This window comes from Lathyrus oleraceus, chromosome 4, assembly GCF_024323335.1.
Source record: "Lathyrus oleraceus cultivar Zhongwan6 chromosome 4, CAAS_Psat_ZW6_1.0, whole genome shotgun sequence".
Classification (NCBI taxonomy): domain Eukaryota; kingdom Viridiplantae; phylum Streptophyta; class Magnoliopsida; order Fabales; family Fabaceae; genus Lathyrus; species Lathyrus oleraceus.
Genome location: NC_066582.1, coordinates 373,436,062 through 373,497,009, shown reverse-complemented (window position 1 = coordinate 373,497,009; position 60,948 = coordinate 373,436,062). Strand labels below are relative to the sequence as shown.

The following is a 60,948-nucleotide window of genomic DNA, read 5'->3' as shown; positions in this document are numbered from 1 at the left end:
ATATTCTACATATCAAATATCATAACATAACCACCACAACTGTAATTAAAAACCTTACTTATATGATAACAAGATGTGCATAAAGTAAACCAGGGTGTTACAATTTGATTACATTACATGTTTTAACTGAACCAAAATAAAAAACATAACGAACAGGCTTTTCCTTTCTGTTTTACAGGTAAACCGAATGCTAAATTAAGCCGATAAATAAGAGACTCGTCTGTCATCATTCATTAACTATGAAAATATGGAATACACAAAAATGCTCATCACCAATTCACCACCACTATCACTAATTACTACCACAATAACTAATAACTAACATGTGCTTGTGATCAAAACCATAAACACATCCAACCAAGCCAACAACATATAAACAATTTCATCAATTACACCATATCTTGATAAAAACAAAAAATTGCCATTTAGATCTATGAAACACTGGCACATATATAGACACGACACACAGGACTAGTTGAATAATGCGGTAATGCGGAATACCAAACACACACCTTCAATCTGAAGTGTCAATGCTACATAGTCATGATCAATCATCATCATCATGATCACTCTCATCACTGAAATACCCAGCTTTCTTCCCTTTCTTCTTCGTCTTGTTGTTGTCCAAACCCTCATCATCATTTCTGTTTCTCCCCAGCAACCTTTCACCCGCTTCATCATCCACAACAGAAGCCCAATTATCGTCAAACTGCTCCGCAGCAATCTGACCACCCTCCTCCTCCTCATCATCACCTTCCTCCTCCCCATCCCTATCCCTCAGCCCACTAAATCCCCGTCGCGGCTTCTTAGGCTGAGGCCGCGGCCTCGGCCCCAACTGATTCTTAGGACACTCATACGACAAATGACCATGCCCCCCACACTCATAACACAAAGCAGTCTCAGTATTGTACACGCGCTTCCGAATAAACTCCGGAGCACGTCCATTATCAGCAGCAATAGAAGCAGTTAGAGTCCTTCCATTGAGAATCTTCTTATTCATCTCCGCCACGGCGCGTTGGGCGTCATTACGAGAAACGAATTGGACAAACGCGACACCGCGGCTTAGGCGCGTGTGACGGTCTTTGAGAACGGTTACACGCGCGATGCGGCCGAAAGTAGAGAAGAGCGTATGGAGATCGGAGTTTGTTAGGGAGTAATCTAGATTAGAAACGTATAGCGTCGATTTTGATGGTGCTAAGGGTTCACCTGTTCCTCCTATTGATGATCCTTTGTTGTTCGGTTTTGATTGGGGTTGATTACTGGATGTGGTGCCGGTGGTGGTGTTGGGGTTGAGGACGAAGCGCAGTAGCGGTAGTAGAAAACGTCGTCGTCTTCATCGCTGTCGCTGTGTTTTCGTTTGTGTTTCTTCTTGCTTGACATTTTTTTCGGTTCAGGTTTTTTGTTTCCGGCAACGGCGTTCGGTTTCCGGCGACGGAATTAGTTCTCCGATGCTTCTTTAATCTATAGAGGAAATCTGAGAGTGGAGAGATTCTATAATGCGTTTGAGAAACCCTAGAGAAGTGAAGCGAAACTCCAAGCGGATCTGGACATGGATCCGGATATTTTGGATTGGTTTTATATATGGTTTTATCCATTCTTATTTTTTTATAAGCAGTACTATCCATATGTAAATGGACAACTTGCTCACCGCCAGAGTACTTGTAAAGATAGCATAAAACTAAAAATTATTATGTTTTAATATTTTTTTATTTAATTGGTCAGCCACCCATCTGCATATATAAATTTTAATAATTTTTTGTTAGTATGATGCTAGATTTTTTAAGACAAAAATTTCTAGTTCGTTAGATATACAATTTTATTATATTATTTTAGATTATATTTTAATATCTTAAGATAAATAGAGTTATTGAAATTTAGCAAAAATAGAATAGAGTGAAATAGAAATTTTATTACTTTATTATTTGAATAATTAGCGATAAAAACAAAGTAAGTTTTTGATTCTGCTCATATAAAAGAGAAACAATACTGATGGAAAGTGATGAAAATTTTCATTCTGCTCATATTAAAGGGAACAATACTCGTAGAAAGTGATCAATACTAGTAGAAAGTGATGTAATTTTTTATTCCTCATATCTAAGGGAAACAATGCTAATGAAAAGTGATGAAATGAAATAAAATAGAATAATAAAATTTTATTATACTGGATCTGATTTTAATTAACTCAAACAATGTAATCTTATTCTATTTCATCTCATATCACTTCATATCATCTCATTGCATCAATTTAAGCAAAACCTTAGTCTAATAACTTCAGTTTCACAACATTTAAAAACTCTTATGTAGAATTTGTCCAGAATTGAAGAGGACTCATCTCTTACTAGAAACTCAACAATTAATTTGTTTTCAAAAGTAATGCTTTATTTATACGCTTAGATTATGTTTGGACATCTTAAAATGAAGATATAAGAATAAAAATGAACATAGTGAATCAACAAAATTAGAAGTACATACGATTAAAATGCATCAAAATCGATGACATCTTTTTAAATTTATTGAACTTTTCGCATTAGACTTTTTTCTATTGTATTATTTTTCAACATCATTTAATTTCTAGAACTCATGCATCCTATCCAAAAAAGCAAAGTTCTCACTCAGATGTTTCTTCCTTAAGACGTTCTCTCCATTCTACGAATGTTGGTGGTAGAGGACACCCTCGTTTCAAATAAGCTTGTATAAAATGCATCTTAGTAGCAATCTGTCTAATCAAGACAACCCGGCCATTTAAATTATTTGGAGGGCAACTTAGCAGAGGGAAAACGATTTACGAAAAACTATGTCTTGTAAACTAAACTAAAACTCAGTCATATACATTTGATATAAGATGACTCATTTCAGAAAAATTCATCCACTTTATTGTCGTTGTGGGGACACCAATTTTACTAAGAATCAAAGGATTTTGAATAGCTTGTATTTGTGCATTAGTCATATAGAGTCGCATGTAATTGTCGCACCTCAAAAAAAGATGATAATGCGATCCCTCGCGATAGGACGCGGAAAAAAAAATGTTGTTCGAAACAGAGTCGCCACCGAACTTTATTTATTCCAATGAAGGAATAGGAAAATATCGAGAAAACCTTTAGAAATAAGAATAATGGTCGTCGCAACCATATTCGGGTTCGGGAGTCGATTACGCAAGGGGAAGGTATTAGCACCCCTCACGTCCGTTGTACTCAACGGGAACCTTTTAGTCTGATTTTGCTATTTGACTGTTAATTGACTGTTTATCTGCTTGCTTCGAGTAATTAGAATTGATGATAGATGTGGATGAAGACCTCAGGATGGGGGAAATGGGAGGTTTTTTATTAGTGTGCTCGCGAAGATACAGCAATCTCCTGCCTACGTATCCTTATGGTGCAATAAGGAAATCAGAGCATTCGTAGTTCGGGCTACTACGAATATTGGTTGTGTTTTGTTTTGATGAACGACTGTGTAGGTCGGCGTTCTAACGGCTAAACACTGGCTTGTCTACTCTCGGTGGAGGCTCTAGCACTGGTTTGTTGTGCGCATTAGAAAGGATTGACAGTGTTCTTTTTGAAAGGGTTTTGGTCACGCGGGGGTGACGAGTTGAATTGACGTGTTTGGATTTGATTGGTTTCGATCGCTCGAGGGCGAGAAGTTAGGTTTGATTTGTTGATGATTTGAGGAACGACGAAAGATTGAGCAATATGGTGTACACCAATCGTTCAATTCTTTCGAGGAATAATAAGGCGTGCGCCTTCTATTCCCTTTTCGTTCGAATTGTTTTGAAAGTTTGTTTGTGGATGTTGAATACGCACGGTAGTGAGGCGTACGCCTCCTACTTGCTTATTCAAAGAATAACGAGGCGTACGCCACCTATTCCCTTATCCAAGTTTATTTAACGTGTTTTAGTCGGAAGTCGATAATTTGTGCAATATGGCGTACGCCAATTATCCAAATAATCGAGAGACGGTGAGGCGTACGCCTCCCATCTTTTATCACCCGAGGTTTAAATTGTAAAAAGATATGTTTAGATATTGTATTCGATTTATGAAGATAGCTTGAATTTTGGGTTGGTAGGTTTGGATTTGTCGATGATTTGAGCAAGGTGGCGTACGCCAATTATTCAAATAATCAAGGAGTGGTGAGGCGTACGCCTCCCATTCTCTATTGAAGTTGTATAGTTTATTTTGTAAAATTGGGTTTGATATAAGAGGTGATTTGAGTTTATTCGATTGTGTTTTAAGTTTGATGACAAAAACTCGAGCAATGTGGCGTACGCCAATTATTCGAATAATCGAAAGATAGTGAGGCGTACGCCTCCTATCCTCTTTATTATCATAAATTTAGAATTAAATGTTTTAGAATTTGTAGTTGATTTGGAAAATGATTTGAATATGATGGTTGAAGTTTAGAAATAATTTGAATTTAGAACCTATGTTTGATTTGAAAAATTGATTTGAAATTGTATGATTATTAGGGTTTTAATTGAATGACGAAAATCCGAGCAATATGGCGTACGCCAATTATTCGAATAATCGAGAGATAATGAAGCGGATGCTCACTATTCTCCTTTTCATTCAAAGATTAATTATTAAAAATAAAAGTTTTAGAATTTATTATTAATTGGTGGAGTGATTTTAATTTTATGGAGTTTTAGGGTTTTAAATGAATGACGAAAATCCGAGCAATATGGCGTACGCCAATTGTTCGAATAGTCGAGAGATAGTGAAGCGGAGGCTTACTATTCTCCTTTTCATTCAAAATTAAATTAAATAATTTTTTAAGAGAATACTATTTAAATACGGTGAATTTGAATTTATTTAGAATTAATATACTTTTGGGAAAGACTATTTGGTATTGGACCAACGTCAAACTTATTTGTTGACGTTAACCATTAATCCACCATTTAACTAATTATAATATTATAACAAGATAAAAAGAAGAGTTGAAAATAGTAATCGAAACCGAACTAATAAATATTTCTAATATTAGTGTTATCTTAATTTTAATTAAAACAATCAAGAATAGCTCATAAACCAAGTAGACCAAATTGGAATGTTTGGGAAATAAATAAAAAGTTAGGCCCTAAACATTGGATCAAAGAAGGCCCAAGGGACTTAAAGTAGTGTTATTTTCGTGATGGGCCACAAGGCCCAAAATCCTCTCCTACTCAGCCAAGTGGTACCGCCGAGAAGAGAAAAGGTTGGCCTCGGTTTACCTACCGCCACGCGCATCATTGTTCATTGATAACATCATAAAGATTTTGTGAACATAATCTGACAGCACCCAAGTATCTATCATCAATAACATTAATTTACTCTTAATAATATTTTAAAAGAAGAAACAATCACCCCTTAAAGCAAAGAAATAAATCAAAATAATTTTGTCTCTCTCTCTTAAAACGACTCTTCATTCTTTCTGGAAAATATCCTCTCCCTATTAAATCGTGTGACGTTGTCCCTCTTCTTTTGCTTGTTGTTTCAAGTTTCTTCCTTTTCTTTCTATCCTTCTGTATCCACTCCTTGTTTTCTGTCTGATTCTGACTTTCTCCTCTAATTGATTGTCATTTCCTTTTGCACACGATTGAAGGGGTCAAGCTCTTCAAACCCTGATTTTCAGTGTGAAAATCAGAGTTGAAATACAGAGTTTTAGCGGAGCTTTTCGGTGTAAGGTTCGTTTGGGATTTCAGCAGAGTGACAGTATTTTTCTTCTCTCCTTTTTCAATCGATTAGCTTTCCTTTTTATAGAGTGAAATGAGCTCCCCAAAATCGTGTGTGGATCCTTGGCAGATGGTGCAAAAAGGAATCATTCCGTTAGCATCAAATCTTTCTTTAGATTTTGGTGGGGACCAATGTAAATGTGGTAGGAAACGGATTTGATTGTGGTCCCAAAAAATCTCCAAATGCGTGGCCGTCTTCACTGAATCTCCCATCTAGTTTTTACTGCGGTGAAACCTTCAACAATTGAGGTAAGGAAATTGGTATTTACTGGCATATATTTTAACCTTAATTGATGACTTCTCAACTTCGATTCACAACACTTCTTCCGTTTTTGCTGATGTGAGGACTTAATACATTTAGGTATGAATTGCTGCTCAAGTATTTTCGAATCCTGTGAATCTTTGCCTTTGGTTTATCATAACAATTGTGTGCTTACAAGTCTTATGACCATTAAATTGATGCCATGTTTGATACTTGGTTTGGTATTTGGTAGGTGATCTGAATGATATTCAGGATGCTTGATGATACTTGTATGGATGTTAACCTTGTTGATGGCTGAGCTTGGATTGCTAGTCTGCTGTGTTTTACATGGTGGTAGTCATGATTGCTCCTGTGATTCTATTACCATGAGGTTAGTCATATGCTGAAAACCTGTTAACTTGGAATGTGATGTTGTTAGCTATTGTGTTAGAAGTTTGAATGAAATTTTGCTATGGTAATGATTATTTTTGTTTTGGATACTTTGCTTGTGCGTGAGCTGATTTGTGGGTTGCTATGCTTGGTGATGCAGTAGTGGTTTGTGCAGTTTTTAGATCGTATATTTGATCAAGGTTAGATGGTTTGGTAACAGGTTTCTTCTTGTCATGGTTCAGCATCTGTCATGGTTCTCTGATAATAGGTTCTATTGTAACAGGTTTTTTTTGAAGCATACCCTGGCACTGTTTTGGTTTGGAGCATTATGGCGTTTAAACCAATCCCGTCTTTAATTGATGATTCATAATGCAATGGTCCTGCCGCTATAGCTAAACCTTATGTCCCAAAAAGGTGAATCTTTAAATGTATCCTCATTTCCAAGTGTAGGCTAAGAGATACTCTCAACTGTGTTTAGCATGTTAGTTTTCTCGATTGTTTAACATCTCTGCTACCGACCAAATCCCTATCCAGTTATTAACATCAACATTCTGGAACTGAATCATCTGTCTTGGAGTTGTTAACCATCCTGCCATTGAAGGACAATCATGTTGCCAAGGTCTGCAACATGGCCTGCTGTGGGAGGAATACTCTGAACTTGCGTCTGTAGCCGTTTTTTGTTTTTTGGGTGTGACGGCTTGTTTTTGCTGTTTTGCCGTTCGGCAGCTTGTGACAGTTTTTCTTCTTTTGATCATAATCTCTTTGGGAAAATCCTTACTCATTGTTTCTTTGAATCCTGCAGGTTTCACTCATGATACCAAGTTTACTGCTTCTGGAAGTGTTTTGGTGAAGAGAGTGCATGGAGTTGTCGTGGTCAACTGTCATGATGTTTTAAGCTTATATACTTTTTTATTGTAATGTCCTCAAGTCTTTAGATCATAGGCCATGGCTGTGTGTAAATCATGAGGTCTACCAATATAACTGTAAACTATGCCCCTTACAAAATTTATTCTCAGAAGGATCGTGCCCATATGGAAAAAGAATGGTTTTGTACATCTAAATTTGTATTTTTTGATCAAAAGTAACATTATTATGAAGTCCATAGAAAACTGTTTCATTTTCTTTCTTATAGGAATTAAAAGACATTGAATCTAAATCCTCAGGAAATTTTCTCAAGTCAGGACCAGGAAATGCAAATCCTAGGCCATCCGTTAAATAGCTCTTTAGACGTGGCCCGAGATGAGTAGAAAAAAATGCTCATTTAATAAGAATGCTCGCCATGAGACGTGATGGACCATAATAATGCACCAATCTTGTAGGTCGGCCAAAAGGACTTGTTGATATGAATCAATTTGTACTTATGAACCAAATGATGCTTTTTATAATCTTGAATTAATGAGACGTGAGCCTTCGAGGCAACCTATGCATGGAGTAGATGATGTCATTGACTACAATGACATGTACCATGCTCAATGAATGAATAACAATAATATGCATCTTAATCCAGTGATCCACTTAATAAACAAAAGCTTCTTTGTGATTATTCTAATCAGTTGATTATAGTGGATTAAATCTGTGTGTATAAGGTGAAATCACTTTGGAGGGTGGACTATAGTAGCTTTGAGTTTCAAGCGAACGATAATAAAATACTTGTGTTTTTATCTCTTTGTTATTAACTTTTAAGTGGTGTTCTTGAGTTGGTAAAAAACTTTTGTTTTATAAAACTCAATTCAAACCCCCTTTCTTATGTTTTTCACACCTTCGGGGTTTGTTTTAATTCTGACGGGGCTACCACTAGCAGATTGCTTACTAAGTGTGGGGGTGTTTTTCGTGACAGTCAAGAAAGATAACTTTGTGGCTTTCATAAGACTATTGGTGATTGCAATAGTCTTGCTACAGAATTCTGGGGTGTCCTTATGGGTTTGGAGCTTGCTTGGAAGAGAGATTTCAAGAACCTTATTGTTCAAGATGGCAAAAAGACAGTAGCAGATGCTCTCCAAGGGTCGCCTTTGAAGTCTAAACAAGGTTCGACTTTGGCTAGGCATATTCTTCTTCTCCTTCAGCATTTTAAAGAAGTGCATTCATTCACATTTTTAGAAAAACTATTAAGTGTGCTGATTTTTTAACCAAACTAGATTTGTCCAGTTTTGATGGTTGTATCTGATTCGATGATAATTTTTTTAGTAACGGTTCAAATGTCTATGAGACATGCTGCCTAATGTCTCCTCATTTTAGACCTTTGATCCTCCCATTTTACTAATAAATAAATATATATTTGATTAAACAAACTTAAAAAATTATTATTTTTATTATATGAGTTAAATAGTTTAAGTTTCAAATTCTGAAACGTCCCAAAAAAAAACTATTTACTTACATTCTGAATTTAAAAGAATATACATTTCAAATTCTGAGTTGTCACCAAAAAAAATTCTATCAATGAAAGCCCTAATCGTCACCAAAAATATATATTATATTTTATATTTCAAAGAATTTAAATTTCAAATTCTGAATTTATTACCATCAATTACATCTAAAATTATTAGATTACTTTTCACAATATAAATTCATAATTTAAAAAACAAATACTTTTAAAATTACTGACTTAAATTTATTTATTTATCTTCTATTTTGCTAAAATTATATTTTTTTACTCTCCAATTTTTAAAACTAATATTTTGGTTCGCTATTGAACAACGCTGCATTATTTTTAGTTTTCAAAACTTTACTTTCATTAGAGAGGTACTTCATTTCAAAATTATTTTACCAAACAAAATTTATCTCAAAATAAACATCATTTTACTTTTTCAATATCAATTTCTTTCAGAATGCCATTAAATAATTAAAACTTCTTTCAAGTCATTATTCTCCTATACATTTATGACAATTTATAAAAACCTTAAACTATTCTTATTTTAGGATGGAATGAGTAAGCAATCAATAGACATTTATGAACTAATAAAATATATCATTGTTTTTATAATTAATTTTATTTTTTATTTTATTTGTATTAAAATATTACAAATATATTAAAACAAACTTTTAGAATTTTTTTTCAAAATAACCATTATTTTCAAAAATAATTCCAAAATAACCAATTATTCAAAAATATTACCAAAATAATCAGGTTTGATAGAGGATGCGGCAGATGAATTGACGTACCCCCAATGCATGAAGAGGAGGCGCCAATAGCATTGACGCATGCATTAGACTCCTCGTGAGGAGGCGCCAATGCTAGTGGCGCCTGCATTGGGCCTCATGAGGAGGCGCCAATGTTAGTGGCGCCTATGTATGTTTGATTGGTGTATGCGCCAATTAATTCTGGCGCATACACCCCCTGCTATTTTTTTTTATTATTAATATTTAATTTTTATTATTTAATAAAAAAGAAATAGTAATGAAAAAAAATTCATTGATGATGTAATAATTGGTTACATTGGACTGACAATAAACTAATGACCCGTCCGATTATAACGTCCCCCTGTTCCACATCCCGGTGCGTTAGTTTATCTCCTAGGTCTTCCACGATTTTCTTGAGGTGTTTGGGGTCTTTGTGTGCTGACCTGATCGAGCGATGGTTGGTTGGAAGGTCCAACGGAAGTTCCAGCGGTATTTGATAGATGTGTCATCATTTGCTCCCAATATCCGGAGGGGCTCTGGCCAACGGCGCTTCCGTAATGGAGTTCGGTGCCCATGTCATCGTAGTTAGGGCGTTGTGGTTGAGTGAATTGGGGACGATATAGTTGCCCAAATTGGGTCATTGAGTCGTTTTGGAAACAAAGCAATGGTTTCTGGGGCGACTATAGTTAAACAATGGTTGGGTGTTATTGATGGGGGGCTACGATGAAGTGACCCATATGAATCATCTGGGCTATAGACAGTTGTGGTTGCGGGGTTTGATTCTTGGTTTTGTGTTTGAGTGAGAGGTATGAATGGATTGCGACGTTGGATGGTTGGTTGTTGGGTGGTTGGCATGAACGGGTTGCGATGTTGGGTGTTTGGTTGTTGTGTGTATGTGGTTGGTTGATGTTGTATGGTTGGTTGTTGGGTTTGGGTGGGTTCACATTGGTGTTGGGTGGTGAATTGTTGTGGGGCATACGATGACGAAGCATGTTGGCGTGGATCCATCAAATACCGCGGCTCAGATACAAATTGTTGAGTTGTTACCGATCTAAACCATGCCATATATTTTGTTGAGTCGGTCTTGCACCATGGATATCTGGTTCGTTCAAGATGTGTTGTCTTTGATTCCTCTATGGACGACACATGTCTTTTGCAAAGTCTCTCCAATCAGAATAATCCCATTGTGCATCAACCCTTTTTTGATGTCAATTCCCCAAACACGTGGGAGATTCTGGAATCTGTTGTAGCATTCAGAACTGCAGTTTGACCCGGTCACTCTGGTGCATTTCCACCATAGTGAATCGGATAACCGGTGTCTTCGTTGTCCAAACTGCAGCATCGTCATGGTTCACATCATGATCCAGACCCAGATATGGCCTCCAGACAAACTGTAAAACAATACGAAACGATTAGATGGAAAATAATTTGAGAAGTATTTTTAAATTAAAATATAGTTGGGTAGGATTATTACATCGTCATGTCCAATGTGGTCCAATAGATTTCGATAGACTACAATAGCGTGTTTCAGACACCTGTTGTAGTTCATTCCCCTTACTGACCACCTAAGATAAAAAAGAAGTGAAAAATATTATTTACTATTAATTATAATATAAAATATAATTAACTAAATGGTGAATGGTAAAGTGTTAGACTTACTTGGTTGCAAACGGGAACACGAATGGGCGCTCATTTATCGGGGCGAGCGACGACATTCTTGACCAACCCCAAGCTTGAAGCAAATACGCACATGAAAAAAAATATAGGTATTCTTTTTTGTAGTTCTATACATTGCACTATATAGATGGGCCAATACAGCTGAACCCTAACTATAAGTGTTTACCTTATTAATGTTGCGTAATAAAGGTAAATACATTATATTTACAAAATTACCTGTACTTTCTGGAAACAAAAAATTATCAAATAAAATCATAATATAACACCAAGCTTTTATTATTTTCTCATACTCGGTTGAATCGTCGGGAATTACTATACTGGCATAATATTGTTTAAGGTATTTTAAACTTATACCTTGCCCCCTTGCTTGACCGGACGTGTCTCCCTCAGTTTCGTCGTCTAGCAAATGGGCACCCAATAATTCATTGCAGATATTGTTGTCTTGGTTAACTCGATCATTCACTGCCTTTCCATCTATACGGAGACCCAACAACATGTACACGTCCTCAAGTGTGACGGTACACTCACCAATCGGAAGGTGAAATGTGTGGGTCTCGGGTCTCCACCTCTCCAACAAAGTTAGAATGAACTTGTAGTCCACCGAGTACGAAACAATGTTGAGTAGATTTCCAAATCCACATCCTCTAATATATGGTTCTATTAAAGGATCGTGGGGTACATATTCATGTACACGACATCTAAACCGCTTCGGATCCTAATAATAAAAAAGTAAGAAAATGCAATTAGAAGAAGAAATACATAATCAACAAGCACAACTCTATAAGTAAGAAAAACATAGATAACAAAGGTATAAGACTAAAAATAGAAAAAGTAAAAAGAGAGAGATGACATACAAATGCCGATATATTCTCGAGCGTGCCTCTATGTTCATCGCCCATAGTCAACAAAGACATGATTTGATTTTGCAAAGCTTGAGTGTGGTAGAGGAAACAAGTGTGGTAGAAGAATATAATTGAGTATTGATGAAGATGATTTGATATTGTTGATATGAGAGGCTATTTATAGATGAATGAGTGAGTAGGTTTGCAACCTAAGATGAATGTGATTGGTTGCATGGAATGGCAAGAGAAGACAAGGGAATGACAAACTTCAGAAAGCATGTGAGAGATAGCATGTGAGGAATCTCTTCTAGGCGCATGTGAAGAATCAACATGTAAGGGAAGATGCGCCATTCCTCTTGGCGCCTACATGTGATTCTTCACATGCAAGGAAGAGGCTCCCTTCCTCTTGGCGCCTTAGTGTAGGGCAATGGGAAGGGGCGCCCTTCCTAGTGGCGCATAAGACCAATTTTTGTGAAGAGGCACCCATCCTTTTGGCGCCCCAGTTACTTTATGGCGCCTAGGGAATGGGCGCCTAGGTGGGAATCTCAGGGCTCAGGCGCATGTGTGTTCTTGTCACTCTTTTCTCTGCATGGTTGATTCTTTCTACTACATGCATGGTCAAGTTTGTACAAACAATGACCAAGTTATCAATGCAACGACCAAGTTAGCAATGAAACATTATTTATGTTGTGTGGATGAACAACTTAGCAATGCATTCAATTCCCTTAAAGATATCTACATATTTAATATTTCAACAAAATGTCTTCCACACAACATTACATGATCAGTGCCCATGTCGAAGGTGAAATATTTGATCATCAGTTGTTCGGTTTTTGTTTTCGAAACACAGAGGTAACTCGGTTTACAATAAATCGACGATCAAATTTTTCACATCTGAAACAAAGAATAGAAAAGAAATTGCAATGCAGTAATGTGGGCCAAATCATCTATAAAAATCCGGTTTGGTTTGTAGAAAACCAGGTTAAATTTTATCAGAAGAAGATTCGAGATGATGATGATATTCAGCATATGTTTGTCAGTCACGAACAATCTGGTTACAACGATATAGAGTTGTATATATTACCACATCAACAACAGGTGTCTCTGTACATTGATCAGTCACAAGTGTTTTGTGAGACTGATGACGGACAAGCTGAGGTGAATGTTCTAGATGACAAAGAAGAAGAATCTGAGATCATGGTTGATTCGATGGTGAACGCTGAAGAGGAAGAGGAGCCAATACCAACAAGTTATGTATACTGCCCACCCCAACAGATGACAAGGTTAAATTTGGGTTCAGATGAACCTTTAGCAGATGTATGGTACAATCCTTACGTGCAGATGCAAGGATCTTTGAAACAAGGAGACACATTTCGCACAAAAGAGGAATGTGTAAGAGCCATTAAGAAATTCCACATGCAACTATCAGCTGATTTCAGAGTTGACAGAACTGACGCATCGAGGTATAAAGTTTATTGTCCGAATGAGCACTGCCTTTTTATGTTGTCAGCTTCGTACCGGAAGAGGAGCGAGTCTTGGGAGATTGGATCAATGGGTCCAGATCACACATGCATGCTGACAAACCCAATCCAGGATCATCGTAAATTAAGCTCTCAGCTAATATGTGATGAAATATTATCTGTTATTAGCGACAATCCATCATTAAAGGTGAGTACAATAATCTCGCATATTAGGGCAGAGTACGAGTACACTCCATCATATAGGAAGGCATGGATAGCTAGGACAAAATCTATTGAAAAAGTGTTTGGCAATTGGGAGGAGTCTTACAAACAACTTCCAAAATACTTGTTGGCTCTAAAACAATATGCTCCCGGAACAATTGTCAAGCTGGAAACAAATTGTCCGCCTATACACCAGATGGTACGTGTGCTGTTGGAAATAAAATATTTCACCGTCTATTCTGGGTGTATCAACCAGGTATCATAGGTTTTTCTTTCTGTAAACCAATTATACAAACTGATGGTACATGGTTGTACGGAAAATACAAAGGAACGTTACTGATGGTAGTGGCACAAGATGGGAACATCAATATTTTTTCAATCGTCTTTGCCCTAGTTGAAGGGGAGACTGCTGAGGGATGAAGTTTTTTCCTATGAAATCTCTGATTGCACGTTGCACCTCAGCCTAACTTATGTTTGATCTCCGACAGACACCCTTCAATCATCAGTGCATATAATAACATTGACAACGGCTAGCAAAATCCTCCTTCGACGCATGTTTTATGTAATAGACATATTGCTCAGAATTTCATGCGGGAAATCAAAGATAAGACGTTGTGGAAGAAGGTTGTCAATGCAGGTTACGCATTATCAGAACCTTCTTTCAAACACTACCGCAAGGAAATAAGATTGTCAAACGAAGATGCGGTACGGTGGATCCATGGTATTCCTTTGGAGAAGTGGACTGGGGCATACGACAACGGTCAACGTTGGGGCCACATGACAACAAATCTTGTGGAATCAATGAACTCTGTCTTCAAAGGCATCCGTAACCTACCAATAATCGCTTTGGTGCATGCTACATATTTCAGGCTAAGGGCGTTGTTTGAAACCAGACGCTTAAAATGGAGTTCAATGTTGCAATCTGGACAGTTGTTCAGTGATGCTTCGATGAAATTCATCAGACATGAAGCTGCCAAAGCAAACACACATGTGGTTACGGTCTTTGACCGAAGTAAAGGTTGGTTTAGTGTTGTCGAGTCCATGGATCACAATGAGGGCATGCCGATGGGACAGTACAGAGTCGAAATAGATAGAGGTTAGTGCGACTGCAGAAAGTTCCAAGCCTTTCGTACCCCCGCTCCCATGTCCTTGCGGCATGCTCAAAGGTTCGAAGGGATCCATCATACTTGTTATCTGAAGTTTACAAAATCGTCAGTCTTTCAAATGTTTATAAAATTAGTTTTTTCGTAGTGGCAAAAGAGGATTATTGGCCAGAATATCAAGGGGACATCGTCTGGCACAACGAAGTTATGCGAAGGAAGAAAAAGGGTCGCCCAAACAGCATCGGAATTCGAACCGAAATGGATACGGCGAACAAAATGGTTAGACTATGTAGTTCATGCCGTCAACTAGGTCACAATCGTAATAACTGTCCTAGTGTTAGAATGAGCACAACCAGATAAATTTACATGTACCTCTATTGCAATATATGAAAAATTAAATTTATTTCATATTAGACGTCTGTCACGAAAGTACCATTGCATAAACAGTAACACATATAATTATAACAAATACAAGAACTATGCAATTACAACCAGAAAAACAATTTTGAACATGTAATGCATCATCCTACAAGCATCTTGGTCTGTCTTAATATCAACCATTTTCGTGTAATTCTCCGTGTTGGTTGAACGTGGACACAAGCCATTGTATTCTTCTAATCCGTTCACCCTCTCCAATTTCTCCCTCTAACCAACTGTACAACGTCCGATTAAGACGTTCAAACATATTTGTGTTCCAAAGTCGAATCTGTACCGGAGCCGTAACGGCAGAAAATATTACATCAGCACTTTGTTTTTGAATGTATGCAGACATTGTTGAAACAGGGAAAATTGAAATTGATGGTGGTTGAATTGTATTAGGAGATGAGTTTGAGTGAAAAATATTGCATCCAATGCGTGGTATTTATAGAGACGGACAAAACATGTGGGCGCTTGAGGGATTGACGCCCACATGACCATCACATGCAGCCAGATGAATTAGCGCCCATACAACCAATTGCACCTAGGCGCCACTAGCATTGACGCCTCCTCATGAGGCCCAATGCAGGCGCCACTAGTATTGGCGCCTCCTCATGAGGAGCGCAATGCATGCGCCAATGCTAGTGGCGCCTCCTCGTGAGGAGCGCAATGCATGCGCCAATGCTATTGACGCCTCCTCTTTATGCATTGGGGGTGCCCCAGTTCATCTGACGCATCCTCTACCAAACCTGGTTATTTTGATAATTTTTTTAAATAATTAGTTATTTTGAAAAAAATATAAAAATAATTATTATTTTGAAAAAAAATTCCAAACTTTTACCTACTTCCTCTTCAAGAACACCCATATTAATCCTATTTGAATCTGCTCAAACTTCAACAAAATTCAAGAAACCGATATCCTGAATTTCACAAAACTCCCAATATCTTTATATCTGAGTACAATTATCGTACTATGTAATCAAGCTTCATGTTAATCCTATTCATAGAGGATATGAACTCTACTATTTTCATTAACTTGTGCCATAAGACAATGATTCAATTAGTAAAAAATATGAGCATACAAAAGTATATAGACAATCATGAATATGGTATCTATCGGTTATATATAATTGTCAATTGAATATGGTTTCAGAGTTATAGATATATCCAAAACCAATCATTCTTAAAACCAACAGTACAGCAGTAACAATTGACCCCAAACTCCATATAATATAACTATACTTAATCCAATTCAAAGCCATAATTCAGAAAGAAAGGAAATAGCATAACAATAACCAATTTCTTTTTCTACATATCATTACAATGACATTCCAGATTAGCCCATGGTTCAAAAAGTTACAGAATAATTAAACCTATAATTTAAAGCCTAGTGTCGAGGGTGAGGCACAAATTGGTATTATTCTCCAACTCAGCCAAGTGATCACTCCCATCACTGAAATACCCAGCTTTCTTCCCTTTCTTCTTCGTCTTGTTGTTGTCCAAACCCTCATCATCATTTCTGTTTCTCCCCAGCAACCTTTCACCCGCTTCATCATCCACAACAGAAGCCCAATTATCGTCAAACTGCTCCGCAGCAATCTGACCACCCTCCTCCTCCTCCTCATCACCTTCCTCCTCCCCATCCCTATCCCTCAGCCCACTAAATCCCCGTCGCGGCTTCTTAGGCTGAGGTCGCGGCCTCGGCCCCAACTGATTCTTAGGACACTCATACGACAAATGACCATGCCCCCCACACTCATAACACAAAGCAGTCTCAGTATTGTACACGCGCTTCCGAATAAACTCCGAAGAACGTCCATTATCAGCAGCAATAGAAGCAGTTAGTGTCCTTCCATTGAGAATCTTCTTATTCATCTCCGCCACGGCGCGTTGGGCGTCATTACGAGAAACGAATTGGACAAACGCGACACCGCGGCTTAGGCGCATGTGACGGTCTTTGAGAACGGTTACACGCGCGATGCGGCCGAAAGTAGAGAAGAGCGTATGGAGATCGGAGTTTGTTAGGGAGTAATCTAGATTAGAAACGTATAGCGTCGATTTTGATGGTGCTAAGGGTTCACCTGTTCCTCCTATTGATGATCCTTTGTTGTTCGGTTTTGATTGGGGTTGATTACTGGATGTGGTGCCGGTGGTGGTGTTGGGGGTTGAGGACGAAGCGCAGTAGCGGTAGTAGAAAACGTCGTCGTCTTCATCGTTGTCGCTGTGTTTTCGTTTGTGTTTCTTCTTGCTTGACATTTTTTTCGGTTCAGGTTTTTTGTTTCCGGCAACGGCGTTCGGTTTCCGGCGACGGAATTAGTTCTCCGATGCTTCTTTAATCTATAGAGGAAATCTGAGAGTGGAGAGATTCTATAATGCGTTTGAGAAACCCTAGAGAAGTGAAGCGAAACTCCAAGCGGATCTGGACATGGATCAGGATATTTTGGATTGGTTTTATATATGGTTTTATCCATTCTTATTTTTTTATAAGCAGTACTATCCATATGTAAATGGACAACTTGCTCACCGCCAAAGTACTTGTAAAGATAGCATAAAACTAAAAATTATTATGTTTTAATATTTTTTTGTTTAATTGGTCAGCCACCCATCTGCATATATAAATTTTAATAATTTTTTGTTAGTATGATGCTAGATTTTTTAAGACAAAAATTTCTAGTTCGTTAGATATACAATTTTATTATATTATTTTAGATTATATTTTAATATCTTAAGATAAATAGAGTTATTGAAATTTAGCAAAAATAGAATAGAGTGAAATAGAAATTTTATTACTTTATTATTTGAATAATTAGCGATAAAAACAAAGTAAGTTTTTGATTCTGCTCATATAAAAGAGAAACAATACTGATGGAAAGTGATGAAAATTTTCATTCTGCTCATATTAAAGGGAACAATACTCGTAGAAAGTGATCAATACTAGTAGAAAGTGATGTAATTTTTTATTCCTCATATCTAAGGGAAACAATGCTAATGAAAAGTGATGAAATGAAATAAAATAGAATAATAAAATTTTATTATACTGGATCTGATTTTAATTAACTCAAACAATGTAATCTTATTCTATTTCATCTCATATCACTTCATATCATCTCATTGCATCAATTTAAGCAAAACCTTAGTCTAATAACTTCAGTTTCACAACATTTAAAAACTCTTATGTAGAATTTGTCCAGAATTGAAGAGGACTCATCTCTTACTAGAAACTCAACAATTAATTTGTTTTCAAAAGTAATGCTTTATTTATACGCTTAGATTATGTTTGGACATCTTAAAATGAAGATATAAGAATAAAAATGAACATAGTGAATCAACAAAATTAGAAGTACATACGATTAAAATGCATCAAAATCGATGACATCTTTTTAAATTTATTGAACTTTTCGCATTAGACTTTTTTCTATTGTATTATTTTTCAACATCATTTAATTTCTAGAACTCATGCATCCTATCCAAAAAAGCAAAGTTCTCACTCAGATGTTTCTTCCTTAAGACGTTCTCTCCATTCTACGAATGTTGGTGGTAGAGGACACCCTCGTTTCAAATAAGCTTGTATAAAATGCATCTTAGTAGCAATCTGTCTAATCAAGACAACCCGACCATTTAAATTATTTGGAGGGCAACTTAGCAGAGGGAAAACGATTTACGAAAAACTATGTCTTGTAAACTAAACTAAAACTCAGTCATATACATTTGATATAAGATGACTCATTTCAGAAAAATTCATCCACTTTATTGTCGTTGTGGGGACACCAATTTTACTAAGAATCAAAGGATTTTGAATAGCTTGTATTTGTGCATTAGTCATATAGAGTCGCATGTAATTGTCGCACCTCAAAAAAAGATGATAATGCGATCCCTCGCGATAGGACGCGGAAAAAAAAATGTTGTTCGAAACAGAGTCGCCACCGAACTTTATTTATTCCAATGAAGGAATAGGAAAATATCGAGAAAACCTTTAGAAATAAGAATAATGGTCGTCGCAACCATATTCGGGTTCGGGAGTCGATTACGCAAGGGGAAGGTATTAGCACCCCTCACGTCCGTTGTACTCAACGGGAACCTTTTAGTCTGATTTCGCTATTTGACTGTTAATTGACTGTTTATCTGCTTGCTTCGAGTAATTAGAATTGATGATAGATGTGGATGAAGACCTCAGGATGGGGGAAATGGGAGGTTTTTTATTAGTGTGCTCGCGAAGATACAGCAATCTCCTGCCTACGTATCCTTATGGTGCAATAAGGAAATCAGAGCATTCGTAGTTCGGGCTACTACGAATATTGGTTGTGTTTTGTTTTGATGAACGACTGTGTAGGTCGGCGTTCTAACGGCTAAACACTGGCTTGTCTACTCTCGGTGGAGGCTCTAGCACTGGTTTGTTGTGCGCATTAGAAAGGATTGACAGTGTTCTTTTTGAAAGGGTTTTGGTCACGCGGGGGTGACGAGTTGAATTGACGTGTTTGGGTTTGATTGGTTTCGATCGCTCGAGGGCGAGAAGTTAGGTTTGATTTGTTGATGATTTGAGGAACAACGAAAGATTGAGCAATATGGTGTACACCAATCGTTCAATTCTTTCGAGGAATAATAAGGCGTGCGCCTTCTATTCCCTTTTCGTTCGAATTGTTTTGAAAGTTTGTTTGTGGATGTTGAATACGCACGGTAGTGAGGCGTACGCCTCCTACTTGCTTATTCAAAGAATAACGAGGCGTACGCCACCTATTCCCTTATCCAAGTTTATTTAACGTGTTTTAGTCGGAAGTCGATAATTTGTGCAATATGGCGTACGCCAATTATCCAAATAATCGAGAGACGGTGAGGCGTACGCCTCCCATCTTTTATCACCCGAGGTTTAAATTGTAAAAAGATATGTTTAGATATTGTATTCGATTTATGAAGATAGCTTGAATTTTGGGTTGGTAGGTTTGGATTTGTCGATGATTTGAGCAAGGTGGCGTACGCCAATTATTCAAATAATCAAGGAGTGGTGAGGCGTACGCCTCCCATTCTCTATTGAAGTTGTATAGTTTATTTTGTAAAATTGGGTTTGATATAAGAGGTGATTTGAGTTTATTCGATTGTGTTTTAAGTTTGATGACAAAAACTCGAGCAATGTGGCGTACGCCAATTATTCGAATAATCGAAAGATAGTGAGGCGTACGCCTCCTATCCTCTTTATTATCATAAATTTAGAATTAAATGTTTTAGAATTTGTAGTTGATTTGGAAAATGATTTGAATATGATGGTTGAAGTTTAGAAATAATTTGAATTTAGAACCTATGTTTGATTTGAAAAATTGATTTGAAATTGTATGATTATTAGGGTTTTAATTGAATGACGAAAATCCGAGCAATATGGCGTACGCCAATTATTCGAATAATCGAGAGATAATGAAGCGGATGCTCACTATTCTCCTTTTCATTCAAAGATTAATTATTAAAAATAAAACTTTTAGAATTTATAATTAATTGGTGGAGTGATTTTAATTTTATGGAGTTTTAGGGTTTTAAATGAATGACGAAAATCCGAGCAATATGGCGTACGCCAATTGTTCGAATAGTCGAGAGATAGTGAAGCGGAGGCTTACTATTCTCCTTTTCATTCAAAATTAAATTAAATAATTTTTAAGAGAATACTATTTAAATACGGTGAATTTGAATTTATTTAGAATTAATATACTTTTGGGAAAGACTATTTGGTATTGGACCAACGTCAAACTTATTTATTAGAAAATAAAGTAAATTATTTGTTGACGTTAACCATTAATCCACCATTTAACTAATTATAATATTATAACAAGATAAAAAGAAGAGTTGAAAATAGTAATCGAAACCGAACTAATAAATATTTCTAATATTAGTGTTATCTTAATTTTAATTAAAACAATCAAGAATAGCTCATAAACCAAGTAGACCAAATTGGAATGTTTGGGAAATAAATAAAAAGTTAGGCCCTAAACATTGGATCAAAGAAGGCCCAAGGGACTTAAAGTAGTGTTATTTTCGGGATGGGCCACAAGGCCCAAAATCCTCTCCTACTCAGCCAAGTGGTACCACCGAGAAGAGAAAAGGTTGGCCTCGGTTTACCTACCGCCACGCGCATCATTGTTCATTGATAACATCATAAAGATTTTGGGAACATAATCTGACAGCACCCAAGTATCTATCATCAATAACATTAATTTACTCTTAATAATATTTTAAAAGAAGAAACAATCACCCCTTAAAGCAAAGAAATAAATCAAAATAATTTTGTCTCTCTCTCTTAAAACGACTCTTCATTCTTTCTGGAAAATATCCTCTCCCTATTAAATCGTGTGCATGGTCCCAATCCAAAACTGCAGAGAGAGAAAAAAATTTGAAAGGAAACCGATGAACACCCTTCGGTGTTCATCCTCAAACAAACCATGACTCGAACATGAAGTTCAAAAATTCCAACGTGACAAACGACCACAATCCCCTCAAACCTCCAAATCCTCGACGGGATCTAGAAAACAGTAGCGAATCGGAACCTCAAAGGAAAACCTAATCTTAGCTTCTAACCCGTTTTCTATATCACAATCAACAGCAGAAATTAACGAGTCAAAATACAAGGTCAAAGCACTTTAAAGCAAAATAAAAGGGAAAGATTCCGCCGGAGCATCGTAGCCCCGACGAAGACCTGACGGCCATGATTACCTTCGGTGAGTATGTATGACGTTGTCCCTCTTCTTTTGCTTGTTGTTTCAAGTTTCTTCCTTTTCTTTCTATCCTTCTGTATCCACTCCTTGTTTTCTGTCTGATTCTGACTTTCTCCTCTAATTGATTGTCATTTCCTTTTGCACGCGATTGAAGGGGTCAAGCTCTTCAAACCCTGATTTTCAGTGTGAAAATCAGAGTTGAAATACAGAGTTTTAGCGGAGCTTTTCGGTGTAAGGTTCGTTTGGGATTTCAGCAGAGTGACGGTATTTTTCTTCTCTCCTTTTTCAATCGATTAGCTTTCCTTTTTATAGAGTGAAATGAGCTCCCCAAAATCGTGTGTGGATCCTTGGCAGATGGTGCAAAAAGGAATCATTCCGTTAGCATCAAATCTTTCTTTAGATTTTGGTGGGGACCAATGTAAATGTGGTAGGAAACGGATTTGATTGTGGTCCCAAAAAATCTCCAAATGCGTGGCCGTCTTCACTGAATCTCCCATCTAGTTTTTACTGCGGTGAAACCTTCAACAATTGAGGTAAGGAAATTGGTGTTTACTGGCATATATTTTAACCTTAATTGATGACTTCTCAACTTCGATTCACAACACTTCTTCCGTTTTTGCTGATGTGAGGACTTAATACATTTAGGTATGAATTGCTGCTCAAGTATTTTCGAATCCTGTAAATCTTTGCCTTTGGTTTATCATAACAATTGTGTGCTTACAAGTCTTATTACCATTAAATTGATGCCATGTTTGATACTTGGTTTGGTATTTGGTAGGTGATCTGAATGATATTCAGGATGCTTGATGATACTTGTATGGATGTTAACCTTGTTGATGGCTGAGCTTGGATTGCTAGTCTGCTGTGTTTTACATGGTGGTAGTCATGATTGCTCCTGTGATTCTATTACCATGAGGTTAGTCATATGCTGAAAACCTGTTAACTTGGAATGTGATGTTGTTAGCTATTGTGTTAGAAGTTTGAATGAAATTTTGCTATGGTAATGATTATTTTTGTTTTGGATACTTTGCTTGTGCGTGAGCTGATTTGTGGGTTGCTATGCTTGGTGATGCAGTAGTTGTTTGTGCAGTTTTTAGATCGTATATTTGAACAAGGTTAGATGGTTTGGTAACAGGTTTCTTCTTGTCATGGTTCAGCATCTGTCATGGTTCTCTGATAATAGGTTCTATTGTAACAGGTTTTTTTTTAAGCATACCCTGGCACTGTTTTGGTTTGGAGCATTATGGCGTTTAAACCAATCTCGTCTTTAATTGATGATTCATAATGCAATGGTCCTGCCGCTATAGCTAAACCTTGTGTCCCAAAAAGGTGAATCTTTAAATGTATCCTCATTTCCAAGTGTAGGCTAAGAGATACTCTCAACTGTGTTTAACATGTTAGTTTTCTCGATTGTTTAACATCTCTGCTACCGACCAAATCCCTATCCAGTTATTAACATCAACATTCTTGAACAGAATTATCTGTCTTGGAGTTGTTAACCATCCTGCCATTGAAGGACAATTATGTTGCCAAGGTCAGCAACATGGCCTGCTGTGGGAGGAATACTCTGAACTTGCGTCTGTAGCCGTTTTTTGTTTTTTGGGTGTGACGGCTTGTTTTTGCTGTTTTGCCGTTCGGCAGCTTGTGACAGTTTTTCTTCTTTTGATCATAATCTCTTTGGGAAAATCCTTACTCATTGTTTCTTTGAATCCTGCAGGTTTCACTCATGATACCAAGTTTACTGCTTCTGGAAGTGTTTTGGTGAAGAGAGTGCATGGAGTTGTCGTGGTCAACTGTCATGATGTTTTAAGCTTATATACTTTTTTATTGTAATGTCCTCAAGTCTTTAGATCATAGGCCATGGCTGTGTGTAAATCATGAGGTCTACCAATATAACTGTAAACTATGCCCCTTACAAAATTTATTCTCAGAAGGATCGTGCCCATATGGAAAAAGAATGGTTTTGTACATCTAAATTTGTATTTTTTTATCAAAAGTAACATTATTATGAAGTCCATAGAAAACTGTTTCATTTTCTTTCTTATAGGAATTAAAAGACATTGAATCTAAATCCTCAGGAAATTTTCTCAAGTCAGGACCAGGAAATGCAAATCCTTGGCCATCTGTTAAATAGCTCTTTAGACGTGGCCCGAGATGAGTAGAAAAAAATGCTCATTTAATAAGAATGCTCGCCATGAGACGTGATGGACCATAATAATGCACCAATCTTGTAGGTCGGCCAAAAGGACTTGTTGATATGAATCAATTTGTACTTATGAACCAAATGATGCTTTTTATAATCTTGAATTAATGAGACGTGAGCCTTCGAGGCAACCTATGCATGGAGTAGATGATGTCATTGACTACAATGACATGTACCATGCTCAATGAATGAATAACAATAATATGCATCTTAATCCAGTGATCCACTTAATAAACAAAAGCTTCTTTGTGATTATTCTAATCAGTTGATTATAGTGGATTAAATCTGTGTGTATAAGGTGAAATCACTTTGGAGGGTGGACTATAGTAGCTTTGAGTTTCAAGCGAACGATAATAAAATACTTGTGTTTTTATCTCTTTGTTATTAACTTTTAAGTGGTGTTCTTGAGTTGGTAAAAAACTTTTGTTTTATAAAACTCAATTCAAACCCCCTTTCTTATGTTTTTCACACCTTCGGGGTTTGTTTTAATTCTGACGGGGCTACCACTAGCAGATTGCTTACTAAGTGTGGGGGTGTTTTTCGTGACAGTCAAGAAAGATAACTTTGTGGCTTTCATAAGACTATTGGTGATTGCAATAGTCTTGCTACAGAATTCTGGGGTGTCCTTATGGGTTTGGAGCTTGCTTGGAAGAGAGATTTCAAGAACCTTATTGTTCAAGATGGCAAAAAGACAGTAGCAGATGCTCTCCAAGGGTCGCCTTTGAAGTCTAAACAAGGTTCGACTTTGGCTAGGCATATTCTTCTTCTCCTTCAGCATTTTAAAGAAGTGCATTCATTCACATTTTTAGAAAAACTATTAAGTGTGCTGATTTTTTAACCAAACTAGATTTGTCCAGTTTTGATGGTTGTATCTGATTCGATGATAATTTTTTTAGTAACGGTTCAAATGTCTATGAGACATGCTGCCTAATGTCTCCTCATTTTAGACCTTTGATCCTCCCATTTTACTAATAAATAAATATATATTTGATTAAACAAACTTAAAAAATTATTTTTATTATATGAGTTAAATAGTTTAAGTTTCAAATTCTGAAACGTCCCAAAAAAAAACTATTTACTTACATTCTGAATTTAAAAGAATATACATTTCAAATTCTGAGTTGTCACCAAAAAAAATTCTATCAATGAAAACCCTAATCGTCACCAAAAATATATATTATATTTTATATTTCAAAGAATTTAAATTTCAAATTCTGAATTTATTACCATCAATTACATCTAAAATTATTAGATTACTTTTCACAATATAAATTCATAATTTAAAAAACAAATACTTTTAAAATTACTGACTTAAATTTATTTATTTATCTTCTATTTTGCTAAAATTATATTTTTTTACTCTCCAATTTTTCAAACTAATATTTTGGTTCGCTATTGAACAACGCTGCATTATTTTTAGTTTTCAAAACTTTACTTTCATTAGAGAGGTACTTCATTTCAAAATTATTTTACCAAACAAAATTTATCTCAAAATAAACATCATTTTACTTTTTCAATATCAATTTCTTTCAGAATGCCATTAAATAATTAAAACTTCTTTCAAGTCATTATTCTCCTATACATTTATGACAATTTATAAAAACCTTAAACTATTCTTATTTTAGGATGGAATGAGTAAGCAATCAATAGACATTTATGAACTAATAAAATATATCATTGTTTTTATAATTAATTTTATTTTTTATTTTATTTGTATTAAAATATTACAAATATATTAAAACAAACTTTTAGAATTTTTTTTCAAAATAACCATTATTTTCAAAAATAATTCCAAAATAACCAATTATTCAAAAATATTACCAAAATAATCAGGTTTGATAGAGGATGCGGCAGATGAATTGACGTACCCCCAATGCATGAAGAGGAGGCGCCAATATCATTGACGCATGCATTAGACTCCTCGTGAGGAGGCGCCAATGCTAGTGGCGCTTACATTGGGCCTCATGAGGAGGCGCCAATGTTAGTGGCGCCTATGTATGTTTGATTGGTGTATGCGCCAATTCATCTGGCGCATACACCCCCTGCTATTTTTTTTTAATTATTAATATTTAATTTTTATTATTTAATAAAAAAGAAATAGTAATGAGAAAAAAATTCATTGATGATGTAATAATTTGTTACATTGGACTGACAATAAACTAATGACCCGTCCGATTATAACGTCCACCTGTTCCACATCCTGGTGCGTTAGTTTATCTCCTAGGTCTTCCACGATTTTCTTGAGGTGTTTGGGGTCTTTGTGTGCTGACCTGATCGAGCGATGGTTGGTTGGAAGGTCCAAGGGAAGTTCCAGCGGTATTCGATAGATGTGTCATCATTTGCTCCCAATATCCGGAGGGGCTCTGGCCAACGGCGCTTCCGTAATGGAGTTCGGTGCTCATGTCATCGTAGTTAGGGCGTTGTGGTTGAGTGAATTAGGGACGATATAGTTGCCCAAATTGGGTCATTGAGTCGTTTTGGAAACAAAGCAATGGTTTCTGGGGCGACTATAGTTAAACAATGGTTGGGTGTTATTGATGGGGGGCTACGATGAAGTGACCCATATGAATCATCTGGGCTATAGACAGTTGTGTTTGCGGGGTTTGATTCTTGGTTTTGTGTTTGAGTGAGAGGTATGAATGGATTGCGACGTTGGATGGTTGGTTGTTGGGTGGTTGGCATGAACGGGTTGCGATGTTGGGTGTTTGGTTGTTGTGTGTATGTGGTTGGTTGATGTTGTATGGTTGGTTGTTGGGTTTGGGTGGGTTCACATTGGTGTTGGGTGGTGAATTGTTGTGGGGCATACGATGACGAAGCATGTTGGCGTGGATCCATCAAATACCGCGGCTCAGATACAAATTGTTGAGTTGTTACCGATCTAAACCATGCCATATATTTTGTTGAGTCGGTCTTGCACCATGGATATCTGGTTCGTTCAAGATGTGTTGTCTTTGATTCCTCTATGGACGACACATGTCTTTTGCAAAGTCTCTCCAATCAGAATAATCCCATTGTGCATCAACCCTTTTTTGATGTCAATTCCCCAAACACGTGGGAGATTCTGGAATCTGTTGTAGCATTCAGAACTGCAGTTTGACCCGGTCACTCTGGTGCATTTCCACCATAGTGTAGCACCTCAAATTTGCACCCTACCTTTTGTATATTCATTTCACATTAGGCCACTGCATAACATTGCATTGTCCATTTGCCTGCATAACATTGCATTGTCCATTTCCCAAGTGCAAGCTCAGTTGACAAATTAGGTCAAACTGGTCAGGAGATCAGGTCAAGCAAGCAAGCAAGTGCCATTTTCATTGAGACAAAGCCTTAGGGTTGGTTTATCAAATTCATATGGTCTAAGGATCATTTTGAAGTGATTTGGCCAAAGATTGGATGATCAAAGCTCAATAGTCAAGCTGAATTTCTTCAGAAACCCTAGAAAGTAAATTGTGGTCAACTGTGCCTGATTTGATGGATTGGAAGGTGTGAGATGGTTTGAAAGGCCTCATTAATGTCCATATAAGTCTCATTTGACATATCAAAGACTAAGGTTGAAGATTTGGAGGTCAGATCAGAAGTTTCCAAAAATAGCAGGTGACCTGTAATTTCAACTGCCCAAAATGGAAAGTTTTTCTCCCCAAAATTACTTCATCATAAAAGCTTCAAATGGAATTTTGTCCAACATGAAAGTTGAAGATCTTGATCTCACCATTCCAAAAAGTCCAAGAACTTCAAATTCCCATGTGTGGTTGGCAAGATATGGTCCAGTCATTTTCCAAAAATGCCAAAATTCAAGGTGGCATAACTTTCACATGGAATGGCAAATTGGTTGATTTTTCTTTGAGCAAACCACATTTCATATGATCTTTCATGGTGCATAATCAAATTTCATCAAAAACTCATAGCAAAATGCCATTTTTTAAGTGAATTCATTTGCATTTTTGGCATGGCATAGTGATTTTGAGCATAACATGGAATATGCACATGAGACCTTTTGCAACACATTCCAAATGGTATTTTTGACTTGCTTGAACCAAGGTTGGACTGATATATGGACTGGTTTAGAAAAGGGCATTTTCGCTAAAGCATGAAAAATGCACATTATGCTAATCCTTCCAACTTTGCTAATCTTGATTAAATTTTGGATTAGGGAGAGGTATAAAGAGATAATTGTAACTGTTTTTCATAATCACACTCCATTTTTTCAGATCCAAAGCAAAATCTCACACATTCTCTCAATTTTTCACACTTTTCACTTCCACTTTTTTCTCATTGTTCATCAAGATTCCTTCCATCTTTTTCGCTGTTTCTCTTGTTGATCATCATTGGCAGGTGGAGTTTAACTTCTGTTGAAGGTCACAGTGGAAAGATCTTGAAGAACCATGGCCATGGCATTTGCATTTTCTGTATGACAGTTGAAGATTCCTACTGGTACAAACTGCTTCGAGCTAAAATCTTGATCCCATGCTCTTAGTCACACCTCAATGCGCATCTGTTTTTGGATTTCAAGGCCTGAACTCATCAAATCCATCAATGTACTCAAATTAAGGTTGGAAATCAAACTCCATAATTGCTCCAATTAAGATAGGGATTTGATAGAATGATCATTGTTGAGTAACCTAAAGTTTGAATCGTGCGTTTTCATTGGATATTCGCTGAGAAATCATGAATTGAAGTTTTGATGTAAAACCTATTTTGGATCGATCCGTTCTGTACAGTAGGAATTAGGAGATTTCATCTGTATATTATTGATGTACGTGAAAAGACGAAGAGAACCATGTGCCATTTGTCCACTTTCGTGCCAATTTGTTCATGATGGATTCTGGAGATGATGAACATTCATGATGTTCTTGAGAAATTCTGGAAAACGCGTGTGTTTGATCCGCTTTTGTGCCTTGCCATTTTCAAATTGTGTTTACCGCTAGTAAGGACCAATAGAAACGCGCCATGTCAATTAGTGTTGCGCAGCGTTTTGCTTACTGATTCCAATAATTACAACTTTGCCATTCGTATTAATTTAAATCATTTTAATTACTTCAATAATTATTTCATTATTTTACAAAACTTCAAAAAATCATAACAAATCCAATTTTAATCCAAATTAGATGGGAATTTTTGCATCCATCTCCAAATTTTGTCTAGTTTGTTTTAGGCATGGTAGTCCAAGTTGTGCCTGGTGATTTTGTTGACTTTGCCTATTGCCTTTGACTTGTATGCATTTTGTGTATGTTTCACCATTTAATTCATAAAATGATCATACATGATCCAAAATGAATGAAATTTCACATGCTTGTTCTTGACTCTCTTCTGGTGATTTTGATGTAAAGTTTGTGAATTTTGGATTTATGGTTTGCAAGATATGATGTGTGCAAGTTGAGTGTGACAATGTGTGTCACACTAGGTTAGGTCAACTTCATGATTTTTATTGCCATGTCTATATTTTGCCAATTGCCTTCAAATTTTGCATGTGATATCTCATATATGTCTAGTTTCATCATGAATGTTTGTAGGAATTGTTGAGGCATTTCCTATTTGATTGAGATTTTATGGTTGCTGTTTAGACATTTTAGGGTTTTGTTTGAGTTATTGACTTCTATGCTTTGTGAAATTCTCATACCATATCATATGAAGGTGAAATTTGATGGAGTGATTCATAACATGTTCATTGTCACTTTGGCTTTGGTCCCATTCATTTCTCATTTGTTTTCACTGTTTTATGATTGATGAAAGTTGGTACTTGTTTTGATGCCTTGTATTGGTTTGTTTGCATTTGTCTTGACTTTCTGATTTTCATTGACCTACTTCCTCTTGTCTAAATTGCATGAAAATTGATATGTAGCTCATTGAATGTGTTCTGCTTAGGCTGGAATTTTTGTGGAATTTATTGAGCTGTTTAGGTATTTGTTTGAGTGTGACCATTCTGTTTGCTCATACATGATTCACAATTACCTAGTTTGACTTCAATTGTGCATGAAATGAATTTGGTGCATAGTTTTGATGTGAGACCAATTGGATTCTCTTTTTAATTGATTAATCTTGATTTTGATAATTTTTCATTTGCTGTTTTGACTTTTTCACTTCCTTTTGACCCTAGGCTTGTCCTAGTGGTCTTGTATCTCATGTTTGAATGTGATTTTCAGGTTAAGAAGCAAAATACCTTAAGGAGGTGGATTCACATTTGATTGAGTTGTCTCATTTGATATTGTACACTGACTTGTTTTGTTTTGTAGGATGCTTGGCTCCTTTGAGTTGCTTGCACTTTGGTGCATTGGATTGTGTTTGTCTGTGTATAGCTAATTGTGAACCATTTGCTGTTTAGTTTTGTGATTGGTATACTGATGATATTTGATTGATTTCAGGTACATTAGTTGCTAATATTGCTTTGCTTTGCTTGATAAGCAATTTGCACTGAGGTATAACATTCTTGTCTCCATGTAGTCTGGAAGACCTGGCCTTTTACTTGGCCAGGCACCTGTCTGAAGTCCTCCTTAAGAGGCGATGCTTGTGCTTGTTTATTTTTGTCCCCAAGCAGGAAAAGTCCTTGATTAAGGCAATTGGCGGATAAAAGAGATAAGAAATCTATCTCCCGCTCTTCTGTTGAGTCGTCCCTCTGCTCACACCACTGTGTTGATGCATTGGGACACAAACCCAAGATCTTGTACAATGTACAGTTGTGTCAGAGTCTTGAGTGTAGAAGGGTTCCCACATTCTGAACCCACGCTCCTTTGTCTGAAGCTCTCCCTGACCAGGGATAAGAGCTGTAAAGTCTTATCTTCACTCTCCTTTCATCAGCTTCACCTTAGCCCCTCAATGGCAAGGTTAAGAGCTAACACCACCCCTGTACAGATGACTTGCTCTTGCAGTCTTACCCTTTGATTGAGCCCCACTTGTGTGTATATAGTGTGTGCTACTTGTGAATGCTTGATTTGCTGCTTGTGTTGAATAGGATAGGCTTGCATTCCTGTGCAAGTTAGCTAGACACCTTGACTTAGGGACAATCTTGCATGATAACATCTAGGCTCGAGTTAGTCTCCCTAGTTGTGTTCCCCTCGGTCATCTGGTTAGGCTAGTCCTGTGTCCCTCCGTAGGGGAACTACGTCGCCCTGATCCTCATGCCAGATGAGGTACGTAGACAGGAGATGAGAAGATCTCTCCGGGCGCCTGTTTCTTTGTTTTGTGTTGTTGTGTGCTTGGAAGTTGATGTAAGTCCATCGAGTGGCGTTCGGGTTCCAGTGTGGGTTTGTTTGGTTCGGATGTTGATGTAAGCCCAGTGATTGGCATTCGGGCTCCACGTTTGCCTTCTTGTGTGTGTTTTGGTTCGGATGCTGATGTAAGCCTAGTGATTGGCATTCAGGCTCCACGTTTGCCTTCTTGTGTGCGTTTTGGTTCGGATGCTGATGTAAGTCCAGTGATTGGCATTCAGGCTCCACGTTTGCCTTTGCCTGTGTTTGTTTGTGTGTGTGTTAGCCGAGCTACGGATGCTCTGATTCTCCTTCGTCCAAAGGAGATACGTATGCGTATGATGCGATATCCTAGCGAGCATGTGTCGTTTCCCTAGTCCGAACTACTTAGACTCTGATGTCTATGCCTGATAGACTAAGTAGGCCCAGGACGCGATATCCTGCCGAGTCAGTCTTGTTTGTTCTTGTGTCTCTTTCAGCCGGTATCTGTGTGTTTGTGAGCAGTGTTTTAGCAACCATTTCCCTTCCTATTGTGCGTGGATCCCGTCGAGTATGACGGATGCGTAGGGGTGCTAATACCTTCCCTTCGGATAACCGACTCCCGATCCCATTCTCTTTGGTCGCGAGACCATGCTTTTTCCAGGTTTACTCTGAGCGTTTCCTTTCCCTCTTTTGGGATAAATAACGCACGGTGGCGGCTCTGTTGTCCTTGTTTCCCGCCGGTTTTTCGGGTAATGCGACAGCTGGCGACTCTGCTGGGGAACTCCTAGAGAAGTTGACCTGTACTGGTCCTTCTTCCCTAAGCGAGTCTCTCCTAGCGCTCTCTAGGTTAGGGCTTTGGTTTCTATTTGTTGTTGTTTATTGCATTCATTTCATTTACTGTTTGCATTCAATGTGTGCATTAATGTTTGCATTCATTCATTCATCTGCTGTGCTGGCTGTGTTTCTCTGATTGGGGGTGGGTGTTACTCGAGGTAAAAGGCCCAATACCCAGGCTATGAGTGCAATCTAGGAAACCTAGGAATAGAGTGATTCGTGGGAAGCGGGTGGTATGCGCCACTTAGCGGAACATCGACATCACGAGCAGTTCAGACCCTGGTGGGGGTATCATCGTTGCATACTTCAGGTGTGTATATGATGGTATTCTGCGAAAGGTTATTTATGCTGTGTTTCTTTCGACCTTACCCTGGCCTAGATGACACCCGTGAGTGGGGAGGGAATGATCATTTTAACAGGTACAGATGGTGACTGTTGGTGACCGGTAGGTGACTAGTTGGTGACTCAGTGCGTTCCTGTTGGTGACTCAGTTTCTCAGATTGGGTTCAGATGGCAGTTGACCAGTTGACTTTGGGTTTCAGATGATTGTGATCAGAGTTCGAGCCGAAGTTTCGATCCTGTGTTCAGAGATGCACAGCTTTCCAGTCGTGTCTGCATCATGTGCATCATAGCATGTTTATTTTTCAAAAGAAATGCAATAAAAAAAAAGAAAAAAAGAAAAACTAATCCCTGCATGCGTATCATTTCTCAGGTACATTCCAGAGCTTGATTCATTGATAGAGATGGCAACAGTTCCTGAGCCGAAGCGGAAGACCTGTTCCTATAGCTTTCACCATGAGCCTCTAACGTCTCTAATGGAGTTAAGCAGTTTTGTGACCAGTGATCATCTGAAGGGGTTCGTTGACCAGTATGGGGATCTGTTGACTTTGTTGAAGATGGTAGTTGACCCAGTGCCGGTGCAGACTCTTCTTCAGTTCTATGACCCAGAGCTTAGATGTTTCACTTTCCAGGACTATCAGTTGGCGCCTACTCTTGAGGAGTATTCCATCCTGTTGGGTGTCCCTATTTAGCATCAGATTCCTTTCTTGGATGTACCAAAGGAAGTTGACTTCAGGGTTATTGCTAGAGTTCTTCATCTGAGTGTCAGAGAGATCAGTGATAGTTGGAAGACCAGTGGAGATGTTGTGGGCCTACCTTTGAAGTTTCTGCTGAGAGTTGCTAGAGGAGAAGCAGAGAGGGGGAATTGGGAAGCTTTTCATGCCCAGCTTGCTGTTATGATTTATGGGATCGTTCTGTTTCCGAGTATGCCCAACATTGTTGACTATGCTGCAGTCTGCATTTTCATTGGAGGGAATCCAGTCCCTACTCTGTTGGCCGACACTTACTATGCTATTCACAGTAGGCATGGTAAGGGTGGGGCTATCAAATGTTGTCTCCCGCTTTTGCTCAGATGGTTCATGGCTCTCCTACCAGTCAGTGGGCCGTTTGTTGATGCTCAAAGCACTTATAGATGGACTCAGAGGGTGACGTCTCTTACTTCATATGACATCAGATGGCATTCATACTGGATGGACGTGCGAGATGTTATTATGAGTTGTGGAGAATTCCGGAACGTGCCACTTGTGGGGACCAGGGGTTGCATCAATTACAACCCGGTTCTTTCTCTTCGCCAGTTAGGGTTCGTGATGAGTAGAAGACCACTTGAAGCCGAGATAGCCGAGAGTGTGTATTTTGAGAAGCGTGCTGACCCTATTAGATTGGAGCAGATAGGGAGAGCTTGGAAGTCTATTGGTGTCAGAGATGGATCTGTCTTAGGGAAGAAGTTCGCCATTGTTATGCCTGATCACACCAACTAGGTGAAGAAGAGAGTGGAAACTTTGCTGTTGCCCTATGATAGGATGAATCCGTTGCAAGTGCAACCACCCTTGATTCTTGCTGATACTGTGCCTGCTGAACAGTATAAGCAAGCTCTGATGGAGAATCGTCGCTTGAAGGGGAAAGAGCAAGATGCCCAAATGGAGTTGTATCAAGCCAAAACTGATAGGCTGAATTTGACTCACCAACTCAGAGATGCCCAGAGTGCAGGTGTTGGTGGTGTAAGGAGCAAGAAGAGATCCTATTCAGAGATGGAGAACTTGTTGGATGCAGAGCACAAAGAGTGTTTGAGATTGCAGAGAGTTGAAGCCAGTTATCTGAAGAAGATCAGAGACTTGGAGAAGCAACTCAGAGACAAAGATATCCAATTGAAGAGGGAAGTCGACCAGAGACTTGCATCAGAAGACCGACTTGGGTCAGAAGTTGTCGAGCTTAGAAGACAATTGAAGGAGAAGATCACTCCCTTGCCAGAATGTTCAGAGTGTGAACTGTTGATAGACCAGTGTCACTACTTGAAGACACTCATTCCTGGAAATAACTTGTCTTAGCTTGTATTTCCTGATGTTTATGCTGAGAATCACCCCCAGGCCTGTTGGGTGGGATTCTTTGTTGTACCTTGTTGGATATTTGGATCTTTGTTGTAACGATCCAGTTGCTCATTTATAGATGAGATTTTCTCTGTATTCCTTGCTCTGTTGTATGATGTTTCTGTATCTCCCTGTTGCTTTATGTTGTTGCAGGTTGTCATTTATTGAGATGAATCAGGCTCTTTGAATGCCTGAGAAATGATCATTTCATGTGCATCATATGCATTAACATCATACTCATATCATATTGCATAACAGGTGTTCTAGTTCGGACTTCTCACTCTGGTTCCTGTGTCAGGCAGGATAGCTTATCAGAGACCTCACCGGTATTCAACTAGACTCAATCAACAGCGAAGCATGGATCAGGTTCAGAATGAGTTGGCTGAGATGAGGGCGAACATGGCCCAGTTCATAACGATGATGCAAGGGGTTGCTCAAGGTCAGGAAGAGCTCCAAGCCCTGGTCCAGAGACAAGAGACTGTGATTCAGACGTCCAACCGTGCTTCGCCTGTTGTTGTACCTGCTTATGAGAATGTCAATGTTGCTGCTCCCGCTAACGACTATGCCGTCGGGGAAGAGTTGAGAGGAATAAGGATCAATGGCCAGCCTCTTGCCGCAGAGGTCAATGCTAGAGCTACCCGGGCTCCTGTTCGCCATCCTGCTCCGATTGTCGACAGACAAGAGGACATGTTCACGCTTCTGAGTGAGGATGATGAGGTGGTCAGAGTTGAGGATAGGGATCGTAAGGTTGATGCCCTGGCTGAGAAGATCCGTGCGATGGAATGCCAGAACTCCTTCGGATTTGATGTTACAAATATGGGGTTGGTAGAGGGGTTGAGAATCCCATACAAGTTCAAAGCACCCTCATTCGAAAAGTACAACGGTACCACTTGTCCTCGCACCCATGTACAAGCTTACTTCAGGAAGATCTCCGCGTACACTGACGACGAGAAGATGTGGATGTACTTTTTCCAAGACAGCTTGTCTGGAGCGTCTTTGGACTGGTACATGGATCTGAAAAAAGAATCAGTCAGAAGCTGGAAAGATCTGGGTGAAGCCTTTCTGAGGCAATACAAGCACAACATGGACATGGCGCCGAGCCGAACCCAATTGCAGAGCTTGTGTCAGAAATCCAAGGAAAGCTTCAAAGAGTATGCCCAGAGGTGGCGTGAGCTAGCCGCTAGAGTACAGCCTCCTATGCTAGAGAGAGAGCTGACTGACATGTTCATTGGAACATTGCAAGGTGTGTTCATGGATCGCATGGGAAGCTGTCCGTTCAGTAGCTTTTCTGATGTTGTTGTCTGTGGGGAAAGGTCTGAGAGCCTTATCAAAGCAGGAAAGATACAAGATCCTGGCTATGCAAACTCTTCAAGTTCTAAGAAGCTATCCTCTGGGGCTCCCAGAAGGGGAGAGAATGAAACAAATGCTATGCACCGTCGGAGGAGTGCGAACAGAGGACCATATCGTCAGGTCGCTGCTGTGACTATCCCAGCAACTCAAACTCAACAGCAACAGAGAAGACCAACTCAGCAGTATCAACATCAGCAACATCGTCTGCAACAGCAGGCTTACCAGCCTCCCTATGATAATCAAGCCGATACGGGTAATGAGAGGAAGAGGATCATTTTTGACCCGATCCCTATGTCATACTCAGAGTTGTATCCCTCTTTGATAGAGCGGAACTTGATTACTCCCAGAGACCCGCCGGCTATACCCGTCTACCCTCGGTGGTGGTATAGGCCTGAGCAGCATTGTGTGTATCATTCGGGTGCTCCTGGTCATGATGTGGATAGTTGCTTTCAGTTGAAGATGAAGGTTCAAGACCTCGTAAGGTCAGGTATTCTGAATTTTGAAGACTTGGGTCCCCGTGTTAATCAAGCTTGAAGATAACAAGCTGCGGGCTGGCGTTGGCTTTTCTCCTGAGGTCTTCAACAAAGAGGGATGTTCAAAAGCAGAAGCTACTGACGCAAGAGATTCTGACCGTTGTTACCCCTGGTGGGATCTATCACAATTGGGTCACTGTGGGCGTTACTACAGTTGTTCATAAGTCAGAGTAATAATCACTTTGTTTAAAAACCCTCTCCCATGCCAAAAGGAGAAGTGATGACATTGTTGGCAACATTTTGTGCAATGATATTTTCATTCAAATAAATTCATGTTAAACATTTGTTTTTCCAATTGTTTTCCCTTTTCGCTTTTTGCATGAAATTGGTGATCACAAAAAACCCTAAAAACAAGAATAAAAGCAATCTTTTCATCTGCATAACGATTGTCTTGTTTGATTTCCAAAAAAGGCTTTTCATATCAAATCATTATGCAGGTTGATTCTCAAACCCATTGAACATAATGATCGGACGTCATCTCCCAATTTTGAATTCCCTGTATTCGAAGCGGAAGGAGATGATGTTGAAGGGATTCATGACGAGATTTCCCGACTTCTTGAGCAAGAAAAGAAGATCACTCAGCTGCATCTCGAGAATCAGCAGAACAGCCAACTGGGGCATATATACATAAAAAAAAAGAGGAGGGTGCGAAACCAAACAAAAAAAAAATCATCAAAAGAAATCAAAGGCAAAATCAGAAAAAAAAAACAAAGAAAGAAAAAGAAAGAAAGGAATAGAAGAAAATAGCACCCTCAAAGTCCCAAGTTGACTAATGCTGAATTCAATCGAAAAGGAGAGATCAACTGTCATATGTCATGGTCAGTTACATCAGCAGAGAGCGATGAAAGCGTTCGACAAGAAGGTCAAGTCTCGAGTTCTGAGAAAATGACCCTGTGCTCAAGAAAGTCTTGTCTTTCGCGCCCGATTCCAGGGGCAAGTGGACTCCGAGCTATGAATGTCTATATGTGGTCAAGAAAGCCTTTTCAGGCGGTGCTCTGACATTTACAACAATGGATGGAGAAGTTCACTCGTCCTGTGAATCCTGATGCAGTCAAGAAATACTTCGCCTAAGATAAAAAAAAAGCAAAACAGCTCGCTAAGTTGAACACCCCAAAGGGCGACTTAGGCAAAAAGGAGCGTCTCGGTGGATTGAAAACCCGAAAGGACGATCCAGGCAAAAGTTAGAGACATTGGATAAGAATTTGCATCCCGCTAGATTGAGCACCTCACACTGGGGCAATCTAGGCAAAAATTAGGGATTTGGCAAGTAACTGCATCTTGACAAGACTGTGTTCTATATCTGTCATTCGCCAGGAATTCTCAATGCGTCGTCGACCGAAGCTCCGAATACATCGAAGTTCAGAATGGTAGAGGAAAGGTCATTATGTTCAATGTAGCCCTCTTCCAATATACATCACCGATTTAAAACTTGTACAGATCTTTGGAGTCTCGCCATTTGCAGGCTACCATTCCATCACATCGATTTGAGCTTTTATCCAATTATTTGCACTCTTATTTGTTTCAACTCAACAAATGTTTTGCATGTTTTAATTGAAAAGTATCATTGTTTTCAAAATAAACAAATTTTTCACAAATTGTTCTTAAACAAAGTGAACATTCACAATGATGGAAGGATACTTAGGGGACCCGCAGTGCTCTCCCAAGGGTGGTATGATTACCAACAGGTAAGACATTTGTTCGTATCTGGAGCATAATTGTATCTCTTTCCTGTAGAACCTCTTATGGTTTTTCTTCAGCGAGGTTGCTCAATGCAGTGTTGGTTGAAGTTGTTCATTTTCATGTCCCCGGCAGTGCAGATTTTTCTTCTAAATCCCTGTTAGCACCTATGGTGGGGCATCCCCAGTAGAGTGCTGTTTGAGCCCTATCGTGGGGCATCCTCAGCAAGGTTGATGGTGGAACATTTTCATGGGGCAGTTCTCAAGCAGAAGGTGTATTGAAGACTTCAACTTTCGTCTCTCCAGCAGAGCAGTCTTCTCCTCACCCTGGCGCGGGTGTGTTTCTGTTAAGATCCGGTATTTGATGGATTGACATCCCAGTACTCCGGCATTTTTTCGGATAGATCCTCTGCGGAGTTGTTGGCATGATGAGTGTTGTCAATGCCTATCTATTCTCACCAGAGATCTGGTTGATTCCTGGATATCTCTGTTCTCCAACAAGAGTGAGAAGTCGGTGCTTTCTCTGCAGAATTTTCCTCAAGCAGATTTCTTCAAGCAGAGTCTCCCCATAGAGTTGGAGTATCTGATCAGTTCGGCTCCCTAGCCGGAGTTCATTTTGCATGTTGCATGTAGTGATCATTGCATCCTCAAAATCGCGTAGCATTTCCATTCCATATGGAGCATTACGCCATAGAAAAATTCAAACATATGCATTCATGTGTTAACCCAATCAGACCGTATCCCCGCCAGAGGCAGGTTCTTGTTCGACATCTGTACAGCACTTTCGCTACAGTTGCTCCTGACGGCATTCAGGATTGTTCCCCCGGGAGAGGTTTATTTCCTCATCCGTTGGTGAAAAGAAAACCTGGTTCTACCCAGTGGTCTCCTAGCAGATGTGGGTGTGTCCGATCTCTCCATGTAGAGTCTACCCCTTAAGCAGAAAGCGTCTACCATTTCCTTCTGCGCTCCCCACTGAGTTAGATCCTCGTGGATGACGGTTGTTTTCGTTCTCTCCCTTCACGGGATGGGTTTTCCCTATTGAGTTCTTTCCTCATTAGGATGAGTCTTGATTCAGTTTGCCTTTTTGGATCGATCCTAAATTGGCTCCACGTTGTCTGTTTCTTGTACTTCCCTGGGGCATAAATGAATGGTTGCTCACTAACAGGCACTCTTTCATCTTATCCTCAGCGGAATCTGGCTTCTACCTACAAACCGGTAGTTGTAAGTCCTATCTTTGTGGTTTTCTACCTACTAACTGGTAGTTGTAAAATCCCACGTTCTCCCCTTTTGTGGGATTAACCCTTTGTGCTTATCCTAGTTGATGACGGTTACTTTTTCCGTGGTTTTCTGCCTATTACCCGGTAGATGTAATCCCCTCTTTGCAGTTATCAGTATCCCGGTTGCGGTATTGATAGTCTTGTCCCATCTGGATACTTGCCTTGATCAAGCAGTATTGTTCCCAGTGGGTCTTCCCCTTCCTTTCGGATATTTGCTCCGAGTAAGCAACTTTATCCTCTTTTGATTGGTCATCTTTGCATACCTATTCCTTGTACCCCGATGCCTTTCTTTTTGGTCGTTTATCCATTTAACAACCTGCAACCCGGTTATGGATAATCTTCCATGCGAGTGTATTATCTACGTTTTGACGGCTATAGGTAATATATCTCATGCACTCTCTGGTCAGTCTTTTGATTGTTTTCTCCAGCAGAGTAAGATTCGTATTCCTCGTGGAATCAAATATTCATCCTTTAACAAGTTTGCTTCCGCTCTCTTCAGGATGATGTCGGTCGATTTATCCATTTAACAACCTGCAACCCGGTTATGGATAATCTTCCATGCGAGTGTATTATCTATGTTTTGACGGCTATAGGTAATATATCTCATGCACTCTTTGGTCAGTCTTTTGATTGTTTTCTCCAGCAGAGTAAGATTCGTATTCCTCGTGGAATCGAATATTCATCCTTTAACAAGTTTGCTTCCGCTCTCTTCAGGATGATGTCGGTCGATTTATCCATTTAACAACCTGCAACCCGGTTATGGATAATCTTCCATGCGAGTGTGTTATCTACGTTTTGACGGCTATAGATAATATGTCTCAGGCACTCTTGGGTCGAAGTCGTCCTCCCAGTCGAGTAAGATTCGTATTCCCTGTGGAATCGAATGTCCATCCTCTAACAAGACTGCTTTTCTAGCCCTCTTCAGGATGTTAAGTGTTTTGGAACACAAACCAATTCACGCTTTGGTCGGTCACCCGTTTCATACCTACAACCCGGTATCCTTGGTGTTCCTTCCTTTTTGCTCGCTGTCGTGACCTCGATCCCCAGTGAGATCCCCTGCAAGTGTGTAGCCTTGCCCGGACATGTAGATGTCAGTATCCTGTCAGCACCCACGTGTGTTGTTTCTTTGGTGTCGGTAAACACCATCTTTCGGTGATTTCCCAGTCATGCGTAAGTGTCTGGTCTTCTTTGGTGTCGATAAACACCATCTTTCGGTGATTTCCCAGTCATGCGTAAGTGTCTGGTCTTCTTTGGTGTCGGTAAACACCATCTTTCGGTGCTTTCCCAGTCATGCGTAAGTGTCTGGTCCTCTTTTGATGTCGGTAAACATCATCTTTCGATGTTCGTAACGTCGTCCTCCTTCCCTAGAGAAGCATTCCTCCTCTCCGTTGGTGTCGATAAACGTCGAGTTTTTCCTATGCGTCCGTTGGCGTATAGTTGATATCTTTCCCCACAGGGTCGTCCCCAGAAGATTTCTCCTCTCTGTTGGTGTCGATAAACGTCGAGTTTTTCCTAGTCGTCCGATGACGTCTAGTTGCTTATTCCCCACAGATCATTTGGTAATACCAAATGATTCCCCTCGAAAATTCCTCCTTCTCCGTTGGTGTCGATAAACGTCGAGCTTCTCCCATTCGTCCGATGACGTCTGGTCGAGTCTTCCCATTCATCTATTGATGTCTGGCTACCTCTCCGTTGGTTTTGGTAAAAGTCGAGTTTTTCCTGTCGTCCCCAGTTTGATTTACCTCTCCGTTGGTTTTGGTAAACGTCGAGTTTTTCCTGGTCGCCCCCAGTTGGCTTACCTCTCCGTTGGTCTTGGTAAACGTTGAGTTTTTCCTAGTTGTCCGTTGGCATCTAGTTGTGATTTCTGTCCCCATTCATCGTGTGTCGATGTCTGGATGTGGTTGTGCTTTTGAACAACAAAAACAAGAAAAACAACAATTCCCAGCAGTGTGCAAATTTCTACGGTTCTTGGTATTCAATCCCTGTTTACCCTGAAAGTCTGACAGCCGTTGCTCTCATCCATTCGGGTTCCCAGTTGATTGAATAGGGGCAGCTGTAGCACCTCAAATTTGCACCCTACCTTTTGTATATTCATTTCACATTACGCCACTGCATAACATTGCATTGTCCATTTGCCTGCATAACATTGCATTGTCCATTTGCCCAAGTGCAAGCTCAGTTGACAAATTAGGTCAAACTGGTCAGGAGATCAGGTCAAGCAAGCAAGCAAGTGCCATTTTCATTGAGACAAAGCCTTAGGGTTGGTTTATCAAATTCATATGGTCTAAGGATCATTTTGAAGTGATTTGGCCAAATATTGGATGATCAAAGCTCAATAGTCAAGCTGAATTTCTTCAGAAACCCTAGAAAGTCAATTGTGGTCAACTATACCTGATTTTATGGATTGGAAGGTGTGAGATGGTTTGAAAGGCCTCATTCATGTCTATATAAGTCTCATTTGACATATCAAAGACCAAGGTTGAAGATTTGGAGGTCAGATCAGAAGTTTCCAAAAATAGCAGGTGACCTGTAATTTCAACTGCCCAAAATGGAAAGTTTTTCTCCCCAAAATTACTTCATCATACAAGCTTCAAATGGAATTTTGTCCAACATGAAAGTTGAATATCTTGATCTCACCATTCCAAAAAGTCCAAGAACTTGAAATTCCCATGTGTGGTTGGCAAGATATGGTCCAGTCATTTTCCAAATATGCCCAAATTCAAGGTGGCATAACTTTCACATGGAATGGCCAAATTGATTGATTTTTCTTTGAGCAAACCACATTTCATATGATCTTTCATTGTGCATAATCAAATTTCATCAAAAACTCTCATAGCAAAATGCCATTTTTAAGTGAATTCATTTGCATTTTTGGCATGGCATAGTGATTTTGAGCATAACATGGAATATGCACATGAGACCTTTTGCAACACATTCCAAATGGTATTTTTGACTTGCTTGAACCAAGGTTGGACTGAAATATGGACTGGTTTAGAAAAGGGCATTTTGGCCAAAGCATGAAAAATGCACATTATGCTAATCCTTCCAACTTTGCTAATATTGATTAAATTTTGGATTAGGGAGAGGTATAAAGAGATAATTGTAACTGTTTTTCATAATCACACTCCATTTTTTCAGATCCAAAGCAAAATCTCACACATTCTCTCAATTTTTCACACTTTGCACTTCCACTTTTTTCTCATTGTTCATCAAGATTCCTTCCATCTTTTTTGTTGTTTCTCTTGTTGATCATCATTGGCAGGTGGAGTGTAACTTCTGTTGAAGCTCACAGTGGAAAGATCTTGAAGAACCATGGCCATGGCATTTGCATTTTCTGTATGACAATTGAAGATTCCTACTGGTACAAGCTGCTTCGAGCTAAAATCTTGATCCCATGCTCTTAGTCACACCTCAATGCGCATCTGTTTTTGGATTTCAAGGCCTGAACTCATCAAATCCATCAATGCACTCAAATTAAGGTTGGAAATAAAACTCCATAATTGCTCCAATTAAGATAGGGATTTGATAGAATGATCATTGCTGAGTAACCTAAAGTTTGAATCGTGCGTTTTCATTGGGTATTCGCTGAGAAATCATGAATTGAAGTTTTGATGTAAAACCTATTTTGGATCGATCCGTTCTGTACAGTAGGAATTAGGAGATTTCATCTGTATATTATTGATGTACGTGAAAAGACGAAGAGAACCATGTGCCATTTGTCCACTTTCGTGCCAATTTGTTCATGATGGATTCTGGAGATGATGAACATTCATGATGTTCTTGAGAAATTCTGGAAAATGCGTGTGTTTGATCCGCTTTTGTGCCTTGCATTTTCAAATTGTGTTTACCGCTAGTAAGGACCAATAGAAACGCGCCATGTCAATTAGTGTTGCGCAGCGTTTTGCTTACTGATTCCAATAATTACAACTTTGCCATTCGTATTAATTTAAATCATTTTAATTACTTCAATAATTATTTCATTATTTTACAAAACTTCAAAAAATCATAACAAATCCAATTTTAATCCAAATTAGATGGGAATTTTTGCATCCATCTCCAAATTTTGTCTAGTTTTTTTTAGGCATGGTAGTCCAAGTTGTGCCTGGTGATTTTGTTGACTTTGCCTATTGCCTTTGACTTGTATGCATTTTGTGTATGTTTCACCATTTAATTCATAAAATGATCATACATGATCCAAAATGAATGAAATTTCACATGCTTGTTCTTGACTCTCTTCTGGTGATTTTGATGTATAGTTTGTGAATTTTGGATTTATGGTTTGCAAGATACGATGTGTGAAAGTTGAGTGTGACAATGTGTGTCACACTAGGTTAGGTCAACTTCATGATTTTTATTGCCATGTCTATATTTTGCCAATTGCCTTCAAATTTTGCATGTGATATCTCGTATATGTCCAGTTTCACCATGACTTTTTGTAGGAATGGTTGAGCCATTTCCTATTTGATTGAGATTTTTTGGTTTCTGTCTAGACATTTTAGGGTTTTGTTTGAGTGATTGACTTCTATGCTTTGTGAAATTCTCATACCATATCATATGAAGGTGAAATTTGATGGAGTGATTCATAACATGTTCATTGTCACTTTGGCTTTGGTCCCATTCATTTCTCATTTGTTTTCACTGTTTTATGATTGATGAAAGTTGGTACTTGTTTTGATGCCTTGTATTGGTTTGTTTGCATTTGTCTTGACTTTCTGATTTTCATTGACCTACTTCCTCTTGTTCAAATGGCATGAAAATTGATATGTAGCTCATTGAATGTGTTCTGTTTAGGCTGGAATTTTTGTGGAATTTATTGAGCTGTTTAGGTATTTGTTTGATTGTGACCATTCTGTTTGCTCATACATGATTCACAATTACCTAGTTTGACTTCAATTGTGCATGAAATGAATTTGGTGCATAGTTTTGATGTGAGACCAATTGTATTCTCTTTTTAATTGATTAATCTTGATTTTGATAATTTTTCATTTGCTGTTTTGACTTTTTCACTTCCTTTTTACCCTAGGCTTGTCCTAGTGGTCTTGTATCTCATGTTTGAATGTGATTTTCAGGTTAAGAAGCAAAATACCTTAAGGAGGTGGATTCACATTTGATTGAGTTGTCTCATTTGATATTGTACACTAACTTGTTTTGTTTTGTAGGACGCTTGGCTCCTTTGAGTTGCTTGCACTTTGGTGCATTGGATTGTGTTTGTCTGTGTATAGTTAATTGTGAACCATTTGCTGTTTAGTTTTGTGATTGGTATACTGATGATATTTGATTGATTTCAGGTACATTAGTTGCTAATATTGCTTTGCTTTGCTTGATAAGCAATTTGCACTGAGGTATAACATTCTTGTCTCCATGTAGTCTGGAAGACCTGGCCTGTTACTTGGCCAGGCACCTGTCTGAAGTCCTCCTTAAGAGGCGATGCTTGTGCTTGTTTATTTTTGTCCCCAAGCAGGAAAAGTCCTTGATTAAGGCAATTGGCGGATAAAAGAGATAAGCAATCTATCTCCCGCTCTTCTGTTGAGTCGTCCCTCTGCTCACACCACTGTGTTGATGCATTGGGACACAAACCCAAGATCTTGTACAATGTACAGTTGTGTCAGAGTCTTGAGTGTAGAAGGGTTCCCACATTCTGAACCCACGCTCCTTTGTCTGAAGCTCTCCCTGACCAGGGATAAGAGCTGTGAAGTCTTATCTTCACTCTCCTTTCATCAGCTTCACCTTAGCCCCTCAATGGCAAGGTTAAGAGCTAACACCACCCCTGTACAGATGACTTGCTCTTGCAGTCTTACCCTTTGATTGAGCCCCACTTGTGTGTATATAGTGTGTGCTACTTGTGAATGCTTGATTTGCTGCTTGTGTTGAATAGGATAGGCTTGCTTCCTGTGCAAGTTAGCTAGAAACCTTGACTTAGGGACAATCTTGCATGATAACATCTAGGCTCGAGTTAGTCTCCCTAGTTGTGTTCCCCTCGGTCATCTAGTTAGGCTAGTCCTGTGTCCCTCCATAGGGGAACTACGTCGCCCTGATCCTCATGCCAGATGAGGTACGTAGGCAGGAGATGAGCAGATCTCTCCGGGCGCCTTTGTCTTTGTTTTGTGTTGTTGTGTGCTTGGAAGCTGATGTAAGTCCATCGAGTGGCGTTCGGGTTCCAGTGTGGGTTTGTTTGGTTCGGATGCTGATGTAAGCCCAGTGATTGGCATTCGGGCTCCACGTTTGCCTTCTTGTGTGTGTTTTGGTTCGGATGCTGATGTAAGCCCAGTGATTGGCATTCAGGCTCCACGTTTGCCTTCTTGTGTGCGTTTTGGTTCGGATGCTGATGTAAGTCCAGTGCTGAGGAAACAGACAACTCCGCTGGCAACTGCACTGAGAAGAGTGATAACAACTCTGCTCACGATTCCGATGGGGATATCAAATAACAGCTCCACTCGTGAATGTGCTGAGGAGACAAATAAAGTCTGGGGCATACGACCCACTGGAGAAAATGACGGGGCACCAAGATGACAAACCATCAACCGCCGAAACTCAAGGAAATACCCATGCTGGGGAGAACTGCTGCTGGAGAAAATCGATCGTGCTGAGGAAACAGACAACTCCGCTGGCAACTGCACTGAGAAGAGTGATAACAACTCTGCTCACGATTCCGATGGGGATATCAAATAACAGCTCCACTCGTGAATGTGCTGAGGAGACAAATAAAGTCTGGGGCATACGACCCACTGGAGAAAATGACGGGGCACCAAGATGACAAACCATCAACCGCCGAAACTCAAGGAAATACCCATGCTGGGGAGAACTGCTGCTGGAGAAAAACGAAGTCTTCAACAACACTCTGCTTGCGACTATACTGGGGAACAACCCCAACAACAATTCTGCTTGAGGAACAACCCCAACAAAGATCTGAAGAAAGAAGATACAACCAAACCAGGAATATGAACAAATGTCTTACCTGTTGGAGATCATGCCACCCTCGGGAGAGCACTGAGATATTCTTGAGTATCTTTTCAATCATGTGAATGTTCACTTTGTTTAAAACAAAAATTTTTGAAAAATTCATTTGTTTAAAACAATGATATTTTATCAATTTAAAACATGCAAAATATTTGTTGAATTGAAACAAATAAGAGTGCAAATAATTGGATAAAAAGCTCAAATTCATTTGATGGAATGGTAGTCTGCAAATGGCAAGACTCCATAGATCTGTACAAAGTTGAAATCAGTGATATATATTGGAAGAGGGCTACATTGAACATAATGATCCTTTCTCTACCAATTTGAATCTCGATGTATTCGAAGCTTCAGTTGACGACGAATCGAGAATCCTCTGACGAACAGACAGCTGCGGAACAGAAAGTCTTGTCAGGATGCAGTTACTTGCCAAATCCCTAATTTTTGCCTAGATTGCCCCAGGGTGAGGTACTCAATCTAGCGGGATGCAAATATATTTTTTTCATGTCTCTAACTTTTGCCTGGATTTCCCTTGCGGATTCTCCACCGAGACGCTCATTTTTGTCTAAGCCGCCCTTTCGGGTTTTCAACTTAGCGAGCTATTCTGTTTTTCATTTGCATATACTTTTTTTTTAGGCAAAGTATTTCTTGACTGCATCTGAATTCACAGGACGAGTGACATCCTCCCCATCCATTGTTGTAAGCATCAAAGCACCGCCCGAAAAGGCTCTCTTAACAACATATGGACCCTCATAGTTTGGAGTCCACTTGCCCCTGGAATCGGGCGCGAAAGACAAGACTTTCTTGAGCACGAGGTCACCTTCTCGAAACACACGAGGCTTGACCTTCTTATCGAATGCTTTCTTCATTCTCTGCTGATATAACTGACCATGACACATGGCAGTTAATCGCTTCTCTTCAATCAAATTCAACTGGTCATAACGACTCTGAATCCATTCAGCATCAGTCAACTTGGCTTCCATCAAGACTCGCATTGATGGGATCTCCACCTCTACTGGGAGAACGGCTTCCATGCCATAAACAAGAGAGAAAGGGGTTGCCCCTGTTGAAGTACGTACAGACGTACGATATCCATGCAAAGCAAATGGCAGCATCTCAAGCCAATCTTTGTACGTGACAGTCATCTTCTGGATAATTCTCTTGATATTCTTATTAGCAGCTTCAACAGCCCCATTCATCTTAGGTCTGTAGGGAGAGGAATTATGGTGTGCAATCTTGAATTCAGCGCACAACTCATCCATCATCTTGTTATTCAGATTAGATCCATTATCAGTAATGATCCTCTCTGGCACACCATAACGGCAAATCAACTGGTTCTTGATAAACTTCACAACCACCTGTCTGGTCACATTCGCATACGAAGCGGCTTCAACCCATTTGGTGAAGTAGTCAATTGCTACAAGAATAAACCCATGTCCGTTGGACGCTTTTGGCTCAATCATGCCAATCATGTCGATTCCCCACATAGAGAAAGGCCATGGTGATGAAATCACATTCAGGAGTGTCGGAGGAATATGAATCTTATCCGCATAAATTTGACACTTGTGACATTTCTTCACATACTTGCAATAGTCAGACTCCATTGTCAGCCAATAGTAGCCTGCTCTCAACATTTTCTTAGCCATGGCATGTCCATTGGAATGAGTACCAAACGAACCCTCATGGACCTCAGTCATCAACAGGTTTGCTTCGTGTCTATCCACGCATCTGAGCAAAACCATATCAAAATTTCTCTTATACAGCACTTCACCACTGAGGTAGAAACTGCCTGACAACCTCTTCAAAGTTTTCCTATCTTTCACAGATGCCCCAGGCGGGTAGACCTGGTTCTGGAGGAAATTCTTAATATCAAAATACCAAGGCTTGTCATCTTTCACTTCTTCAATTGCAAATATGTGAGCTGGTCTATCCAAGCGCATCACAGTAATGTTGGGAACATCATTCCACCGTCTGACCACAATCATGGAAGCAAGCGTAGCAAGTGCATCTGCCATCCGATTATCGTCTCGAGGAATATGATAAAATTCAACTTCTGTAAAGAAAGTTGAAATTCTCCTTGCGTAATCTCTGTATGGGATGAGACCTGGTTGATTTGTCTCCCATTCACCTTTGATCTGATTGACAACCAAAGCTGAATCACCATAGACATCAAGATATTTGATTCTCAAATCAATGCATTCTTCAAGTCCCATAATACAGGCTTCATACTCCGCCATATTATTCGTGCATTTGAAAGTTAGCCTTGCTGTAAACGGAATGTGTGAACCCTGAGGAGTAATGATCACTGCCCCAATTCCATTTCCATACTGATTAACAGCGCCATCAAACACCATCGTCCATCTGGAACCAGGTTCCGGACCTTCATCAAGTGTAGGCTCATCGCAATCTTTCATCTTCAAATACAGAATTTCCTCATCAGGGAAGTCATACTGAACAGACTGATGATCTTCAATCGGCTGGTGCGCTAGATGGTCAGCCAAAATACTACCTTTGATAGCTTTCTGAGCTCGATACTCGATATCATACTCAGACAACAACATTTGCCAACGGGCAATCCTCCCAGTTAAAGCAGGCTTCTCGAAAATATACTTAATTGGATCCATTCTGGATATCAACCAAGTTGTATGATTTATCATGTACTGGCGCAAACGCTTAGTAGCCCAAGCCAAAGCACAGCACGTCTTCTCAAGCATAGAGTACCGAGACTCACAATCAGTAAATTTCTTACTAAGGTAGTAGATAGCAAATTCCTTCTTCCCTGATTCATCTTGTTGACCGAGTACACAACCCATCGAGTCTTCAAGAACTGTTAAGTACATAATCAGAGGTCTTCCTTCCACAGGCGGAGACAGGATCGGAGGTTCAGACAGATACTCCTTGATACTGTCGAAAGCTTTCTGGCAATCCTCGGTCCAATCATGAGACTGATCTTTCCGGAGGAGCTTGAATATCGGCGCACATGTGGCAGTCATGTGGGATATAAATCTGGAAATGTAATTCAAGCGGCCAAGAAAACCTCGGACTTGCTTCTCAGTTTTGGGTGCAGGCATCTCTTGTATTGCTTTGACCTTTGCAGGATCAACCTCAATACCTCTTTCACTTACCACAAAACCCAACAATTTGCCGGAACGGACTCCAAAGGTACACTTGTTCGGATTCAGACGAAGCTGGAATTTCCTCAAACGCTGAAAAAGCTTCAACAAATGCTCAACATGCTCAACTTCCGTTCGGGACTTAGCAATCATATCATCAACATAGACTTCTATCTCCTTGTGCATCATGTCGTGAAACAAGGTAGTCATAGCTCGTTGATACGTGGCTCCGGCGTTCTTCAAACCGAAAGGCATCACTCGATAACAGAATGTTCCCCAAGGTGTGATGAATGTTGTCTTCTCCATATCCTCTGGTGCCATCTTGATCTGATTATATCCGGAAAATCCGTCCATAAACGAAAAGACTTTGAATTTAGCTGTGTTGTCTACCAACATGTCAATGTGTGGTAGAGGAAAATCATCTTTTAGACTAGCTTTATTCAAATCTCTGTAATCAACACACATACGGACTTTTCCGTCCTTCTTAGGAACAGGCACAATATTGGCCACCCATTGAGGATATGTAGAAGTCACCAGAAACCCCACATCAATTTGCTTCTGAACTTCCTCTTTGATCTTCACTGCCATATCTGGATGAGTTCTTCTGAGCTTCTGCTTCACAGGCACGCACTCAGGCTTCAAAGGCAGAAAATGTTGCACAATATCTGTATCCAAACCCGGCATATCTTCATAGGACCAAGCAAAGATATCTGAATATTCTCGTAGCAAACTGATCAAATCTTCCTTGACAGACTCTTCAAGAAGTGCCCCAATCTTCACCAGACGAACACAATCCTCAGACCCCAAGTTGACTGTTTCCAAGTCTTCGAGATGCGGCTGAATGATCTTCTCTTCATGCTCAAGGAGACGGGTAATCTCATCAGGAATCTCTTCAACGTCATCTTCTTCTGCCTCAAATACAGGGAATTCAAAATTGGGAGATGGCGTTGGATCATTATGTTCAATGGGTTTTAGGATCAACCTGCATAATGATTTTGGTTAAGAAAAACTTTAGAATTTAAACAAACAAACCATTATGCAGATGAAAAATGATTGCTTTTATTATTATTTTTTATGGGTTTTTTGTGATCACTGATTTCATGATGAAAAGCAAAAAGTGAAAACAAAGGAAAAACAAATGTTTTAACAATGCAATTAATTGAATGAAAACATCATTGTATATATGCTTTGCCAACAATGTCATCACTTCTCCTTTTGGCATGGGAGAAGGGTTTTAAACAAAGTGAACAATTTACTCTGATCTACGGATGACTGTAGGAACATCTACAGCGACCCAATTGTGGCAGACACCACCAGGAATAACAAAATTGTTCATATCTTCTGCATCTTCTTCAATGATAGCAGCAACTTCCTCTTCTTCAGGTTGATCGGCGTGAATGAATCCTCCACTTGTGAACAGACCTTGCTCATTGCATGCCCCAGAACCATAGCCAATGCCAGCCCGGGATCGGTTATCTTCAAGTTCAATCACTTTCCCTAATCCAGCAACTGCACCACATTCAATGGCCAGCTTTGCATCTTTGTAGGAAGTGAATGAAGGAGACTTCTTCTCGATTGGTTCATCAATAGACAAAGCTTGGAACGGAGTTCCAATTTCATCCTCTGCATCAATATACGAGAAGGAAGACAGATGGCTAACCAGGAGAGCCTTTTCTCCCCCTACTACAACCAATTTCTTGTTTTTGACAAACTTCAGCTTCTGGTGTAGGGTGGATGTCACGGCGCCAGCCTCGTGAATCCATGGTCTGCCCAAGAGACAGCTGTAAGATGGGTGGATATCCATTACTTGAAAAGTAACTTGGAAATCACTTGGTCCTATCTTGATTGGGAGATCAACTTCCCCAATCACGGTCTTGCGCGACCCATCAAAAGCCTTCACAACAACCCCACTCTGCCTCATAGGAGGACCTTGATATGACAAACGAGAGAGTGTGGATTTTGGCAATACATTAAGAGAAGATCCAGTGTCCACCAGCACATTGGACATTGCATCAGATTTGCAATTCAAGGAGATATGTAAAGCCATGTTGTGGTCTCTTCCCTCCTCAGGGAGATCAGCGCCACAAAAGCTCAAAGTGTTGCAAGCGGTAATATTTGCAACTATGCTATCAAATTGCTCAAGGGTGACGTCGTGATCAACGTACGCCAGATCCAAGACTTTCTGAAGAGACTCCCTATGGGGTTCTGAATTCAGCAGTAAAGAAAGAATGGAAATCTTGGAGGGCGTGTGTAGAAGCTGATCTACAATATTGTACTCACTCTTTCTGATGAGCTTCAGCATCTCATCAGACTCTTCATCAACAACGCCGCTCGGGCCAACTACAGTAACAGGAGTCTGCTGTACGGAGGAGGAAGGTTTGGCAACATCAAGTGCCGGATTCTGAACATTCACAGCGGTTCCCACAGGACGTTCAACAGTATCAGAAACAGTAGCCTTAGCAGGCGCAGAAAATACACGACCACTTCGGGTCAGCCCACTGACATCAGCTATATTGGTTACGGAAGTGGAAGGCAAAGGCACTTCGACCCCATCCTGGACAGAAACAGGATTGTACCGGAATGGCACAGCTCGATCAGATGAATAAGGCACAGGGCCGACAGGTTTAATAATCAAAGAAGGGGAAGCCTTCGGCTTGTTGCTATTGTAGCGAATAACAACTGGCTCAGGCAGCTTGAACACTGGTGAGATGACATTCACTTCAGGCTCAACTATATCAACATTGCGATTCTGGAGAATCTCAATGGTATCTTCATCCAATGGAAAGCAGTTTTCAACAGTGTGGCCCGGAGCACCGGAATGGTAGACACAATGCTGGTCTGGTTTGTACCACCATTGCGGATTTGCAGGAATGGCAGGAGGATCCCTGGGAGAAACCAATTTCCTTTCCAACAAGGAGGGATAAAGCTCTGCATATGTCATAGGAATTGGATCGAAGCTGATCTTCTTCCTATCATAGTTCACGTTAGCTTGATTGGTTGTACTTCCACGAGGTTGGTAGGCCTGTTGCTGTGGACGCTGCTGTTGTGGTTGGTATTGCGGTTGTTGATATTGCTGTTGATGCTGATACTGTGGAGCATTATCTTTGAATACAGGCGCTATATGAGCCACCTGGTGCTGATGACCGGCATGACGTGCAGGCTTCCTCTGAACAGAGGGTCTTCTATGCTTCGGCTGAGACTGCACGGCATGTGTTTCCCCTTCTTTCCTCTTAAACGCCCCATATCGTTTAGAGGAAGAACCATCATCTTTCGCTAACCGTCCCTCACGGACACCTTCTTCAAGACGCATCCCCATGTTCACCATCTCGGTGAAATCAGAGGGAGCGCTCGCCACCATCCGCTCATAATAAAATGAACCAAGAGTCATCAGAAATATCTTGGTCATTTCCTTCTCTTCCAGCGGTGGAGTGATCTGAGCTGCCAGCTCACGCCATCTCTGGGCGTACTCCTTGAACGACTCTTTATCTTTCTGTGACATGGACCTGAGTTGGTCTCGGTCAGGCGCCATATCAACATTGTACTTGTATTGCTTGACGAAAGCTTCGCCAAGGTCATTGAAAGATCGGATGTTGGCACTGTCCAGGCTCATGTACCATCTGAGCGCGGCACCAGACAGACTATCTTGGAAATAATGAATCAGGAGTTGATCATTATTAGTCTGTGTTGACATCTTCCTGGCGTACATGACCAGGTGAGCTAGTGGACAGGTGTTCCCCTTGTATTTTTCAAAGTCTGGGACCTTGAATTTGATTGGTATCTTGACACCGGGAACTAGGCAGAGTTCGGCTGCAGACTTGCCGAAAAGATCCTTGCCTCGAAGAGTTTTCAATTCCTTTCTCAGCTCGAGGAATTGATCGTTCATGGCGTCCATCTTTTCATAAACGTCCGGGCTATCAGACGGCTCGGAGTGATAGATGGTGTCGTCTACCCTGGGCATGGTATGCACGACTGGAGGAGCGGCGATAGGGACCGGGCTAGATGCCGGCATATTAGCAAAAGTGGGAGCGGGCCGATCTGGCATAAAACCCGGAGGCATCCCCCAAGGGAACCCGGCTGGCATAGCATTAGGCTGATGGGCACTGACTGGCACAGTTGAAGTAGCAACTTCAGAAATGACCGTCCTCTGGGGAGGAGTTGCAGAAGCTGGAGATGGTTGGTTCTGAGCAGCGAGGAGTTGCTCCATCAAAGCGCCAAGTCTGGCGACCTCTTCCTTCAATTCTCTGTTCTCTTGTTCCAATTGCTCCATGACTCTGGCGGAGTTGACCCTTGTATAATACCGGTGAGTCAGCTTGTCTTCAAAGTAAATGAAGAACACAAGGTTAGGACAAGAAGACCAGAAAGGAGTACCTGTTTATGCAAAGATGATGCATGAAATGCTTGTGCACATGCTTTGTTTCAAGGAACCCTTAGGGTATTATTTGCAATATTTTGAATATTTAAACATTTTTAATTGCTCATGGAAAATATTTCTTTTAATATATCAAAGCAACGAAGTACAGCTGTTTTTAATCATTACAAAGAGAAAAGGTAAATGACATCCTATGGATCCCTAGAAGCTCGGGATGGTGGAAGACGAGAAGTGCACAACTTCTTGATCTCTCTCTCATAGGCCGCTTCCATATCAGCTTTCTCTTTTGCAAGTCGATCATACTTCCTCTTCCAGAATTTGGAAGACTGAGGAAGCAGAGAAGTCCAAGCGTCGTTCGGATCATCAATCACTTGGTGCTCGAGAAATTCAATCATACCATCCTTCTCCTTGAGCTGCTGCAGCAATTCCTCCCTCTCACGGATCCAGGCACGCGAAAGGTCTTCTTCTCTCAACTCCTCTACACGTTGGGTAGGGAGGGTTGAAGGCCCAGCCACATCCAACGGTGTAGGTCTTGGATAATCATACGGCATCAAGTAGGTGGCAGCCCTCTGTCTGACCCAAGAGGTGTATGGCTCCAAAGCAGTGCAGTTCTTCGGACCCAATTCATTCCTACTCTTCTTGCGGATATTGCGCCAAGCGCGGACAAATCTGGCTTTCAGGCCTTGGGGATCTTTACCCTCCTGAAAGAATACACCTTCTAACAGAATGTTATGGGGTTTATCCTTTAGGGGGAACCCAAGCTGACGACGTGCGAGCATAGGGTTGTAGCTGATCCCACCACATGTACCAAGAAGAGGCACATTGGGGAATTCACCACAAGAATCGATGATCTGGACGGTATCATACACACGATCATACCAGGTGATATCATCATTGGTGAGAGACATGAGTCTCTGAGACCACCGTAGACATCCCTTGTTCTCCTTGAAAGCAACTGTCAGCGGCAAGTGCGAAATAAACCACTTGTACAGCAGGGGTAAACAGCAGACAATGACTCCTCCATTCTTCATATTCCTCAAGTGCATGGAGACATATGCATCGCCCAACAAGGTCGGCACTGGATTAAGGACTGAGAAGATCCTAATGGCGTTCATGTCCACGAACTTGTCGAAGTTGGGAAACAGCACCAGTCCATAGATGAGCAGCACAAATAGAGCCTCAAAGGCATCCTCACTCATGGCCTTCCCATAGAAAGTGGCTTGGGCAATGAGGAACTCGGAAGGAAAACATTGAATTCCGCCTTTGGTAGTCAGATTAGCTCTAATCAGATCTTCATCTATATGCAACAAGCTAGCAATCTCTCGAGCAGATGGAATATCCTCTAAGCCACTGAACGGAACTTGATCCAGAATTGGAATCCCAATGAGATGAGAATATTCCTTCAAAGTCGGCAACAGCTGGAAGTCCGGAAATAAGAAGCAGTGATACAACGGATCGTAAAACTGAGCCAAGGTACTCATTAACCCTTCGTCAACTTGAGTGGTGAGCAGAGGCAGAAGCTTCCCATAGCGAGCTTTGAAACCCAAGGGATCTAATACATATGATGTCAGATTCCTTAACTCTTTTACATCGGGCTGCCTGAAACTGTACTTCTTTGTATGCCTTTTTGGTCTTTCCATGTCTGAAAATTTTGCAAATAAACCCTTTTAAGTTCCTTGAAAATTTTCTTTTTCTGATGACATGAATGCGGATGAATGCGTGAATGCATGAATGCAACAAACACACTCAAGGATCAAGCAAAGCACACCAAACAAAGGTCATGGGAAAGCTCTATGTATCCCTAATATCAATCATCCATTTTGGTGGATTTAGGTTTTCACCTTATCGACACCCAAGTTCCATTGATATTAACGGTACATGAACCGGCTCAAACATTCTTAATATCAACCAGCCGCTTTGGTGGATTTTAGGTTTTACACCTGATCCGGGATCCATTGATATTAACAATGTTTGAACGACTCAACCACGAATCATGGGTTTGTTGAGAGTCACGAGCATGGAGTCTCGGTTTAAGAACCACCCAAAGGGAGTGTACTAGGGTTTAAACCTGCCAAACATGTTCTATCAGAGGTTCCCATAATCATCGTTCCATCTTTCGAATATTATTGGAGGAACGAATACTCGTATTCCAAGAATATTCTCAAGAGAAACTCTTATGAGTGTAGTATCGCGTGACAATCGTATCAGAACTGACATCTGAACGACCTCCGCACTACAGTCCTAAAAATAGGCCAAGATGGGTTTGGTAAACTAAGGTCCTTGGCTTCTGCGGCACATGATTGAAAGAATAATGCCTAACCACAAATAACTTGTGTGACATTATTAGTTCAACATGACCTCCACCAAGTGAATGGACTCGCAAGTCAATTGGCTAAGGAATACTCCACACCAATCGACAAGACTATGCCATTCTCCTATCCTAGAGTGCACTCGAGTTCGGGTATAGAACTCATCTCACAGATCACCAAAGCAAACAGCAATTGTATATCAAGCAATTCACACATTACAATCAATACAGTAATCCCAAATTGTACAAAAATATGTCAAATAACAAATAATAATATAGCACAACAAAGGTGAAAAAGTAGGCAATACCACCAAGGATCTTTTCCCCAGCAGAGTCGCCACTTTTTCTGTAGCGGTGTATTCGTCGCTATATGATCTATTGGTTAAATCATAAGCAAAGCATACAATGAAATTTCGAGTCGCCACCGCACTTTTATTTATCCAAAGGACTGGCTAAAAAGCGAACAAAAGCCTAAGAAGTTTTACACGTAGAAAACCAATAAAAATATCAGAGAGTCTGGGTAAGGGGTAAATTATGCAATGGGAAGGTGTTAGGCACCCATCACATCCTAGGTACTCCTAGGGAGCCCTTTTTCACACTTGTTGTAAAAATTGTTATTTGTTATGACATATGTATTGTGCAAACATGATTGGGATGGTGAGAAAAGAATATACAATTTTTTATTGGGTTTGAACGGAGGAACCCGTTGCCTACGTACCTTCCATCAAAGGTAAGGATCAAAACGCCGTAGTTCGGCTAAAAGATTTCTAAAAGTTAGTGGGTTCAATTTTAAACACAAACCCTAAGGTCTTACGTTATCCACGGGAGAAAACTCAACCTTATACAAACAACAAAGTCCACCATGTGAGAACAGCTTCAACTCGCCAGGGAGGGGTTAACCCTATAATAGGCAAGGAAGACTTACAATTCAATCAACTAAGGACAAATAGGTGAGATTGACATCAACCAACTAAGATAAATCAAACCTATAGCTCATGTATGAAAAGATTAACAATGGACAAAGCCAAAACAATTGAATGGATGAAGTTAATTGATTGTGATTATGAAAGGAGTCAAAGTATGATTAAGATTAATTCAAAGAAGTATTATGAAATGGAGTTTGCAAAAAAAGTCAAGGACTTGGGTCCAGGTTTTTAATTTGAAAACATGAAGAAGTTTGCACAATATCTATGTCAAGTTTGAAATCAAAGTGTGAAAAGGTTTAGGACATAATGAGGATGAATGGATGAAGATGGAAAGTAAAACTTCTCAGGAAGTTCACCTCTTGAAATCATATAGAAGATGATTCAAGTGTGTCTTTTGGAATGGCAATAACTAACAAACAAGCAAAAGAAAAGCGGATATCGGATGCCAATCACTGGTCTTATACCAATCTCCTAAAACAGAAAGGGATATCAGAGGCCACTCAATGGTCTTACACTAATCTCCTCTACAAAGAAATGAAAAGAAAGCGGATACCGGATGCCAATCACTGGACTTATACTAATCTCCTAAAACAGAACAGGATATCAGAGGCCACTCAATGGTCTTACACTAATCTCCTAAAACAAAATGAAACCGGGATACCGGATGCCAATCACTGGGCTTATACCAATATCCTCAAAAGAAAACAAAGATGAAATATGGAAGTCAACTGCCAATCTATCTGGACTTAGGTTAACTCCACATATGATCATAGGAAAACCAATGCCACATTACAGGGACTTATAATGGATCCTCACATACAAGAACAAAAGCAACATATGATCATAGGAAAGCAAATGCCAACTTACAGGGACTTATAATTGCAACCTCACATACAATCAAACAAACCAACTTATGATCACAGGAAAGCAAATGCCAACTTACAGGGACTTATAATTGCAACCTCACATACAAACAAAGCAACAACAGAAGATATGAGTGACCAATGAGGTCTTACACTCTATCCTTCCATGTCATAGGAACAATGGCCAAAGAAATGGACTTACAATTGTCCTCAATGGGTAAACAACAATGATAATGTCACACAGACAAATGAGATGATTATGCATTAATGGGCAATTAATGATGATAAATGCATAAAGCATACAAGCAAACATGTGCATATGAGATAAGCAATCAATCAAATGAGAATCAAACAGCACACTCTATAACCATACAAGGAGGCTCATACAAGAGGGTTAGGCACTGAGGCCAACTGGAATAGGGTCAAAAGTTGCTCTTAACCTTGCCATTGAGAGGCTAAGGTGAAGCAGATGAAAGGATATGAGGGGTGTGCCTCATCACTCTTATCCCAGGTCAGGGAGAGTATTGAATATAAGAAAGTGTGGGAGCTCAGAAAGATGGAGCTCTTTCCACAAGTATGACTCTAAAGATCTTGGGTTTTGATCTCAATGCTACAACCATGTAATGGGAGCAAAGAGAAGACTCACTGAATAGTAGGGGATAGGTTACTTATCCCTTTGATCTACCAATTGCCTTACTTGAAGGACTTTTCCTGCTTGGGACAAAAAGTAAACACACACAAGCATTGCCTCTTAAGGAGGACTTCAGACAGTTGCCTGGCCAAATAACAGGCCAGGTCTTCCAGACTACATGAAGACAAAGAGATTATACCTCAAAGCTAATTGCTAAATAGCAAAGCAAAGCAAGTTCAAAGAACTTAAGCAACTAATGGTACCTGAAATAGTCAAACTAATCAGTACACAGTTCAACAGTTTAAATCAGAAGGAAAGGAATCAACAGTTAAATCAACAAACAGAAGTGCAAAAGCACAAGACCCAAATCATATGAGTCAAGCCACCTACAAAACAAGGGTTAGCTCATGATAAACAGATAAACCCAATCAAATTGTAAAAGTCTTTTTGAGGCAATTGCTTCTCAACCTGAAACATGAACTCAATCATAAGCAGAAGGACCACTAGGACAAGCCTGGGGTCAAAAGAGAATGAGAAAGTCAAAACAGCAAATGATATCAAATCAAAATCAAATTCAAACATTCAAGAAGCAAGCTCAATTGATTTCAAGTTCATATCATACATCATCATCATTTTATAGACAAAAGAAGTCAAAGCATGGCAAATGAGGGCTCATAAAAGTCAACAGCAAGACTCAGCTCAAAAGCAAACATAAGCAATTCCAAAAATCACCAAATAATTCATGTTCAATCACAATCCATAACATGACATGCATATAAAATTTTAGCTCAATTGGATCATGGGAAGCTGGTCAATTAAAATCAGGAAGTCAAAACAATTTCAATCATGCACAAAGAAGTCAAACATACATACATCAACTTCACAAAATCATAACTCAATGTCAACAAATGAGAAATGAATGGGATCAACACCAATGCAAAGCTTAAGATGTCTAGTATGCACATGTAAAATTTCATGATCATCCAATAAAGTATGAGCATTTCCCAAATGGAATGGCAAGATGTGTCACACAAAGTCAACATTTGACTAGACAGGGGAGAAAAATCTCAAACAATTAGGAAATGGCATAATCAATTCCAAGAAAAATCACAAGTCAACTAGACATATGAGAGAAGATTCATGCAAAATTTCACATCAATTGGAAGTCAGGAAGCATGTCAACAAAAATCATGAAATTGCATATCATTGGTGTGACACAAATTGTCACACCCTACTTCAAAAATTCATAACTCAACAACCAAATATGATAAATTCAAGAACTCTACATCAAAACAAACATGAATGAGTGTAGATTAAGCACAAAAAATTTCAGATCAAATGGATAATGCATCACAATTTCACAATTGAATTGGCAAGATGTACAAAATATGCATACATGTTAAAAACCCTAATGCCATTAAAAATCCAGTCATCCAAAAAATCATTAAAAATCATGATAAAATAGTAGACATTCATGTGAGCATGATGAAAAAAATCTCATGAATTTTGGATTTGAAATGCACGAGTTATGAATTTTGGAAGATGAGGTAACAATTTGGAACAAATGAACAAAAGGAATATGGTATGGTAGGTCAAAGAGGTTGACCGGTGGCAATTCAGTAAATACCACACTCACTAAACCAAACGCATCGTTTCAGCAAAGGAAACCAAATATCCTGATTGGTTGTTATGGTAATGGAACAGTGCACAGCAAACATGCACACGTGAACAGGGATTAGCAAGCATGGAAACTAGGGTTTGAACAGCAACAGTGAACTTCATCATCAACATTCAAATCGAAAATTTCAAAACGCCCAGAAACAACAATTAAGCACACCATTCGAACAAGTGAACCAAGTACATGCATAATCCAAACATGGTTTTCATTAAATCATCACCATCAAAGCAAATCGACTAAAAACATATTTGAGCATACAAATTAAAATCCAGATTTCTCATGCATGACTCAACCATTTCATGTGATTCAAGTTGCAATGGACTCAGCAAAGCATGAACTATCTAAAGCATGGCACAATTTGGTAAATGGTGAGACTCGAACACTTACTTGATTTTGAAGAAAAGAGTGGAGCAGTGGTTTTCTGGTTGCAAGAGGTCAAAACAGATGCTCCTTATGCTTTGAAATGATGAATGCTTGAAGCACTTTAGCTCAGCAAGGCTTGGAAACGTTCAAATCGAAGTTCACCATTGATGCGGCTTCGTGTAGCAGCAGCATGAAATGGTGTTACAGTTAGGGAACAGGGGTCCAAACAAGCTCAGGGTTGTTGGTAGATGATGAAAATACAAAAGCTAGCTCGAGTCCTTCGAAGTTTTTGAGCAGAAATCGCAAAGATGTCAAAATGTTGATTGAGAGAGAATGAGAGTTTTCTGTGTATTAGAGGATGCAGCTAGGGTTGAATGGACAGAAAATATCCCTTATATTTGCTGTTTTAACTTGGTTAATGA

General features: G+C 39.6%; 1 protein-coding gene and 1 pseudogene across 1 annotated transcript; both read right to left on the bottom strand.

Annotated features, from left to right (window-relative positions):
- Positions 1-326: 326 nt before the first annotated feature.
- LOC127135560 (U11/U12 small nuclear ribonucleoprotein 31 kDa protein-like) lies at positions 327-1,463 on the bottom strand (annotated as a pseudogene).
- A 15,087-nt stretch (positions 1,464-16,550) lies between these two features.
- Positions 16,551-17,426, bottom strand: LOC127137559 (U11/U12 small nuclear ribonucleoprotein 31 kDa protein). The gene has a single exon (XM_051064017.1). It carries the CDS (start codon positions 17,424-17,426, stop codon positions 16,551-16,553), a length of 876 nt encoding a protein of 291 aa, XP_050919974.1.
- Positions 17,427-60,948: the final 43,522 nt, after the last annotated feature.

Bases quoted from the DNA above. Each gene is read 5' to 3' on its own strand.
- LOC127137559 (XM_051064017.1), bottom strand. From the start codon at position 17,426: ATGTCAAGCAAGAAGAAACACAAACGAAAACACAGCGACAACGATGAA.